This window comes from Euleptes europaea, chromosome 9 (assembly GCF_029931775.1).
Source record: "Euleptes europaea isolate rEulEur1 chromosome 9, rEulEur1.hap1, whole genome shotgun sequence".
Lineage (NCBI taxonomy): Eukaryota > Metazoa > Chordata > Lepidosauria > Squamata > Sphaerodactylidae > Euleptes > Euleptes europaea.
The window spans coordinates 50545530-50606477 of NC_079320.1; the positions used below are offsets into that span (position 1 = coordinate 50545530).

The window sequence follows — 60948 nt, forward strand, 5'->3', positions numbered from 1 at the left end:
CCCAGGCTACATTTTGCTAGATTAAGACATCTTTCAACAAGAACTGTTATTGTTTCCCAAAAGGGACTCTGGAACACACAAGCAAACCTTGGAGATTATTTTAACAAAAAACCAAAATAAAAAAGACAAAGTTGGCATTTGTAGCAGAATAAATGCCCAATTATACTGGTTAGATCTTCCCTTTTCTGGGTTTGGGTTAGCTTGTGGCTTTTCTAAGAATTTCCCTACTTGCCAAAACAGTTTTAGACATCATTTACACCAGTGGTTCCCAAACTTTTCGGGCCACCCACCCCTTGGTTCCACAAACTCAACCCCAGTGTTCCCTGCCCTATCCTATAAAAAGCATTATTCAAAATAGGGGTTTTCATGACTCATTAAAGAAGATAATAACAATAAAATTTCAGAACAGTAACAATTAATTACACATCCATCCAAAATAAAATTAAAACTTTTTAGTTGAAATTTATTCAACAAAACGGATGAACTTGATCCAGTGGTACCAGCTCTTCAAAGTCTGGGGAAAAATTTTTATAGTTTCCACCAAATTTGCCAGCATGGTGCCATAGCTTGATCTATTGTAAATTAGTGAACAACATGGTTGAAGGGGCCCCCCTCTAACACCACCCTGCTGCCCTCTTGCCTCTTAGTGACCCCTTAGGTAATCCCACCACCCCTCAGGGGGTGGTACTGCCCCTTTGGGAACCACAGATTTACACCAAGTGATACTTCTTATAAAGGGTTTTTTTTTGGGGGGGTGGAATGGTACTCAGATATGATATCATACCTAAGTTGAAATAAACTGACTGAAAAGGTCCTAGTTCTTGTCTACACCATAATACTTCCATCTTATTTTGTGTTACTTTAAATCATATTGTTACAGAACATTGCTCTATCTATGCTATGAATTGCATATTTCCTCCTGTACAGCTGCGTCTGAAGGTGTGGTTTAACAATTGGCTTTTGACTCTGGATGTATGTCTGAGCAAGGCATGTATTGCTCTGTTGAGCATGTCTCCAGCACAAGGAAAGAAAGTTCACACACTACACCATAAAAATAGAGAGTTGTGAACCAGATGAGGACATAATGATGAGACTAGATTGGCTCTATCCACATCTACCATCAAGTTGTTTTTTTTAATCACACATATTGTGTTGTGCTGTAAATTAAATTACTGCAATTTGAATCTGCTTCGATTTGGAAGGATTTATACACAATAACACATGCCAATGGCACAACTCCAGAGCTGGGCCAATGCCAATGTGAGTATCCAGTTTCTAATGCAAGTATCAAAACAACATAAACCCTATTTTTGTGTCACAAGAAAGAATAACGTGTAAAAAGGCTAGTAGGCAGATATAGGCTTGTACTCTATTTTTCCAGAGAAAGGGGACAAGTTAAAAGCAACACATTAACAGGCCACTACATGAATCATTAGTCCATCCAGCCCAGCACTGTCTATACTAACTGGCCGTGGCTTCTTAAAGTATCAGGCAAAGCATCAGCTCAGCACTGCCACCTCCAAAGTCCACGTACGCTCAGAGGCAGCAGGCAGCACTGAGCTGAACTCCACGTCTCGGAGGTATCAGGCAGCACAGCCCATGAGGAGGGCGGAGGGCGGAGGCAGCTGGAATTTTTCATGTTTGGGTTTAATAGACCTGAAAATTTTTGAATATCCAAAAAAGCCGGTATGAGGATTCAGCTTTTTGGGTTTTTTTTTTTTTTTTAATTCTGAGTCTATTAAACCTGAACCCGAAACCCCCCCCCGGGGGGGGAATGGTGCACACCCCTAGTATAGTAATAATTTTGTCAACTAATTCCCATCAGTCTCCGGGGTGAAACACAAAACAATAACAATATAGTTCAAGTGCATTTGAGTGTGGTCTCAAACCCTGTGGGATAGGTAGGAAATCTTTTGATGAACCCTTGATATACCGGCTGGATTGAGAGTGTCAGACACAAAGCATTCTAGAAAGGTTGGGTGTTCACTTTTGGTTTATCCAGGTTGGATGCAACGGATACTTTTCCAGCCATGCAAGGAGTTATGTTGAAATCATAAGCTATACTTTTGATCTTAAATTATCAAAAGGAATTAAAAGAATAGACCAAGCACCAAAGCTTGCAAAGAAAGGTAGCGCAAAAAGATGAAAGTTCTGTACTAGACACAGGGCTGGATCCAAAAGTGGCGATTTATGGTGTTGGCAGGGTAGAGATGTGTCCATTACCCAAAACGACAAAGAAGTTCTCTTTTTTTTTTTTAGCATATCCACTAATGTTACTTGCTCAATTGTGATGTCAGCACAAGTATACCCATGCTGAGATCTACAGTCAGCAACCAGGATTCAAAAACCTGACACATCTAGTTCCATGTCCTTGAGGGCCCTTTGGACTTTCTCATGCTGCCTGCTGTTAGGCCTTTTCTGCACATGAAGCAGAATGAGGTAGACGGGATGCTGTGGTGGCAGGATGGACTGTAGCATTTCAGTCTGCAGGGGATGCATGACATTGTTCACAGTTCAACAACAACAACATCGGAAAACTAGCACAGGATGCAAAGGCCTAGACTAGAACTGATTTATTTATTTGGTTGGCTACAGGAAGTTTATGCAAGGGTAAACATTGTGACCCTCCAATATACAGTTTGAAGTAGTATATCTTATTCTGCCACTTCCAACTTCTATCACCTAACATTGTTGCATGTTCAATAGGGTTGCCAGGTCCCTCTTCGCCATCAGCAGGAGGTTTTTGGGGTGGAGCCTGAGGAGGGCAGGGTTTGGGGAAGGGAGGGACTTCAATGCCAAGGATCCAATTGCTAAAGAGGCCATTTTCTCCAGGTGATCAGCTGGAGATCAGTTGTAAAAGCAGGAGATCTCCAGCTAGTACCTGGAGGTTGGCAACCCTAGTGTTCAACCCAGGGCTCAGAGAGATGGTATCAGATGAGCAGAACTAGATTAGTAAGTATTGCCATGGGTGTGAATGACCCTTTTTACCCATAGGTGGCGCTATAACCTGCCATGCTTGTTCATTAAGAGCTTGCTTACCTCCCTGTCTTTAAGCGATTCTCTGGTTAACTTTATTTTTAAAAAGAAAAAAGGTTTATAGAAAAAAGGTTTATAGTAGCATTCTTCCTGCCTTGTGTTGTTGTTGATGCAGTAAAAAAGCATGTTGAAAAGCAACTCTTCTCTGTGTGGGATTAGTAACTCTACCTTAACTTAAGAAGCACTCTGCCAACACTTAACAAATAGCTTTGGAAACCGGAGATTTTTTCCAAGGCAGTTTGTGATGCAGGAGGGTGGTCTGGGGTTCAAAGTTCTTGATTTTGTCCAAAACAAATTTACAAGTACTCAACCATGTATCGTAGATGGCATTTAACTATATTGGCCATCTATACAGAGCCATGGCTCTCTTACATTGATTTATGTGGCCATCTATACAGAGCCATGGCTCTCTTACATTGATTTATGGTGGTAAGGCTCCACTTCCCATTGCTTTTCATTCCAATGTGTATTGACAAGCACAAACAAGAGTTCTGTATCACTGATTATGAATGCAAATGATTTGGCTCACCAAATACAATAGCCTTTGAATTGCATCCACTGGGGATTCCATTGTCATTTGTTGCAGCCAGTGTTTACAACCCATTTCCTTATATGAGACTTACATAAAACAAAGTAAAATAACGTTATAGTATGAATAGCCTTATTTTTATCGTTTTCTCTTATTGTGGGCCAAACCAGATGTGGTGCTGGGAGATCCATGAACCAATCTTCCCAGCATTTTTTTTAAAAAAAGGAAAACAGCAGACACTACCCCAATTCAGATCAGGGCTACAGCATAGAAGGAGAGAGTTTTAACTTCCCCATGTGTTATATTGCTAATTATATTTGGCATGTATACTTTATTATTATTGGAAGGGGGGGAGACCAGGTGCCATTTTTGTCAATCAGGGGTAATAGCGACCTGAGGGGCTGTAATTTTTGATCAGCAAAATGACACAGGGGAAGGATTAAACTCCCCCCTGCTCCTCTGCCACAGCTGCATTCTGAATCAGGACACCACACAGCTATGTTAAGAAAGTGCTGAGGAAACCCATTCATTAATCTTCCAGCATCACATTTAGCCTTATCCTTAGACTTATGAGGAAGGGAACAAGACTATCTAAGATACGGGGTACTTTTAATATAAGTATCAGTTAATTAAGTCAGCCAACAAGATTACATAAACCACAGCAAACAATTGAACACCTGTGATGGGCAGTGATGGTGCATACCTGCTTGGGGTGGCAAAATACGTTACTCCTAGGCCTCCATGTTTTCCATTTTGACTGCCAAAATATAACTCTGCTTTTGGAGGGATCAGAAATGCTCTTTTATATGATTGTGTGATTCTTCATAATCCATTTATAACAAAAGATATAAATCTGTAAATGATCAGCTCTTCCAAGTGCCACTTAGAATTTCAGGGTATAAATGCTAAACAGGTCAAGTAGACCTCATCCTCTCACACTATCAATATTGCATGCTTCAAAGAAGACCAATTAATCTCTTAATACACTGAGTCAATTACACAGGCAAGCGTGAAAATACATTTGCTTTTGACCCTGGAATTAAATTGACCTATACTTTGAAGCAGGGGATTACATTAGATCATCTTTAGAGATGGTACTAGGAGCCCCGTGGTGCAGAGTGGTAAGCTGCAATACTGCAGTCCAAAGCTCTGCTCACGACCTGAGTTCGATCCCAATGGAAGTTGGTTTCAGGTAGCCGGCTCAAGGTTGACTCAGCCTTCCAGCCTTCTGAGGTCGGTAAAATGAGTACCCAGCTTGCTGGGGGTAAAGTACCCAGCTTGCTGGGGGAGATGACTGGGGAAGGCACTGGCAAACCACCCCGTAAACAAAGTCTGCCTAGAAAATGTTGGGATGTGACATCACCCCATGGGTCAAGAATGACCCAGTGCTTGCACAGGGGACCTTTACCTTTTTTCTTTTTTTATAGAGATGGTACTTGCATGCTTAAATATGCCAGAAATTGTATTTTTTTCCAATTCGGTTTTAAATATTGCTACGCATAGTTCTTCTGTCTGTAATATGCTAACAACACAAATACCTATTCATCACAGAAAACTGGTCAGCATATTTCCATCCCTGCCATTGTTTTCTCAAAATATCTGATTCTGTGGCTCCTTTGGAACCCTCTTAGGGAGGTTCCATGTTTCCATATTTGTTGTTGCAGTGCCTCACTTCTGAACGCTGTTAAAGAAAAATGGCAAATAGAAGACAGCCATCAAAATCAAGTATAAGTTCTTCTTTATATGGCTCTGTCTCTTGAACTGAGGAAAACTCAAATCCCTTTCTTAGGATGGATCCAGATGTTGGGTAGTGTCTGACCACTACACCCAGCTAACGGTAGCACCATCCTCTAATGGTGCAAGAGGCTCTTCCTGTATTCTGATCAACTAACGGCAGCACCTTTCTCCGCACAATGAACCTTTACTTCCAGCAGAAGAGCCTCTTTCATCAGAGAAAGGAGCCGCTATTAACTGAGAGAAAATATAGATTACAATCCAACATACAGAAATATCTGACTCATGATACATCTTTTTCACCTTTCTAATATAATGTGCAAACAGGGGACTTGTAACTGGGGAGGGTCATGTTCTGTAGCCACTTGTGGGATACAATCACACTCACACATTTCCACTTTGCATATTACGCTAGATGTACAATATATTCTTTTACTTAAGAACATAAGAAAGGCCTTTCTGGATCAGACCAAGGCCAATCAAATCCAGCAGTCTGTTCACACAGTGGCCAACCAGGTGCCTCTAGGAAGCCACAAACAAGACAACTGCTGCAGCATCCTGCCTGTGTTTCACAGCACCTAAAATAATATTGGACTTGCACATAATAGTAGCCGGTTAAATCATCCCCAACACAATGGCTAGTGGCCATCAGGCGCAAGCATTTCATTAAATGTATACCTGAGATCTGTGTTGCATATGCATACATCATACATATATTTATATAACTTTCCCTTGTCTGAAGTGCTTTTAAAATATTTTTAACTAGTGGCTTAGGAGGGCATTCCTTGACAATGCTGAGTACCTAAGTGGGTAGCAATGGATTAAAGGTAAGGACTGCTACTGAATCAAAATCAACGAATACTTAAACGGTCCCTGAAATGAGATCCAGAAGACTAATCCATTTTAAGTAGACTAAACCAGTTCCAATTCCACTAAAAAATATACACAGAATGATTGTGCACATTTCCCAATAAGTGTTCCTTCCTAACTTCCACAAAAAGGGGGGAGGGGTTCACATTGGAATCAGCCTGGCTTAAAAAACAGAACTGCTCCGAAACTGCTTCTTTATGAAAGACCTCTGACTCTTATATGTTTATTGGTACCAGTTTAAGGATCACTGCATCCGGGGTCATAGCTACCTCATTTACATGACACTTGGTTATTTCTCCACACAGAAGCAAAAGGCCAAAGGTCGAGACCAATTTTAACAAAACGGGAAGTGGATAAATTTCTTCTATATTTTGCCCTTTAACATGCAATTGCCAGAAGGGCAAGCAAAGCAAAAACGATTTAAAGTAGGATTGTTAATTGGACTCTTTTAAACTTGTGCTTGCAAAAGTTGTGATCATTCCAGCTTTGATTTTTTCCCCCACTGGCCAGATACCAAAGCTAAATTAAGATGGGTTCCTTCCCTGTTACATTCTGCAGTTTTTTTTAGCCATTTGCCACATTTTGGGTCATGGTTCAGCTACTGTTTGTTGTTAAAAGTCTACATTACGTTGTCCCATGCAAGGGGAAGGTGGGAATTCACCTCCCACAAATAAACACGGATGATTAATTGTATTTTTTTCAGGTATTGCATATGTAGATGATACTTTTGTTCTCATAAAACTAATACTCTCTTGGCAATGTTGCTAGTGCAAGGAATATGTGCATCTTTGATTGTTTTGCCTTTACACGAAGAAAAGCAGCCGAGCAGACACTGCCCAGGGAGAGTTTGGTAAAAAGTTTTCTTTATATATAACATTGTGTATGCTGGAACTACAACTGTTGATATTGGCATGAAACTGATATAGATAACTGTTGATTCTGTCAAGTCGTATATCCAGCCAAATGTAGCTTTACAGAAGAAGTCCAGGGGTTGGATCTAGCCAGCTTTTTTACTCAGTCTCATCTGATTTCCCTCCTTTATTCATGAAAGCTTATACCCTGAAAATATATTTGGTCTTTAAGGTGCTACTGAACTCAAAGTTTGTTCTACTAACAGCCCTGTCACACATGTTTTTCTCTCTCTGCAGGTCCCATGATAGCTTTTGCATGATCAAAGGGGACCCCTCCTACCTTTTTTAGTGGCAGAGAAACCAGTCGGATACGACGTTAGGCTTTGTTTCCATAGGAATCCCTGCCTGACAAAGTTCTATGCCATCACTTTTGTGTAGTGATCAAACTTCTGCATCTAACCCACTCCTAGTTCAGTATAGTACTCTAGACATCCTTGTTCAAGGACAACTTGATGACCTTTGTGGGGTAAATTGTGCTTTTCAGGAATCTGTATACTAGCTGACCTCGGCCATACCTTCAAAGAGCTTCCAAAACATGGCCATATTCTGCAGCCAGAGGGCATTTTACTCCTCTCCAGTTTCCAAGAGATGACAGCTTTCCAGTGACAGCTGGACCTGTGCTTGCAACAGGAGTTTTTCCTGTATCTGCATCATTTCAGTAGGCAGGCGGCCTAATCCTAACCGGGGGGGTGGGGAGGAGGGAGGTGAAAGGGGTTTGGAGCCAGCGTGACCCCAGCGCTAGTGTTAGTGACAATTGTGTGTGAGGGTCTGTACGCCTTTGCCTTGTGTGTTCCCCCCCCCCCCGGACTCGTAAAAGCAGCCCAGGCCTTTTGCCTTTCCTTGGTTCAGGCGCTGCGTCTAGCAGGCCCCAGATTGGAATGTCTCTTCCCACGTCCACCTCCCTTGCTCTCTCCGACTCCCTCCCACCAGCTATGGCCTTGGTAGACAGATAGCAATAACGAGCTTCCTGGGGTCTTTGATGTTCCTGTACCATGCACAATTATCTCGTAGATTCCCATAACATACTTTTGACATCTGCTTCCCTGTAGGGGTTATAATTCTGTCTTTGTGAAATTGTGAGCACTTGCAACTTTACCAGTGTAAGGCCTATACTAACCTGAAGCTTCCAATAAAGTTCCTTGTTTCTGCATGACCGTCTGAGCAAGTGATTTTATGGAGTTTGCACAGGGAGGTTGGGAACCCTCACATTGTGCCGGCGAAAGGGGCACCAACACCAGTGGTGAACCACGTGGCAGTGCAACCTTCAGGCTTAGACACCAGAAGCCTTTTTCTGGTGCAGAGGCTCACACCATCGTTAAAGGGGGCATTCCTGAAAGTGGAGATCTTTCAGCCTGGAAATGCCCCTTTCTGCAGTTACCAAGTTACTCCTGCAAAAAGGCAGGTGTATCCCCTGTAGAACTGTATTCTGTTACTCCTTTGTTCCTTACCCCTCTCCAATGCTATTCTGTTGTGGCTCTCTAGACTCCCTATTTGGCATGTTTGGCTGAGCAACCAGACCAGCCCTGTCTCTGGCCTGCAGAAACATCCGCCATGATCTTTTTTTTGGTCAAAACCAGCAACTGCTTCACTATATTCCTGGTCCTATTTGGGTTTAGCACCTGTGGTTCCACTATTATTTATACCATTAGCACTGAGAAATTCAAATGGCAGAATGGATTTTTATCCATTAACTCTCTTTAAATTGAGTCTATCCATCAGGGGATCTTACGGTTCTTAATACAAAAGTGGATGTGAATATACAATTATTCGGCTATTTGACTACGGCGGCCAGATTAATACTGGCAGCATCCTGGAAACAGGATGATATTCCGGACTTGGAAAAATGGCATCAAAAAATGGATGAATTTGCGGTGATGGCCAGACTGACCAGTTTGATAAAAGAGAAGACGACTGAAGACTTCAAAAAAAAAAAGGGAATGCTATTTCGAATATGTTAAACAGAAAAGATAGATTGTTAGAGATAAAGATTAGTTTATAAAACTTACTATATAGGATAGGAGGAACTTATTTAAAAAAAACCGTAGACTATAAGAATAATGTATAGGATATTTGAAATGAAGAGAGACAGACTCCCCGAAGGAGTACAAACTGTGTGAATGTGTATATATGTAATTTGTGTGTTTTCTTTCTGAAAATGTTAATAAAATATCTTTTTTAAAAAAGTTGATGTGAATATTATGTAGCTTTATTTTTAAAACAACAACAACAACAACAAAAAGCTATGCAAGGTTTCCCCAAGACTCTTTTTATTAATGCTAGGAAAAGTTGAAGGTAGCAAGAAAAGAGGAAGACTCAGCATGAGATGGATTGACTCGATATAGGAAGTCATGGCCTTTAATTTGCAAGACCTGAGCAAGGCTGTTGATAACAGGACATTTTGGAGAACATTGATTCATAGGGTCGCCATGAGTCAGAGGCGACTTGATGGCACTTAATACACACACACAAGAAAAATAATCTTTCAGACTAGAAAAACCAAAATACAAAGAACATTGAGAAGAGGTAGTAATGTTGCGCGGAAAAACATTTTTTCCCATTTCTGTTTGGAAAAGTTGCCTTTCAGCATTCTGGAAAACCAACTAATTTGCAGGGGGCGTTAAGGCAAAAAATGCTGGAAATAGATAATAAATTCTGTCCAAGATGTCAGGAGATACAGGAGAGCAAGTTTACCCTCTATTATTTATTAACCATGCAAAGCATTTTGCAATACAGTAGACAGACTGTATGGGGAACCAATTAAGGGAAGCAGCAGAAAGCAAAGAAAATATGTGGAGATGCCACAGAGAAAAGACCTAAGAGGCACACCAATGTCAATCCTAACAGGTTTTATCCGAGGGCAAATTTGAAAGCCAGCTAAGCAGAACTAGAGAAAAAAGGTCATCTTCCTTTGCAAGCATGAAACAGAAAATACAAACTGCATTGTCCTCACTGTTTACCTCACCAGCACTAGGTTCTGGGTGTATTTGACCTGCAGGATACACATTGCAATTTACAATTGTCTAGCATCATCTGAACTATCCCATGGTGGAAATAATTGTCAATGTTCAGACATGAAACTGACCAAAGGCAGACGAAATTCTGCAAAGCTACTCAGCTTCCTATATGTTCCCAGGCAGCACAACTGCAATTCAAAGGATTCGATTCATCATTTATTTAGATGTGAACATAAGAAGAGCCCTGCTGGATCATAGCAGAGGTCCATGTAGTCCAGCATCCTGTCTCACACAGTGGCCAACCAGTTCCTCTGGAGGACTAACAATAGTGCATAGAGTCCAAGGCCTTCCCCTGATGTTGCCTCCTGGCACTGGGATTCAGAGCTTGACTGCCTCTAAATATGAAGGTTCCCTTTAGTCACCATGGCTAGTAGGAACTGATGGACCTGTCCCCCCATGAATCTATCCAATCCCCCTTTAAAGCTGTATGTGCTTCAGGCCAACACTACATCCTCTGGCAGTGAATTTCACATTTTAATCACTCTCTGTGTAAAGACGTATTTCCTTTTGTCCGTCCTGAATATACTGCCTAAGAGCTTCATTGGATGTCATCTTCTAGTACTTTGGGAGGGGGAGAAAACGTTCTCTTTGTCAATTCTACCCCATGCATAATTTTATAAATCTCTATCATGTCTCTCCTTAGTTGTCTCTTTTCTAAACTGAAAAGCCTGTGACTGATCAATGGTCTACATCATCTACAGCTTACCTCATCACCAAATCACTCCACAATAATGTATTCATCCTGTTCCTGTAGGATGGCGGCAACCACCTATAAACATGAAATGCGCTGTTGGATATGAAACAAACATAAAACATTTTTACATCATGGATTGCATTGCAAGCCTTTTCTGGATGTAATTCAACCAGTGTCTTCACAGGCAAGATAAAAATCATAGCAAAGAGGATCTTAGAAAAGCATCCTCAGCTTATGGACGTTTTTAGGACACCTAGCAATGCACATTGTGTTTCTGATAGAAGACAGACAGAGCTGGGGAAGTTTATTTCCTATCTCGTGATAAATCATACACAAGTAAAACAGTTAGATTTGAGGCAAAGGTTTTGGGAGTATAAACTTTCGAGAGTCAGAGCTCCCTTCGTCAGATACCTGACAAAGATATCTGATGAAGGGTGCTCTGACTCTTAAAAGCTTATACCCCCAAAAATCTTGTTGGTCTCTAAGGTGTTACTGGACTAGAATCTAGCTGTTCTACTGCAGACCAGCATGGCTACCCTCTGAAACCAGACACAGGTAGTCCATCAATTTCCAGATAAAACAGAATCAATCCTAGTCTCTTGCCACCACAAAATTCATCACCAAATATCAGGGTTAGCTATCAAGCTTACGTATAGAAAAAGCACCTAGCAAGTCACCCTGATCCCCATGGGACATAGGGGGAAAGTCGATAAGAATGAGTTGTTGAACATTGTGTCCCAAGATTGCTCTTAGCACTTATAACTGTGGGAGATGAGGAACAAATATAAGTGGCCAGTTTCATGGGATATCTATGGCAATGACACCGCTATGGACCTGTATTAGTTTACTGGACTTACAGTTACCATCCTAAGCAGAGGTACACCTTTTAAATTCATTGACTTCAAAGCACTTAAAAAGGTATAACTTTGTTCAGGTTTCACTGCTAGTGAGTTTAACCTAATGGCCATCCACTGGATGGAATGGGGGCTATTCCTTGATCTATGAACAATTGTCTGATTAATTAACGATTGGTAACTATTGTTAAGAAGAAAGCCAGTGTGGTGTAGTGGTTAAGGTGTCAGACCAGGATCTGGGAAACCCAGGTTCAAATCCTCACTCAGCCTTGGAAACGTGCTGGGTGATCTTGGGCCAGTCACACACTCCGAGCCTCAAACCTGGCAAATGTTTGGATGGGAGACCTCCAAGGAATACCAGAGGTATGACGGGGAGATAGGCAATGGCAAACCACCTCTGAACATTTCTTGCCTTGGAAACCCTACAGAATAGCCATAAATTAGCTGTGACTTGATGGCAAAAAAAAAAAACTATTGTTGATTAAGGTTAAACTATATTTATATGGATGGTTATCAAGATATTATTGTGAAATATCTATTCCTTCCCCACCTTGAGGTTTTTAGCTCTTTGTAAAGACAATGCTTGTACTTCTGGACATTCCCTGTATATCAGGAGCAATTGCCACACAACAAAGCATTCATTTTTTTTAATTATTACATTATGCCACTCTCAAAAATATAATCTTGAAAATTTTGGCAGAGATTAGGGAATTTTGGCAGAGATTATACCTGGCTTTCCATATAGCAAATCTCATCTCTCAAGTAAATATTGGGTTACTTAAAGGCTCCAGACATCAAGAAATTCAGCGGGAACTACTCCATTAAAAATTGGTGTTTTGGGGGCATGACCTCAAAGGGAAGGTTAGTTTTTTCATTAATTCCCTCCTCCTGAAATAAAACACATGAGGGGCTGTCAAGGTTTGAAGGGCACATGATAAATGCCCCGCTTCACTAGAAACAGGGTCAAGATCAGTATCTACCTGCTAGAGAAAAGGTCAACTCAAAAGATGAAAGTGATGCTGTTCTAAGAAGAAAGTACACACTTCTCTTTAAGGATTCATCTTTTATAGATATCTTGTTATGGTAAAACATATAAACAGCTTTAGGCCTTTCAGCTGCCATCCATCCCTTTTCTACACACGTTTTTTCTTCAGATCTTTTCCTTTCGCAAAGCAAATTTTTTGGGGACAATTGTTGACAGGAACTGACTTCCCCAAAAGTAATGAACCAAAAAAGAGCAATAACACAGAGAGAAGCAGTATTTGACACCTCTTTAACTGAAGGGACAACTTTCCACAATTTTATACGGTGCCCTCGCAATGCCCTAGATAAAATCGGCACACTATCAGACGCGGATTGGGTGTTGCTTTTGTGTGTTTTTGTATGTGTACACACTGGCCAGTGCATCTATCGTTACTTTTTACTTAACCACTGTATTTCAGAATTGGCAAAAATCTTCCAGGGCAAAGACAAACATTTATGGCCAAAAGATGTAGACTGGATAACTAATAAAAATAGGCTCAGTTACATATATAAGAATCTAATTTATTTCTATAATAAATACCCAGGAAGATACCATATAATACCCAGGAAGATACACATATTCTCATTTGGAGAACAAGGTAAGTCTATCAAGGGTAGAAACCACCTTGATGGTACTTATATTCCCTTTCTAACAGCTGTGGTAGAAATAGGCTTCACTTTCCGATCCTGCATTCATGTGAACAATGCCAGTAGCTCGTAAATTTCAGCCACCGCAACTTCACAATCTTCACTTTACATTTGAAAGCACGAAAGATCATATAAACTACCCCAGATCAATGAAATAGCAGCTCACACCCTGTGATGCTCAAATGAATAACCAACCTCCTCTATAAGTGCCAAAAGGTGTGAAGAACCCATCCATATCTTTACTAAGCCCTTTTTAATTGCTACAGTGACCCAACTCTTCATGTGTGTATTTCACAATTCTATACAAGTGCAGGAATCCCACCCCACAGTCCTGGTTTTTGTACTGGGCACCTGAGAGCTTACAGGTCCATTTAAAAAAATGTTTCTAGCTATTCTATAGCTAGTTTCTAACTATTCTGTTTCTAACTATTCTGAATAAAGGGTTGAAGATATAAGGGCCTCTGGTGAAATCTGTGGCGTCTGACAGCAGTTCAGTAGGATTTAACATGCTTTAAAGGGGGTGTCCCCATGACACCCAGCTGCATTTGCTGATGGAAGGCCAGCCGGGCACCAACCCAGATACCTTGGCCATGTGCATGGGGGATGTGGTGAAATGGTTCAAGCAGAGTTGTCTGAAACTGAATCCATCAAAGACGGAGGTCCTGTGTCTGGCACAGGGAGGCCCAGGGCAGGGGTTTCAGCTCTCAACCCTTGACAGGGTTCAACCTATGCCAGCTTCCTCCATCAAGAGTTTGGATGTGGTCCTGTATGCCTCCTCTCTTTAGAGGCCCAGGTCACAAATCCTGCCAGGACAGCTTTCTTTCATCTTCACCAAGCCAGGCAGCCGATACCCTACCTATCCTGCCCTGATTTTTATTTAACTATTTATGTTTATCCCATTCTTCATCCATGGAGCTCAAGGTGATGTACATACTCCCCTTCACCTTGTTTTTTCCTCACAAATATCCTGTGAGATAAATGAGGCTGAGAGAGAATTACTAGCCCAAGGTCACTCAGCAGAGTAGGGATTTGAACCCAGGTCTCCCCAGTTGTACTACACAACATCCTTGCTCTTTGTGAAGCTATCACTAATACTGTACATGTTTAAATTTAATGAAGTATAATGTAAGATAAAAGAATGCCATATCAGAAAAACACAATCATACTGAAAGTCGTTACTCTGTGGTAGCACTCCATAGTTATTCAGTTTTCTTTAAAGTTCAGCAAGCACAGGGGGCCCGTAAAAGAAAATATATTCATCCTACAATAAAGAACACATTTAATTTGTTTTGGAGACCACAACCAAGTTCCTATGATGGAGCTGAGAAACAAATTAAAAGGGTTCCAGGCTGGGGTGGTATTATTGACCAAAGATAGGAAGGGTGCATAGGAAGGGGCTGTGACTCAGTGACAGAGCATCTGCTTGGCATGCAGAAGGTCCCAGGTTCAATCCCCAGCATCTCCAGTTAAAGGGACTAGGCAAGTAGGTGATGTAAAAGACCTCTACCTGAGACCCTGGAGAGCCGCTGCGGGTCTGAGTAGACAATATTCAATGGACCAAGGGCCCGATTCAGTATAAGGCAGCTTCATGTGTTCAGATAATAGATTTTTAGATACATTGGTGTATTTACAACATTGCTAATCCACTATCCTGGCTGCCAGGAATGAGTTCTGAACACTATTCTACAATCTTCCTTTGCCATGGGATTAAAAAAAAAAAGATTACATTTGTATAAAATCTGGATGGCCAAATTCCAGACATGAGTGTCAAGTTTTGACCCCTCCTACTTTCAGTAACCCTATTGTCCTCTGAAAACATTCCTGTGGGGTAGACTGAAGACAGCATTCCTGCTTCCCTGCCCACAAAATTAGACCCTGCCAGAAGCCCATTCCCACTAGAAATTCTCACACCACATTGTTATTACTGCTCTTCTTTATACTTGACATAAAGACCCTTCATAGTAGGTATTGCAATGCAGTAGCATCTGCCAATCTAAATTGTATGAAAGCAGCCAGAGAAACTATGATGGGAATGTAAAAACCATACATTTATCAGGAGTGACGGAACCAAGACCTTTTTTACTATGCAACTGGCAGGATGAAGACTTGGTGCATTCCCGAGGGTTACATTTCAAGTTTTATTACCATCATCACGTACCATACCAGATCAACATATAGCATTTATGCGAGGGTACATCAAGGATAGCAGTAAATATGACTTGCTGATGCGTATAGTTGGATCCCATAGATTCTTTCTTCTAAGTGGTGACACTTTCCTCTAGCGTGAGACACTGACACCCTCCTCTAGTGCAAGAGGCTCTCAAGTAGCCTCTTGCATCAGGGGGAAGCACTTTGCTCTCCATGAGGGTACCATTGCTAGAGAAACAGATCCATGGGACCCCATGTAATGACTGGGAAAAAGAGACGGAATTTGTGAATCATAAACACAACTGTAGTAATCATAGAGTTGGAAGGGACCACCAGGGTCATCTAGTCCAACCCCCTGCCCAATGCAGGAAATTAACAACTACCTCCCCCCACATTCCCAGTGACCCCAACCCTCCCCCCACCATGCAGGATCCCACAATCAAACCACTTCCGACAGATGGCCATCCAGCCTCTGCTTAAAGACCTCCAAAGACGGGGACTCCACCACCCTCTGAGGCAGTGCATTCCACCATCGAACAGCCCTCACCATCAGGACGTTTTTCCTAATGTTTAGGAATCAACATTAGTCAAGGCAAAATAGCACCTAACTTTATCAAAATTCATCAGGATTGCCCTGCATTAACCATCACATTCAAGTAAGGGCAGGTTCCAAAATCTCAGAATCTGTACAGAGAGTCATCCGTGTCCTGTAATTGCTCTGTATATGCACAGAATGCAGCATTAGATATGGAATTCACTATTGAGATCATCAGAGGTTTTTGTTTTTAAGCAAATTTCAAGATACCCTTGCAACATGAGTGGGCAGCACCTGATAAACTCTCGGAGACAGTGCTGAGACTAACGTCCTCAGGACAAGGACTGTGACCTTCATACCTCTCTGCCTCCCAAACACTCAACTAGCTGAAGCAGACTGTATTAGCAAACATATGCCAATACACAAAGTTTTGCAGAATGCAGAATCCCCATTTTTAGCAGTGTTTACGCAGAACAGACAGTGCACTTAAAGTTACAAAGCATCTTTTAAGAGACTAAAAATGATCCAAGATGCAAGTCTTCAAATTATCACAATCACCTGACAAAGATCTTGCAGAATTCTGAAAACTAGTCTGCAAGATACATGCCTCAGATTTGGATATTCTAACTTTACCAAGGCCCAAACAGTCTTTAGCCTTGCTTCTCTACCGTTTGTGAGTGTAAAAGGTTGTCAAGTAGCAGCCGACTTATGACAACCCAGTAGGGTTTTCAAGGCAAGAGACTAATAGAGGTGGTTTGCCATTGCCTTCCTCTGTATAACGACCCTGGTATTCCTTGGTGGTCTCCAATCCAAGTACTAACCAGGGCTCTCTGCTGCTTAGCTTTCCTTTTCACAACAAATGTGAAGCTGTTTCAGGAATGAGTGATGCATGGGAAACTGATCCTGAAGGTGCATGCACGTCTCCCAAGCAGGAGGAATGTGGGAGTTAGGGTTGCCAGGTCCTTCTTCGCAACCAGCGGGAGGTTTTTGGGGTGGAGCCTGAAGAGGATGGGGTTTGGGGAGGGGAGGGACTTCAATGCCATAGACTCCAATTGCCAAAGCAGCCATTTTCTCCAGGTGAATGTATCTCTATTGGCCGGAGATCAGTTGTAATAGCGGAGATCTCCAGCTAGTACCTGGTGGTTTGCAACCCTAGTAGGAGTTCTGTTCCAGACAAAATGGAGATCTGGGAATGGAGATACAGAAAGAAACAAAGCACTTGCACTTCCTTTCCCATTAATGGGTAAATGTATATGGCCATATACGAAGTGGTAATGTACTACAGTGTGCATGTAACCATTTAGTAAATCAGTAATTTCTATTGCCCTGCCGGGTGAGGAGGAGAATCTTAGTGTTCCCCTGTTTTTCTGAATTCCAGACAAGGCACAGAAATACTAAATGGTTACCTACACATGTGATAAGTTACTACTTGTATGTACCATTGAGAAAAATGCAGATGACCCATCTGAAGGCCAAAACAAATGAGACGTTGGAAGCACCCCGTAAAGACTTCAGTCTTAAAGTATTTACAGTGCAGCAGAAGTACAATTTCTTTTAACAAGTTATAAAAGTGAAAGAGCTTTTATTGCCTTATCAATTCTAAGACTGAATGTGCTATGCTATGTGAGGACACTAAATTAGGATCTCAGTATAATTCAGGTCAATTGCTGAATGCTTACATAGCTGATATCAGAAAATCAGTTAATATATAACCAATAGTTTGCTGTTAACCGTAACTTGAATAACTTTGAGCAATGTGCTTTGAGTTCACAAGGCCTGCAAAGTAATTTTTATTATGTTTTGGATTGCGGTTTTAAAATAAACAAGAGCAGCTCCCTAGTCTGTATGGGTTTTAAATGCTAAGATAACAAATTCCAGTGATGCAACTGTGTTAATCTATTACAGCAGCTGGGTACCCAAGGTTGGTAGAAAGAATTGTGTGTGTGTGTGTGTGTGTGTGTGTGTGTGTGTGCTGTGTTAAGTGCCGTCAAGTCGCTTTCGACTCACGGTGACCCGATGAATGAAAGTCCTCCAAAATGTCCTATCTTTGACAGCCTTGCTCAGATCTTGCAAATTGAAGGCTGTGGCTTCCTTTATTGAGTCAATCCATCTCTTGTTGGGTCTTCCTCTTTTCCTGCTGCCCTCAACTTTTCCTAGCACAACTGTCTTTTCCAGTAACTCTTGTCGTCTCATGACGTGACCAAAATACGATAGCCTCAGTTTAGTCATTTTAGCTTCTAGGGTCAGTTCAGGCTTGATTTGATCCATAACCCACTGATTTGGTGGGGTTTTTTTTGGCAGTCCACGGTATCCGTAACACTCTCCTCCAACACCACATTTCAAAGGAATCTATCTATATATAAATACTGAAAATATAATTTATTAGAAGCGCTAAGTAAAGGTTAAAAATATTTAAAAACATTAAAATAGCACAATGACATTTCCTCTGTAAACACATACCAAACGCGTTTCAGCCTATTGGGCCTTCATCAGTGGTTAATTAAAACGCATGTTAAGCCTGCACACATTTACAGAAATAAATAAATACGTACATACATATACAAACAGTTCAAACCCAACCAGGCATGTGTATAAGTTGTAAAATCTATTACCAGTTACTCAAACATCTGATCAGATTGGTTCTAGTTGTAATACTGGTTAGTATATGTCTCTCATATACTATGTGTGCAGGTATCAACCTAGTAGAGCAGTGTCCAAACTGCTTGTAGCACTTTAAAGGCTAACAGATTTATTGTGACGCCAACTTCTGTGCACTAGTATCTACCTTGTCAGAAACAAGTAGGCTCCAGTCCATGAAAACTTGCATTAACAATAAATCTGTTAGTCTTTCAGGTGCCAAAAGACACTCTTTTAAAACACAGTGTTAATGAGTATTGTGTCATGTGGCCACCATCAGATACTCAAATGAGAGTGCAAATCATGAGATCGCTCATGCGCAACAATAACAATTTGGAAATATTTCATACTCATTTTCCATCAGCAGTCCACTATGGCCAAAAAGATTTGGAATGGCTTGTCCAGGCTTCCTTTTAAAAGCACTGAGAGAAGAAAAATGGCTGCATATATTTTCAGACATTAGCATAATGATATGCTGCTGTTTCGCTATAAAGCCAAGGACTGTTGGAGTCACTGTGGAGGTCATGCTGTCACTGCCAACTGTTTTCTATTAGAATAAAATGCTCCTACTTTGGCAGGCTGGTCATTAAACACTGTGCTGCTCATGGTCACGATATGTATAGATTGATGACATGCCACTGGCCCACCCCAACTGCTCCAGCAATAGAGTTTTTGAAAATCCTGGGACATCTAGTGACATCACTTCTGGGTTTTATTGGAAGTGATGTCAGCACACCAGCACGGTAGTCCCCAGTTTCTAGCCATATTTCATCCCACTAGCATTTCAGGACCAATAGGCCCTGTTCAGAAAAAGCTACTGCTCAGGAACATGTAGAGAGCCAGCGTGGTGTGGTGGTTAAGAGAGGTGGACTCTGATCTGGAGAACAGGGTTTGATTCCCCACTCCTCTGCATGAGCAGCAGATGCTAATCTGGTGAACTGGATTTGTTTCCCCACTCCTACACTTGAAGCCAGCTGGGTGACCTTGGGCTAGTCACACTCTCTCCGCCCCACCTATCTCACAGGGTGTCTGTTGTGGGGAGGGGAAGGGAAGGTGGTTGTAAGCTAGTTTGATTCTCCCTTAAGTGGTAAAGAAAGTTGACATATAAAAACCAGCTCTTCTTCTTCATTATGGTGGTGGAAACATTTGCCAACAGTCATGAAACAAAACTCCATCTAAGTAGAAGACAATTCACAAGGTAAAGACCCTATGGAAGACTATTTACTTAGCATTAAATTATAATGGTGGATAGAACATGACTCAGGAGCAGGTTGCCCTTGAGGGTCAATACTGCAGAGTCAATACTTTCACCACTCTTCCACTACCACGGAAAACACTGTTTTCTGTTGCCTCAGAGGTAGGACCAGAACCAAAGGGTTAAAATTAAATCAGAAGAATTTCTGTCTAGACATTACGAAGAATTTTCTAACAGTTAGAGCGGTTCCTCAGTGGAACAGGCTTCCTCGGGAGGTGGTAAGCTCTCCTTCCCTGGAGGTTTTTAAGCAGAGGCTAGATGTCCATCTGTCAGCAATGCTGATTCTATGAACTTGGGCAGTTCATGGGAGGGGGGGGCATCTTGGCCATCTTCTGGGCACTGGGAGTGTGTGGGGGAGGTAGTTGTGAGTTTCCTGCATTGTGCAGGGGGTTGGATTAGATGACCCTGGTGGTCCCTTCCAACTCTATGATTCTGTTCTATGATACTACCATCAATGTGGCAAGTGTGGCAAAGCTCTCCTCACTTCAATGGGTGAATGTTACAGTCAGACAGAACCCCCACATTGCTGTATTCCCATCACAGTGTGTTGTATGTGTGTAAAGTGCGGTCAAGTCACACCCGACTCATGGTGACCCCTTATGGGGTTTTCAAGGCAAGAGACTAACAGAGGTGGTTTGCCAGTGCCTTCCTCTGTATAGCAACCCTGGACTTCTTTGGTGGTCTCCCATCCAAATACTAACCAGGGCTGACCCTGCTTAGCTTCTGAGATCTGACGAGATCAGGCTAGCCTGGGCCATCCAGGTGAGGGCTATCACAATGTGTTACCACTTGCTAAACAGCCAGCTGTACTCACCTTGCATTATATTTTAACTGAAAGAACAATCACCACTATCCAAGGAAGCCCTTAAAGGGGTTATAGTCTATCATGCAAGCAGCAAAAGGTATATGTCATGCACCACAACAAAACATGCTCAGTAAAAAAAAAAGGCTGCACTCTTGGCAATCACAAAGCCAGTCTTGAGCTGTATAGCTTATGTCACAACTTTTTGCAAATTGGAACTACTTCCCTGCACTGTGACACATTTCTTCATGAGTAACTAGAGCAATGTCACTGTTTTTATAACCCTTCCCTCTGTCTTTTCCTAAGAATATGTACCCACACAGATCTCAGAGGACAGGGCCTAGTGGGTGGCTTGGAGAACTTTGTGTCCTCCAGTTGTTCCTCTGCTTATAAGAGGAGGAGGAGAAGAGTTGGTTTTTATATACCGACATTCTCTACCACTTAAGGAAAACTCAAACAGACTTACAATCACCTTCCCTTCCCTTCCCCACAACAGACACCCTGTGAGGTAGGTGGGGCTGAGAGAGCTCTAAGAGAGCTGTGACTAGCCCAAGGTCACCCAGCTGGCTTCATGTGGAGGAGTGGGGAAACAAATCCAGTTCACCAGATTAGCCTCCGCCACTCATGTGGAAGAGTGGGGAATCAAACCCGGTTCTCCAGATCAGGGTCCACCATTCCAAATCACCACTCTTAACCACTACACCACACTGGATCTCATGATTTCAGAGCATTTTATCTTTTCTGGATGCAATTATGTAGCAAAAATTGAGTTCCCTTGTGAAATTGTGTGGGAGCTACTTACATAAATTTCTGGCCATGAGAAACAGCTTCCATGTGGTTGGGTTTTCCAAGTGGATGTATGAATTGGACAACAGCAGTTGAAGTCAAGGAAGCAGCAGCGCCTCCCTTAGCGACCACCTGCTGGCCTCCTACTTGAAAACCACAAATTCCTATCCTTACTTATGGTTGTAGGAAAAGAACATTTTAAAAAATAATCTGACCTGGTGAGATCTGGAAGTAGGACATCAGCATGTACAACATTTTCTCAGCTCAGATTTCACCAGGATAATTGTCTTTGGTTGTACTAGGCACATGTGCCAGTTGGAAAGCCCTGTGGGTATAAGAGCTGCTTCAGCTAAAACACAGTGCCAAAAATATATGTATTTTCATAACAGAGCATCACACAAAGGTCCCTTTGCAATGGGTTTTTCATTCCAGAACCCCCCGCCCCGTTGCTTCCACTTCATTTCCCTCTCACCCTTATCCCAATGTGGTTTTAAATCTGAATTGCATCTACATTGGCAGTCTGGGTCCATCTTACAAACCCTTCTAGTATGAATTGCAAAATAGATCACATTGGGTCTTTTCTGTCTTCATGATACATTAATATATCACGTTTTTTCAATCATCATTTGGCATTCTGGAAAATGTTTTGCAGGAAGCATGGGCTTTATCTATGAAAACATTAGAGCATGTGAATCTATGCAGAGTTAGTGGTAAACTGGGTTGAAAAAATGGTGAAATCAGGCCGCAAAAGCAATTGCACACACGCAGTCTCAAATACAGTTTGAATTAGGGTTGCCAGCCTCCAGAGAGTGGCTGAAGATCTTCCTGGGAATACAACCAATCTCCAGGCAACAGAGATCAGTTCACCTGGAGAAAGTGGCCACATTGTAAGGTGGACTCTATGACATTATACCCCATTGAAGTCCCTCCCCTCCCCAAACTCCACCCTCCTCAGGCTTCACCCCCAAAATCTCCAGGTATTTCCCAACCCGGAGCTGGCAACCCTAATTTGAGTACAAACCCAATCCCTGCACACATTTTACAAAAGGGAAGGGAGGGAAATGTAAGGCTATGGTTTCCCTGAACTTTAGTCCTATTTACAGATGTTACATTTTGTTCTGGTATGGGGGAGAGGGATCATGGCCACTGGCCCCAGCACCTGTGCCCGTCTAGCACAATTTCTGCATAGACAGACACATACAATTTGTATGAAAGCAGGCTCTGTGCAGACATGCTGCTGAAGAAGAAGAGTTGCTTTTATACCCCATTTTTCTCAACCTTTAAGGATTCTCAAACTGGCTTACAATTGCCTTGCCTTCCTCTCCCCACAACAGATACCTTGTGAGGTAGGTAGGGCTGAGAGAATTCAGAGAGAACTGTGACTAGCCCAAAGTCACCCAGCAGGCTTCATGTGGAGGAGTGGGGAATCAAACCTGGTTCTCCAGATTAGAGTCCATTGCTCTTAACCACTATACCACTCTGGCAGCATGGTTCATCACGCTGAACACATGTAAGTTTGAGGCCTGCTGCTGCAACTGTCTTTCTCTTCCCCAAGCGTGTCTGGTATAGCCAAATGTGTTAGGAGGGGGCCATGGCTTGGTGGTATTGCATCTGCTTTGCATGAAGAAGATCCCAGGTTCAATTCTCAGCATCTCCAGTTGAAAGAACTAGGTAGCAGGCGATGAGAAAGACCTCTACCTGAAACCATGGAGAATCACTGCTTGTCAGAGTAAATACTGACCTTGAGAGAACAATGGTCTCACTCAGTATAAAGCAGCTTCACATGTCCATCTGCATAGGGGTGCTGAGACATCAGAATGTCATGTGGTCCATATGCTAAAGGCAATATCTTGCAATTCAAGAATGAACTCCAGCTTCACTCCCATATCCATTTACAAGGGGACAGAAAAGAGACGCTTGAGGCACTAGACTGAAAAGTGGTCAGCATCTTGAAATCATTATTATACCTTGCAGACATAGATTGCGACTGGACCTCAATACCTGTTTTCAAAGGAGAAAGGGTACATACAAAATACATTACAAGACATACATTACAACATGATGTTCATTAGTAGTGGTTAGAGTGCCAGGCTAGGATCTGGGAGATCCAGGTTCAAATGCCCATTCTGACAGGGAGACTTGCTGGCTGACCTTGGGCCAATCACACACCTCACACACCTAACCTACCTCACAGGGTTGTAGTGAAAATAAAATGGAGGCGAGGAGAATGATGTAAGCTGTTTTGGGTCTCCACTGGGAAGAAGGTAGTGTATAAACAAACAAACAAGCGAGCATATCCTTGTACTAGTCAACCTAATACCACTTATATCTCTATATATACAAAGGATGCCAAGTTAAGCATAGGAAAACGTATATCAATTCCTTCAGAAGAGCCAGTTTAGCTTGATGCAGGGGTGGGGGGGGACGGGACCCCAAACCACATGGCACGTTTTAAGATTTTACATCTGTTCAGCTTTTAAAATGGTCTGCTTATGATTTGAGGTTCATTTTTTGGACAGTTTTATGCTGTTTGTGTCCTTGGGCTTGTTTCAGTGGCTTGTTTCATAATGTACACTTAATGTTTTAAGTATAAGCCACCTCAAGCAACATTCTGATGAGGCAGCATAGAAATCTCATAAATATATCATTTTCCCTCACAACTGGAGCTCAAAACAGTCTGTATTCAGCTGGGTTCCTTTCATTAGCAGTTGGAATTCCCATCCAGATTTTTTTTTAAATCGAAAGGATGGGGTTGTTTTTAATTCAAAGTGGATCTTTGGTGTTTTAATTGTAGCCACACTGTCTAAGCCAGTGTAGTGTAGTGGTTAAGAGCAGTGGCTTGAAGGGGTGAACTCTGATCTGGAGAACTGGGTTTGATTCCCCACTCCTCCGCATGAGCGGCGGAGGCTAATCTGGTGAACTGGATTGGTTTCCCCACTCCTTACACACAAAGCCAGTTGGGTGGCCTTGGGTAAGTTACAGCTCTCTTAGAGCTCTCTCAGCCGCACCTACCTCACAGGGTGTCTGTTGTGGGGAGGGTAAGGTGATTGTAAGCCGGTTTGAGTCTCCCTGAAGTGGTAGAGAAAGTCGGCATCTAAAAACCAACTCTTCTTCTTGTAAGCCTTAACCTGCCTTCTGCAATGTGATGATTCAGCATGGTGTAGTAGTTAGAGTATCAACTAAGGTCTGGGAGACCAAGGTTTGAGTTGCCACTCTGCCATAGAGGTTTGCTGGGTATTTTTGGGCCAGTCATTCAAGCTCAACTTCTGAGGATTGTTGTGAGCAAAATTGGAGGAGGGAAGAATCATGCTATAAGCCACTTTGGGTCCCACATTGAGGAGAAAAAAAATATATGAACAAACAAATGAGTGATTTGTAGTAACAGTCCTCTTAAAAAAAACACAGAACAAAGGGTTTTAGAACTGTCAGCTGCCTTTGCTTTTTTCACCTGTTGCAGAGGGGTCTTCAGAGGTCTGACTTACTTGGAGCAGATAAAGAAACAAATGGGGCACAGAGACTCAGTGGTAGGTCTGAGAAGGCAGGAACCAGAGTTCTATTGGAATGGCTTTTCACCTTTCACAGAAGACAAAGCTCAATAAAGGAAGCAGCCGGAGCACTTCCAATAAAACCCAAAGGGAAGATTCATATGTAAAATGAATTTGACACCTTGCTCCTAGAAAGCAAACTAGAATTTGGAGGAAAAGTTGACATTTAAAAATAAAAAGGAGGAGACCGTTACTAATGCAGATATTTTGACCGATTATATCTCACTAAACGTACACACTTTTATTTGGCCGTGGTTGCTTTCTAATGATTTGCAGCAATACACAAATATTTCAGCGCCATTTGCAAGTCTCATTTGTTTGTCCCCAACTTTAGACAGCAAAGAGACTGAAACTATCTGGTAAATATCCTCTTTGGTTCATTCAGGCACCTAGTTGTTTATCAGAGGATGTCTTATATTTTTTCCGGGGAGGATAAAGCAAGGCAACACGCCCATTGTGTGAACCTATCTGTAAGTAAAGGTCCTGACCTGTACCCTACCAAAGTTTTACAAGTCTGCAGTTAGATTTCCCCCCACCCCTCTTTGCCGGCTGTTAGAAAAAGAAGCTGTATAGGCAGTACAGGAGTGGAGGGGGATACAGTGTGTCAATATGCCAGGGATTGAGGGCACGGTACAAAATTAAAAATAAAAATAAATTTAATATATACGCAAGAACAAACAAACAAAACCCAAATCCTGGAGTTAACTATTTTTACTGTAGTATACAAGTGAACATTACAGTACACATGAACACATGAAGCTGTCTTGTACTGAATCAGACCCTTGGCCCATCGAAGTCAATATTGTCTACTCAGACCAGCAGCGGCTCTCCAAGGTCTCAGGCAGAGGTCTTTCCCATCACCTGCCTGCCTAGTCCCTTTAACTGAAGATGCCGGGGACTGAATCTGGGACCTTCTGCATGCCAAGCGGATGCTCTACCACTGAGTCACAGCCCCTTCCTATACATCCCTTCCGACAATAATACCACCCCAGCCTGGAACCCTTTCAAATTGTTTCTCAGCACCTTCATAGGTGCTATACCACTGAGCCTTAGCCCCTCCCCAAGTACAAGTTAACAGAGAGCCAGTGTGGCGTAGAGGTTAAGAGTGGTGGACTGTCATCTGGAGAAAAGAGTTCATTTCCAGTCACACAGTTCTCTCTCAGCCCATGCTGAGGGAGGCAATGGCATACCACCTCAGTTAGTCTCTTGCCTTGAAGACCCTTGCCTTGACAGGAGACACACACAAGTGAACTGTACTATCATATGGTAGAGGTGTGCAAGGTAGCTGGTGCCATTTCCATTCCTACCGCCACCTCCATATGTGCGTGTGTTCTGTTCTCTCCAAGTCACTGCACACCTTAGAACCAAACCAGCTTTGGGGCCTGAGTTTCCATTCCAGCCTTTCCTTCTTTTTCAGGGGCTTGGCCTGCTCCTCAGCTGAATTAGTGCAATGGCTTTTGGATTGCCAGGAAGAAGGCCAAGGCGAAGTGCCCAGTTTTCAGTCTCCAAGATGTTTTAATGAAATAGTAAAGATCTGCACAATTATTCCCAAAGCAGAAGGAGAGGGACGGTAAGGCTGTATGCTGTACTGGGATGGTCTCGTTTTATACTCTCCTCGAGTTGCAGGCTCCTCCTCTGGCCTTGCTCCTCTACCTGCCTTTAACAACTGACATGAAGTGAAGCTCAGTGCAGCTTTTCCCAGCCTTGCAACATGATGGGAGAAACCCATTGCTCGTGAGGTGATATGACTGCTACTTTTTAATACCTAAAGAGATGCCATGCAAAGTATGGGGCGGATATGTTTTTAGTCATGTTGGAGGACAGGACTCACACTAATGGCTATGAACTACAGCAAAGGAGGTTTCGTCTAAATTTGAGGAAGAACTTCCTGATGGTGAGGTATGTTCAACACTGCATCAGTCTCTCTCATGAGGTAGTGGATTCTTCATTGTTGGAGGGTTTAAGGGGTCAACGGGATAGTCAAGGATATTATAGCTGCAGTTCCTGTATTGACAGACTATGACCTTAATAGTACCTTCCAGCTCTGAGATTAAATAAAATAAATAAACGGCATTTGTTGAATTTCTGCTTATTGTAAAGCTGTTAGGAGACACAGAACCTTAGCTAGTGGGGGGTTAATTCTACACTGGCAGGCAAAGTTATATTTTGCAAAAAGAAAGAAAAACTCCCAGTCTTGGCCATTGTCCTTTGCTTAGCTCATATTTTCAGCTTACAAACTTCTAGTGAGTTGGCCAATTTTATGCAGCCTAGGAAATGATCCTGAGAATATATGCGTAGGCTGGTGTCTTGTTTAGATCATTATATGCTGCATTTATCCCCCATGAGGGCTCAAAAAAGGCCTATAGCATCATTCTCCCCTTTTCCATTTTTATCCTTCCAGAAATGACCCTGTCAGGTAGGTTAGGTTAAGAGAGAGTGACTGGACCAAGGTCACCCAGCCCGCTTCTAACGTAGAGTGGGGAATCAAACCTGGATTGCTCTGATCCTGCTACACCATGGTGGATCTCTCTATAGTTCTACAGAAAAGTTTAGCGTATGTTTTTAAAGAAAGTATACAATGCAAGCATAAAGCAGGCCTGACTTTTACACAGCAGTTACGTTCTACGATCAGTGTACCCTGCTGTATAGTTCTGCGAGCCTTTCTTTTATCAGAATTCAGCCACTGAGGGTTACCATCAGAGGGGAGCAACTGAACCTTTCCTAGTTTTCCTACCGAAAAATTATCATTGCTAAGAGGCTTTTATCCATTCTGAGGAAAACAAGTATGTATGAAAGGTCATTTCCACACAGGTTATTTGTAGGGTTGCCAGCCTCCGGGTAACACTTGAAAATCTCCTGCGATTACAAGTGATCTCTATTCTAGATCAGTTCCCCTGGAGAAAACGGCTGCTTTGAAGGGTGGGCTCTGTGGAATTGTGCCCTGCTGATGGCCCTCTCCAGGCTCCAACCCCCAAATCTCCAGGTATTTCCCAACCCAGAGCTGGCAAGCAACCCGAGTTATTTGCCCAAAGTTTGCTGCTGTTGGGAAGCATGGGTTTTTCCTGCTTCTCTACAGCATAGTGGTGCATTTGTGCATGTCCTGGAGTTTCCGTGTTTTCCCCCTCAGTCTTTCCCAACCTGCTTTGCTGTGAAGCTTTGGGACAGATTGCAGCAAAGTCTGTATGGCTGCCATGTGGGCGAGAAAGTTCCGATTTTCCTAGCAGGATTGCCAACAGCCCTGGAGAAAAATGTCCTGTTGCTTTAATAGAGGGATAATAATGGATAATGTGGGGAAATGGGCAGATGAAGCTTCTCATAGGATGGAGGTAAATAACATCCCATTAAGTCTCTATTAAAAGGACGGAACTGTTTTTTTCTCCACACAGAAATCTTATTTCTCAGTTCTGTCCACATGTCAGCTCTTTTCCTCACAGAAGCCCTTTTCTCTCCCTGGCCTTGGTTGGAAAGGGTATCTTTTTAACAACTGAATATTATTATACCATTATAACAATGTGTATGGCAGGTTCCCAGCTTTAATTTTTTTAAAGTAAGTATCTACTCCCTTTCATTGTAGAGATATGAGGGGAAAGGCATACTTCCACAATGAAAGGAGCTAAACACATCCTTAAAAAATGAAAGCTTGGAATTCAGAGAGCTTCTTACACACATTGTTATAACATTATATTGATACAACTACTTGCCATTTAAAAAAAGAAAATGAAAAGGCCCTGGTATTGTGGGGGAGGTAGCTGCGACCAGGGAAGTGGGAATAGGAAACTATGAGGAAAACTGTCACGTGGAAGCCCCGTTTCCACTGCTATGTACTGATAGCCACAGAAGCAACTGGAAAACTACACGGGTCTGTCTACTACCATGTAGAGAATGCAAATGTTTTTGCCATAGTAGCAGGGTGTGTGTGTGTGAAAAATTGATAAGGAAGTTACATAGCCTTACAGTAGCCATTAACCAATCCACCTAAATAGCACCTCCATGTTCAAATGCCGAATGCCTCTCATTATCTGGTACTGGAGACAAACAAACAGAGGAGGCCAATCATATTTGCATTCTCCCAGAGACATCAAACTAGCCACTTTTGAAAACAGAATGGTAGTCCACTCCAGATGGACCTTTCAAGGCTCTAACACTGCAAAGATTTTGCTAAGAATTTAGCAAACATGGGCAATGAAAGTTTCATAAACATCCAGGACAGCAATATGCTTCCTAAGAGCAATTATTCACTCAGTTACACCTGTACAGTCATTCTGTAGCCTCCGTCTCTTCTCTGCTTTAAAGGCAATGGGGATCCAACACCACATCTAACGTAGTTAACAATATGGACCGGTGATATAGGACAACGTCCTTTGCCTTACCCATTTCAATGTGGCTAATTGCTCATATTTGCATTATTATTATATTATAGCTTGTGTGTTGTCAAGGACAATTACCACCACCACCCCCAAGCTTCCCGCAACAGCCAGTATTGACCGCAATCAGAAGAAATATAGATGGACGGTCTGATCCAACATGACTGTGAGTATGGTACTTTTTGGGTAGCATGGGACTATATGGCCAATAACTCAACAAGATTTTGGGTACAGAAACAGCTTCAGATGACTAAAGCAGGTCTCTTTCCCTTCTTTCACTCCAGGCACAAATGCTATAAGAGTTTTAGGTAAGTGAGGGAAAGAAGACAGCCCAGTCCACAAAATATCCCCAGAGGTGAATGCTTTTTTCCTAACTTCTGTTTTTTTTAAAAAAAATTGATAAACCACATCAGTTTTCCTCATAGTTGCTAGATGTCCTCTGTGTTATAAAAACAAACCATTCGGGAGGCTTTATAGGGGCATATTTTTGGCTTCCCTTATTAGCTGAAATAAAGCCACTGGCTTCAACATTATTGACACATTGGGTAAATATTTGCAGCACAGGGGTTATTTGATATTCTCTATCAAAGGAGAGGTAGAAAAGTTGTGAAAAGGGGGAGATGGGGGAAAAGGGTTTTTAAAAAAATGATGTTTCAACTGTCTTTTGAATGCACAAGGCTCCCTGTTGTCAGATTTACCTGTTCTTTACTAGAGTCATGTCAGGGGGGAAGATTCCGCTGGGCACAGCATTGATTGGCCAGTAGCTTTGACATCACAACCCTTCCTTCCTTCATAGCAGTTTCACAACTTCAAAAATTAGACAGTCTTTTGAAATAACATTTCTTTATGATCTTTTGCGCATTAACGCACGAGCAGCATTTTAAATTTTTAAAAATGATGGGCAGCTTGCCAGGAGAACAGGGGGAGTAGGAGGATGGACAAAACCAGCACTAACTCAGTTTTTGGACAAGGAAGCAAAGTGGAAGCTGCATGAATGGAAGAAGAGGGGAGGTTATTCCATCATCAAAAAAATTTGTGCCTGTTAGCTATGTTGGTCCACATCTTCTCAGTCTCCAGCCGGACCTAGGGTGGAGTTCAACTGGGGGGGAAATGTGAACACAAAATCTTCCTGATTGGCCTCTAGTAACGGCTAAAGAAGTTAGGTAAAAGGTAAAGGTCCCCTTTGCAAGCACCGGGTCATTCCTGACCCATGGGGTGACGTCACATCCCGACGTTTACTAGGAAGACTTTGTTTATGGGGTGGTTTGCCAGTGCTATCCCCAGTCATCTTCCCTTTACCCCCAGCAAGCTGGGTACTCCTTTTACCAACCTCGGAAGGATGGAAGGATGAGTCAACCTTGAGCTGGCTACCGGAAGCTGACTCCTGTTGGGATCAAACTCAGGTCTTGAGCAGAGCTTTGACTGCACTACTGCAGCTTACCACTCTGCGCCACAAAGCTCTTCTAAAGAAATTAGCAAAGGAAGTTAGCAAATTAATAAACCAACTAAGACCTGGAAAGGCCCATGGATGTGACATGATAACCACAGAGATTATTAAGTCAAACGCAGATTGGTGGGCCCAAATGCTTGCAGGCCTCTTTACTCATATAAACCACTCTGCTCAAATCCCTTCAGACTGGGGACTTTCAATTGTTGTGCCAATATATTAAAAAGGAGAAAAATCAGATTCCGCTAACTATCGCCCAATCAGCCTTCTTAGCACCGCCAGTAAACTTTACGCAAGATATTTATACTGGAAGCTTCTCGACTGGATTGATAGAGAAAACATACTGCTGGAAGAACAAGCAGGCTTCAGAGCTGGACTATCCACTATAGACCAGAGCCCAGTACTCCATCAATTCGCAGAGAAATATAGCTCCACACCAAACGGGGCTATTTCATCCGTCTTAAAAGTTATTGACAGAAATCAAGATGTTTTGGGCCCTTCCTTGAAGCTAGGAAAGATGCCCACAGCTGATGTTTTCACTTTGAATAGAGGCCACTTTGCAGCTAGTTGATAAGGGACAATAGTTTGGGGGGCAGGCGGGAGAAGCGGCCACAATGCTCCTAAGCGGGGCCCTTTCAGAGCGGGACAAAGGGGAGACTTCCTGCCCCTTCTTCCTCCCTTGCTCCTCGCAAGTGAGACCAATTCGGCCCGGGCAAAAAAAAAAAAAAGGCAGCGAGGCATAAGCAGTTGCAAATGGGGAGGAGAAAAGCTCCGGACTCGCTTTGCATATTAAGCCTCGCCTGGCATGAATCCGAAAGGGAAGTTGGACTATTGTTCCTCCCGGCTCCTCTCTTTGCAGACATTGACAGAAGCTGCTGTTTACACGGGCCTTTCTCCCCCCCCCCTTCCTGTTGTTTGCTTATGGAAAATAAGGGGGAGTGACAGAAAAAAAGCAGAGGGAAAACAGAGGGACCACAGCGCAGCAGAGGCAGTAACCTTGCCTTATGCGATCATTAACCTTGCTGGGAACAGGCAGCTCCGAGGGCTTCGAATGCGAGCAGAGCCTGGGAGAGGAAGGGCGCGCGCGTTGCACGACAGGGGGCTGCTTTGCAGCGAGGGTTAGTTTGCAAGAGGGGATCCGTTCCGGGGGGGGGGGGGCGCCTGCAACATGAGGTTCCGGCTGCTCCTTTGGACCTGCTTTTGGATCATGGCCGGAGTGCTCCTGGTCAACGGACAGAGGCCAGGTAGGACTTGGGCTTGGAACGGGGTCGCCGGTCTCTGGTTTGACTTCCTCCTGCAGCGTGGGGTATGTGTGTGCGTGGATGGGATTGAGGTGGTACCCAGGGCCGGTGCTACTATTAGGCGAACTAGGCGGTCGCCTAGGGCGCAGACCACAACGGGGCGCAGAACTGACCCGAGGGGCATTTTTTTTTTTTAAAGAAATGAGCAGTTTCAAGTTTGTTTTTTCCCTGCAACACATTTGTTTTTGAAAATTGGTTAAGATGGGGGGGGTACCTATATGTATTTTTGAGCTGCTCGACTTCGGTGGTATTTTCAAGCCCTCCTTCTTTGGGGAATGGTTCGTGAAGGGATGCTACAGCTGCACGCCGCTGAAGAGGCAGCGCCAAGACATTTCTTTTTTTCTGCTCGCGAGGGGCGAAGTAAGAGCGCATCGGTCCTAGATTTGTGCATCGAGCGCATCGGTCCTAGATTTGTGTGCCGGATCAGATCCTTTCTTGAAATGCCACACTTGATTAAGCTGGGCTTCGCTGGGTTTTATTGGCAACTAAAGTCCCAGGGGAAGTAAAACTGTAGATTTACACCTAGTCGGTCTTCTCTAAGTGCTGTAGTCACACGTGTAAAACGGGAATGTCGCAAGGCAATAACGCTTATGTTGTGCGCATACAAATATTTTTAGAAGCAACCGTTCTACACCTGTGTAATGGAATTATTTTACTATTTTTTTCCGCTGGAAAAAGGACCTGTAACCTTTGTCTGACATCTGCTTACGTTGCTGCTTTATTGCGTTCTGTGATGGTTTTCAGCAATTCTTTGATGAGAGAGAATGTTTTGTGCTTTCATGCTTCGTTTCCTTCTGCTGCTTCAAAAATAGGCTCCCCCAGATTCATGTTGCTTTAAGAAATTGCTCTGAAGATCTGAAAGAGCAGAAAGGTGAAGCCAGCTTTAATGCAATACTCTGGAAGAGTGAGAGATTTGCATCAGCCCCCCCCCCCCCGTAGACTTTCAAGACCCTCAAAACACTTATTCTGCAGCAATATCATTAACTTTAGTGGTGCGGCCCCAGAGCAAATAGCTTGCAGCCTTAAGCAAAGAGAGACTTACCCAAGCATCAGGTACTAGCGTCATACATTTTCAGACCTCTTTGGCTTAGTTAGGTAAAGCAATGAACGGGGAAAGGAGACCCTGAATTATCCCCAAGAAAACACCCCTTCTTCCATTTGCAAAGTAGTCTTAAGAAAACTGCTTTGCAACCCTGGACCCCTGCTGTGTAATGGAGAGAAAAGGACCTGCTTCTAATGCTTTCCTAGGGTCCATTTTGAAGTACTGACCACTACAAGGACTCTGGTAAAATAAAGCACAATCTACCTTAGCCCATAGCAAGGTTGCTTACACAGAGAAGACTCTTAACACAGCCGTTCTGGTTCAGATAAAGTGTTCATCCACCTAACAGTGGATTCAGAGACTTTGGGAAGCTGGGTAGCTTGCTATAGCTATTTTACTACTGTATTTACATCCTGGCCTTCCTCTAGGAACACAAAGTAGCATGTGAGCTTCAGGACTGTCTTGTGGGGGTTGGTTAGATTGAGGGGCAGAGGCTTACCAAGGCCACCCAATAAGCATCACAGCTGAAAGGGGATTTGAACCAAGGCCTCCCACATCCAAACCTACCCCACTGGCTGGAGAACCGCTTTCTGCTTCCCATCTTCCTGTCACTAAAGGCTGCATCAGTTAAGCTTTCCTTAAACTTTCCTTAAACTTTTCCTTAAGCACCAGAATGCTTTGCATTCACTATCTGACAAGAGTCCTAGAGCAACAGGTTGAGTGATATTGGGACAAACGAAAACATCATTTTGTGATTAGCTTGGTACTTCGTGGTGGTTGGTTTTTGTTTTTTTTAGTTCCTTCCTAATAAAAGGGCTCGCAATAATGTTGATTTTGACTGTTTTTCTAACAGAGGTGCATGGCTATCTGAGTCGTTTGCCATTTAAAACAACAGCCCTGTAAGGCTGGCTAGTATGGGGGAGGGATGAGGCTGTCATCCTTTAACTCCATCCAGTGATTCCAAGCTGAGGTTAGGATCAGGAGCGTCTAGTTAATTTCAAGAGCTAAACCACTCAGAGGGATGTGCTCCCTTGAGTATTTTAGCTAAACATTGTATTACTACTGCCCATTAATTTAGAGAACTCTCAATATCCTCTCAGCCCTTGCTAACTCTGGTGGCAGTGACCTCTACAAATGATGCTTTGGTAAGGTGCAAAAGTATTATCTCTTGTTTTCAAGCACTGTTGTGACACATTCATTTATTCTGTGTTTCAGCCACAGGTCCCTATGGAATCGCTTAGGCAGCTTACAAACTGTAAGACAGAACTGTTAACAGGCATCACGCATTATACTCCTGAAAGGCATTAGCAGTTTTTCTTGTACTAAAAAATCAAAAAAGATAATTGATCCAGCCAATAGTAAGCATTTTTAACTTCAATTGATTTGAAGAGGATTTAAGAGCGCTCACTCTTGGCTAGATTATACCCAGGAACAACTAGAATAATAGAATCATAGAGTTGGTAGGGACCACCAGGGTCATCTAGTCCAACCCCCTGCACAATGCAGTAAATTCCAAACTATCTCCCCCCTAAAGGTTCTGGCGTCTATGTTGGTCAAGCTGTTGTATGGGGCAATATATAATTTAAAAAATATTGCTTTTGATGGAACCTGCTGCAGCTATAAGAATTTTGGACATCTGAAAATGAAATTTTCTGGTAGGGTATGATCTTTCGTGAGCCACAGCTCACTTCTTCAGATGCAGCTAGAATGTGAATCCATCTGTCTTGAAGTAGAGGAGAGTGAATTCAGACAAGCATTAGTATGTAAATGTTAACAGTATGTAAATGTGAATAGCAGGCGTGATTCACATTTACATACTGTTAACATTTACATACTAATTCTTTTCTGAATTCACTCTCCTCTACTTAAAGACAGATGGATTCACATTCTAGCTGTATCTGAAGAAGTGAGTTGTGGCTCACGAAAGATCATACCCTACCAGAAAATATTTTTGTTAGTCTTTAAGGTGCTACTGGACTCTTGCCCTTTTCTACTACTGCAGACTGACTAACACGGCTACCCACTGTGAAAATGAAATGTTATAAATGTTGATATATTTCTGATTCCCTGTTTTCTGTCTTGCCTTCCAGCCAACCTGTCCTTGAGAAGAAAACTCCACCGACAGCACTGCTCCCACAGGAGATGCATGCCGCTGCATTCCAGAGTGCCCTTTCCCTGAGGTATCTGAAATTCTATGGCTCTTGAGCTAAATTTAGGCAAGGGTCATTCATAAGTGTGGAGTAATAAAACCAGGCGCCAGAAGGATGTGAGATCGTAAGAGGCTGCTCCTCTCAGATCACTTAAGGAACAGTGTGTGGCCGATTGAGTCGGTTCTCCAAAATATACACAATTGCAAATTATACTTTCATTTCCAAACAAGCTGAGGGGGGCATTTTACCGACCGCAAGCCACATACAATTTCCTTCGGGTGCCTTTTCTTTGTGATTTTATTTGGTCTGAAAATAGAGCAAGGGGGAGGAGGAGAACTAAAGGGGGAACACAGCACAATAAAAGTACTTGTTTTATGGGAACTCCAGAGCACTGTTCCAAATGAGCGAGTAGCGCTAGGCTTCTCTGTTGATCATTTCACAGAGTGGGACCCATTTGACACTCTATCTAGGAAAATACAGTTGAACTGCAAAGGCAACATTTTCTTCTGCCTCGTCCATGTGTAAAACAAGCTTAAATGCAAGTCTTAGGTAGTATCATGCCCATAGGTCAAGATAGATAAAGAAGAAGAAGAGTTGGTTTTTACATGCCAACTTTTTCAACCACTTAAGGAAGAATCAAACCGGCTTAGAATCACTTTCCCTTCCCCACAACAGACACCCGGTGAGGTAGGTGGGACTGAGCGATCTCTAAGAGCCATGACTAGCGCAAGGTCGCCCAGCTGGCTTCATGTGTAGGAGTGGGGAAATCAAACCCAGTTCTCCAGATCAGAGTCTACCACTTCAAACTACCGCTCTTAACCACTACACCATGCTGGCTCATAAAGACTATGATTACAGTGCTTTGGACCACAGTAACTTCTGCTTGTGATAACTTTCCGCTGACATCATCCTTCTGCTTGCAGAACTGTCCCCCCCCCCCAGGAGCCCCACATTGTTTCCAAGGATCCAATGACCTCTGTCCCAAGAGCAATATCTGGGGGGGGGGGAAAGCATAGTAAGCTATAATGGGTTGCCCCCCAATAACTGTTCCCAATTGCAATCCAGCAGCCTTCTATGCTACTCTGAAGCCATTTTTTTCAGCCCACTCTCATGGCGGAAACTCTGAAAACCCCAATGTTCATTCTGAACAAGGAAAATGGAGTGGAGGGGAGCCTGAGCCAGGATACAAACACATTACTGTGATATGATTGGTGACATTTCAAGAAGAGAAACTTGTGTTTCGTGTGGGGTTGCCAACCTCCAGGTGGTGGCTGGAGATCTCCTGGGATTACAACTGATTTCCAGGCGACAGAGATCAGTTCACCTGGATAAAATGGCCACTTTGGAAGGTGGACTCCAAAGTATACTGTATTGAAGCACCTCTCCTCCCCAAGCCCTACCCTCCTCAGGCTCCACCCCCAAAATGTCCAGGCATTGCCCAACCCAGAGCTGGCAACCCTAGATGACACACTATATCGGAGATGGATTGGAAAGAGTGACCACGTTACAAGTTTGTACCAGTTCCAGGGAAATCATGCTTGGGTTGTGGTTTTGGAAGGCTGCCGCTGTCTTGGGGTGGCTGACTTCTTTGTCTTTATCAGCAGTCAGATACTCAGACAATGGGCAGGTAGAGTTTTTCCTGCCACAGAAATAGCACAGAGGGCAAAGGTTCCTCTTCTTTATGCAGGTGCTGTAGTTCAAGACACAGGGCAGGCTCAATCATCTTAGGCAACCCAGCGTCAGCAAATTATACTATTTGAAGTTTAATTCCACATGGAGCTCCCCAGTGGGGCAGCCTCTTCAGGATTTTAGATTTTATTTTATTTATTTTTAAAAGAAAATAACAATAGCTCCATATTTTTACAAAGGACAAAAAAGGTCTTATAATCTGATTTTTGCAATAGGTAAAAGAAATCAAACTTCCTTTTCTGCAAATTCCCAAAGAGCAGCTATAGGTGGGCTCAAGGCAGCTTTTTCATTCCATCTTGCCCAATTCTTATTTTTACTGCAGCCCCCACCCCATATGGCTTTTGCACATGCAAGCCCCGTGATTCCCAGCATATCCTTTTTGTGGTGGTCAGAGTATCCCAAAATAAAACAAAATTCCTGTGGCACCTATAAGTCCAGTGGCACATGTCTTACTGGATTTTTATTTTGCTATAACAGATTAACACTGCTACCCCTTTGCAAAGATGATCCCTCCTCCCTTTCTCATCAGCAGAAAGGCTGACTGGATCCAGCCCGATGTTTATAGCAGTGGCAGGAGGAGTGGGGAAAAAGAGTGGCATATTGAGATTCTGGTTTACTGTGGCTTGAGCTCAGGTGCCTACCTGTTCAAAATAGCCCCCAGTGGTCTGTTGCAGTGTGAAAGGGGGACCTCTTTGACTTGACATTGCATCCCACAGTCTCAAACAGAAATAATCCTTTTAACCGAACCTGGGAGTCTTGTGGCTTAATTCATGGGAGGTCTTGAAATGCAAGGAGCTGTGCATGCGTATATATGCAAATACTTTTCCACTCCAGGGGCATGCAGATAGAACATGTAAATATACCCAGGATCAAAAGGATAGCAAAGCTCCCTTTCAGGGAAGCAGGCCATTCTGCTGATGAATAAAACATGCCCTTAATAGCACTGCAACTCTGGACCTATATCGGGATAATGGCATACCCATAGGTAGTTCAGTGTAATAAATAAAAAATGACCACGGCTAGAATCCCAGATCATTCTCTCCAAAGTAGACTCCTTATCAAATTGGTAAGGCTGATCAGGAGTGAGAACCTTTTAAGTGATAACAGTTATTCTTCAGGGAAAGCTTACTCCTTTCTCTAAGCACAAGAGAAGAAGAGTTGGTTTTTATATGCTGACTTTTACTGCCACTTAAGGAAGAATCAAACTGGCTTACAATCACCTTCCTTTCCCCTCCCTACAACAGACTCCCTGTGAGGTAGGTGGGGCTGAGAGAGCTCTAAGAGACCTGTGACTAACCCAAGGTCACCAAGCTGGCTTTGTGTGTAGGAGTGGGGAAACTAACCCGGTTCACCAGATTAGTCTTAGCCACTCATGTGGAGGAATGGGGAATCAAACCCGGTTCTTCAGATTAGAGTCCACTGCTCCAAACCACCGCTCTTAACCACTACACCACACTGGCTCTCAAGAGTAAAATACTGAGCGAGGGTGTAGAAACTAGAAAAATGTGGCATCTTGAACCACGTATACTTTCTCCAGGCCCCTTTCAAATACTTTTGACACCAAATACCAACCAGCCTTCTTATGAAAACAGGAGAGAGATATACTATAGAACTTTTGGGGCTGATGGCCACCATTTTAGAAGGGAGCAAATTATAACACCAAGCTGTTTCTTGTGGTTCAGATTGCAAGGGCACTCATTATGTCCAAAAGAGTTGTCCCAGAAAATACTTGAAATTTGCAAAAATTGTTTAAGCAGAAGCTGGACAAGCACTTGTCACGGATTCTCTAGGCTGATCCTGCATTAAGCAGGGGGTTTGACTAGACGGCCTGTATGGCCCCTTCCAATTCTATGATTCTAAGTTTTCTTTCATGTAACTTTAGTCTTTCTTCATGTATTACACACTAAGTGTATTCTCCCCACCCCCACCCCCATGAATTTTTCAAGTTCCCAACAAGTTACACTGCTGTTAGGTTTTTAAAGAAATGCATCAGATATCTTTTTAAGGGCTGATGATCAAGCAAGTTTTTCATGCCAACGCACACACTTGTGTGTCAACTTCCAACAGGTGGCAGATTTCAGGGACAGCTCAGTGGTTCAAGGCAATCCCGTCAGCTCACTCAGCATGTAGGAATTTGGAAGACCTGTTGAGCCTTTACCTGCAAAAAGTGGATCCAGTCATCCCCCCCACCCATTCCTGTTCCATGATTATGCTGCCAATCTATTTTGCTAATGTGTCTTCAAATACAAAGCATTTAAGTTACTATTGCAGAGGCCAGAGTGATAACTCTGCACTTAAGGTGGGTTGTGTCTTCCACTTACAGAATATCCATTTGCAAGACTAAAAGCTATTTTGTAGCTGCTGCCATTAGGGAAGTGTTTGTAACAAGAAACCATAACAAAAAGTCAGCGAAAGGAAACATTTACGCCCTAACCATAGGCTACTTTACAGATATTAGTGTGTGAGTTGGGGGGTGGGGGTACTTTTGCATGTCAAGCAAGTGAAGGGATTGAGGTCAAATTACAGCCTTGTTTGTACATAATTTACTAAGAAACTGAGCCACAGAGTTCTATACTGGGCCCAGTAAGGGCCTGTTGTTATCCCCTAGATCAGCGGTTCCCAAACTGCTCCGCGGAGCACTTGGTGCTCCGTGAAACATCTCCTAGTGCTCCGTGAAGAGATAGGAAAGAAAATACTACAGTCATTTGGTTAGTATATAGGTGCAAGGTGAAAATTAGTGCTCCGTGACAAATTTCTCTCCTGAAATCAAAAAGTTTGGGAACATATGAACATGACTCAAACATATGAATATGACTCAAAACGTTTGGGAACATGTGAACATATGAAACTGCTTTATACTGAATCAGACCCTTGGTCCATCAAAGTCAGTATTGTCTACTCAGACTGGCAGCAGCTTTCCAGGGTCCCAGACAGAGGTCTTTAACATCACCTACCTGCCTAGTCCCTTTAACTGGAGTTGCCGGGGATTGAACCTGGGACCTTCTGCATGCCAAGCAGATGCTCTACCACTGAGCCACAGCCCCTTCCCTAGGGAACTGCTGCCTTAGAGGCTGGCCCACTGGCTGCTGTAATGCATATTTTAGTCCATAGCTGCTATTCCTATGCTTTAGGATGAAGTACAACTATTCCTACTCCTTTGTAACTCCAAAAGATTGGACTAAGGACCGTTGGGTTGGATCCAGCCAGCTCTTTTGCTCAGTCTCAGCCAATTCCCCTCCTTATTACAGGTCTCATCTCAGGGTGGGTTTTGTCCATGTGGGTCCCATGATCCCCAGCATAGCTTTTTTGATGGTCAGAAGAGACTCCTTTCCTACCAGAGGAAAAGCTGGTTGGATCCAACCCATTGTGTATACCCATTACTTGTTATTCTAGCAACCCAGTAGCCATTATCATATGAGCTTTTAGAAGATTGATGTGCAGTCCTAAACAGTTACATTCTGCCAAGCGCATTAGTCTGTGGTGTTAGAAAGGTATGAACGTTTAGGATATCAGTGTCATATTTTTGGCTAACTAGTTGGAAATAAGTTACGTAAACATTCACACAATTGCGAACTTTCTAAAAAAGGGTTTACAATGCGTGCTTTATAGAAATTCTGAATAATTTTTAAGCTAGCACAATAAGACTTGTGGACCTGTTAATCAAAATGCAGACGTCTACTTTGGAGCAGAAATATTTAAGCTTTTAATAAAAAAAGATAATCAGCTAAGCTCTCTAATGTATTCATTGCATTGGCCTAATTTTGAGATTAGTTTATGAAAAGAACAGATGCTTTTCCCACTAGACATTTTACTGCATCAGCAGATTCATAAAGCATTTTGAATTGTACTCTTGGAGCTTAAGGACAAATTTGCCTGCAGATAAGTTAAGAGGTATAAAAAGGGCAGGGCCACACCATGCCACTGACTTGCGAAGAGGCCCCACTACCTTTAGCAGGGACCACTCACTCTTATTTCCATTGTTTGGTGAGGCAGGGGCATTTTCCTCGTTTATACAGCCCCCCATGGGCTTTTTTTTAAAACATGCAGGTCCCATATCCCCAGCATGGCCTTTTTGGGTGGTCCTTCCTTTTTCACTAGCAGAAAAGCTGGTTGGATCCAACCCATTATGTGGCGAGTTAAAAAATAGGCAAATGGACCCCCAAAGGGATAGGCTAAGGTACATAGTAACAATCCATGTTCAGTTTTAAACCCTTTGTTGCAACATGGTTGTTAGTTATCTCTTGAATTTTTTTGCTTCTTAACATAAGCTGTTATTTGCAGTGTAGTGTGCAGGTGACTGTTTAGCTGCTCATCATTCAAGAAAACAGCATAAACTTTGCAAAGTATTAACTTCTTAAGGATACAATATTCTGTTTTTATAGACAGGAAATGGGAGTCATGGGTGAATTGGGTGAAACATTAGGCTCAACAGAGCTTGACGGAGGTCTTTAAATACATCCCAGTATTATATCCAACACAAGATCCCACTTGCCTACATTATAAAAGCTCTTGGGTATCCAGCAGCTTATATGTTTGCACAAGTATTATCCTCCTTAAGGACTCAGTTGAGCACAGACAGACTTACAGACTCTACTAAGCACCTACAAGCAGCAAATTTCTATTTGAATAATGTACTTATTTAACAGATTCTAAACAAAGTCAGGGGTTCTGAGCAAATGCATCCTGTTTACCTGATCCAAATCAATTGGAACAAGTAGGTCTGGTACTATTACCTGTAAAACCTCTAGATTTCCTCAGCAAACAGCTTGCTAGATGAGCATTTAAGTGAACGACAACCATTTTCGATGATGAAATTGTGCTCTTCGGATTGGTACACCTAGCACAACACAGAGCTGTAGTAAAGAGAAAAGCTGAAGGGATGGCTACATCTATTTTTGTTGAGTAATGTATTTGAATTTTCTCACATTACAGTTTCTTGTAATCACACAACAAATGTGGTTATCCTGAGGACGAAGGGGGGCACAGTGGCTCAGGTTCAAAACACATGCTTAAGTTCCCAAGCTCATTTCCCTCCATGTTCAGTTAAAGGGCCTTGGGTAGCAGGTGTTAGAAAAAGTGTTTATCTGTGAGCCACTGCCAGTCAAAACAGGCAACAAGATAGATGAACCAATGGTCTGATAGGGTAGCATAGAATCATAGAGTTGGAAGGGGCCATACTAGGCCATCTAGTCCAACCCCTGGTTAATGCAGGATCAGCCTAGAGCATCCCTGACAAGTGCTTGTCCAGCCTCTACTTAAAGACTGCCAGTGAAGGGGACCTCAACACCTGCCTTGGTAGCTGATTCCACCTTCGAACAACTCTTTACTGTGAAAATTTCCCCCCTAATATCCAGCTGGTACCTCTCCTCCCGCAATTTAAACCCATTATTGCTAGTCCTATCCTCTGTTGCCAACAGGAACAGCTCCCTGCCCTCCTATAAGTGATAGTCCTTCAAATACTTACAGCCCTTCAAATACTTCCTACATGTTCAAGGATAATTTGAGCCATTTCATGGCATCCAAAAAGTCACCTGCAGGTGATTAAGAACTTGCATGAAGTTAAATTGTCCCCGTTTCAGCGCTTTCTTCCAACTTTATCAAAACAGAGCTGTGTGTGCACATATAAAGAATATTGACTATCTCAGTAAAATAATTGCTTTATTGTCGTTGTCCCCCCAAACACAGTTTCAGTCCACTGCTGGGAAGAGGAGCCAAGTGGAAGAGGCCATATGACAGAATTTGATAGCTTCGCAGTTGTAATCTATGCGGGTGTCCTGCAAGCCATCATCAGGAAACATTAAAAGTATCAAGAAGGCTTTGGAACAGCTTCACAGGAGTTTTGGGTTTCTCTAAGCAGGGAGAAAACAATGAAGAATAAAGTGATCTTGTCTGGAAGCTCTGGAAAATCATCAGTGCAATATGATAGCCATTCTCTACGCATCAGTACAGCACTCTAGGAGATGGAAAGAAAATTTTGAACAAATATGGGATCATTGAAAGAACTGTTGGTATATAATAGTGTTATATTCATGTGTGTATATCTATCTGTCACTCAGTTAAGACTAACGCCAACTTCACAATAAAGCACAATAAAATTTGAAGGAATTGTTCCATAAATAATGCAGATATTGCTTCATGTTTAGAATGCATAGTGAATGTTTTAAGGTTTCCATTATTCCAACAACTTTGCCATTATCTTAAGACCAGAATAATATGTATTAGCTTGGCTAGGTACCTACTTGTTTCCTAGAAGAAAGTTCTTAAATACTGATTAACTTCCAATGTAATATCTTGATGTTGGAACCTTACTTTGGAATTCCACTTATACTGATGGAAATGTCCCAAGTAAAGCAGTGCTTATAAGGGCTTTGCTCTAATCAAAAAGCATACCTTTGTCTTCTTCAAAAGTAATCCTAGGTGTATTTGTGCTAATCTTAATATGTTTACAAGCATATTCTGAGATTGTTATTTCTTTATAGTGTGTTTGTAACTGTATATGATGTAAAAATTGTACTTCAAATAGCATCATTTTAAATAATCTTTGATTTTTTTAAAAAAAACTTGTATTCTGTTCATGGATTATACGCACATCCAAAGACAAGTGAAGTATTTGCCTACATTGGTTTGTACATTTCATAAGGAATCTGTAAACTCTAACAACCTATTGTGGAGTTAAATAAAATGCAATTTCAATTATGCTTTTTTTTTTTTTTACAACTCAGTGAAGGTGAGATAAACCATTAAATCTACTTTCACATTAAGGAAATAGATCAAAGTTAGGTGCTAGATCAAAGTTAAATAATTCCACTGTAATTTGTCATGATGTGATGTCACTCCATGAGTCAGTAATGACCTCGTACTTGCACAAGGGGCTACCTTTACCTTTTAATTTGTTCTCTTCTTAGAAGTGCACTGTTGTCAACATCATATTGGATTTAAAAATTTAAATGGATTTTACACGCCATCACACAATATCCCATGCACATTATTTTTGGTATCCTTCCCCCTCCGTAAATTTCATTCAGCCCTCTAAAAACGGAGACTAAGGACTCAGTTATATTTTGGTGCTATTTTTAATATCTTGAACACACTATTACTGTAAAGTAGCATGTGTTTGCAAAACAGCATGCAGAGGATTTCTTCTCTACATGCTGGGCCAAGCAGATTGTGTGAGATTAGTTTGAGAAAGGAGTTTCAAATAGGACAAAGGAGCTTGCTTTAAATAAATTTAGTTCATGTGACAAATACTCAGTTCACATGGAACTAGAAGGGAACCTGTAGAAGATAATTCAGTTCACAATCCATTGCAGGGGCCTCTTTGAGTAGGTAGAAATGCCTAGATCAGTGATCCCCAGAGTATTATCTGTGCTGATTGGCTTCTTGAATTTTGGGGACAAAATCTAAAGGGTACCTTTGGTTGGATCCATGAGTGAGGAAAAAATAAAACAGTAGCATGGCTCATGATGATTGCAAGGGTTCACCCAGAACTAAGGTTTGTGGCAGTTTTCATTGCTTTTGCTTACATAAGAGAAAAGCCACATTTGGATTTAGGATCACTTTTCTCACACATCGCTCTTGAACAAGGTGTAAAAAGTATTTTACTTCAGCAGAAGATACCTACTGTATTCAGCTCTCACATTTTTAAAAGACCCTTCATTCAAAGGGTTAGTGTCTGCTGCTTTATATGCATTTCCTCCCCTATCCACTGTGTAACCTAGTGACCTATTTGAATGAGACTAATCTATAGGTATTTGAAGAACTGGGGTCAAAGGGACAATCTCCATCTAGATGCAGCCCAAACAAATATTAGGCTTAGGAAGGAAAAACGGTCATCAACTTTTTGCCCAAGCAAGTTTTCCATTTGCATACTGATCAAATGCTCCCTGTTGCTTAATATTTACACAAAGGGGAGAGTGGTCAATCCCTGGGCCACTTCTGCCTATGAACACACTGTAATGCATCTGAGGCACTTGACCACCAGTTCCCACAGTGATGATGCTTTTCTGCCTAGTGGGTTATTTTGGGATTAGGTTAGTGATACCTGTCTCCCCCGATTGCTTTTGCCTTTAATTACCCTTAACTGGGACCCCCCACTCCCCAGTTTGAACTGTGGCTCTGTGTATCAGTCCTGAGCAGATTACATCTACACACAAGGCCTTAAAAGCAAGAGCAATTTTTACTACATCCAACAATTTAATCTCATACAAGCTCTTCCTCACTAACTTTTCTGTTAAATGCTTTATTTATACACAAGGGACAGAGCAATCCACAAGGGTGGGCACAAATGCCCTTAGGAGCCAGCGTGACCCCAGCGCCTGCGTTAGTCCCGTTTATCCAAAACTGAGTTTGGAGTCTAAGGGATTAGGCCAAATTCCATTTGATTGAGGACAGGCTGGAAAGACTCTGGTTCTGGTTCAAATTCCCGCTCCTTTCTTCTGGAGAGTATTCAACCTCGGGGAAGTCATCCGGGGAGGTGTTTCCAGGAGATAAATTTGGGTTCCTACTATAAACACATAAAGTTTGCTAATGCTGAATCTAATTAGGTCTCATACATATTGAGGATAAAATGGGAACATTCTGCTTAAGGAATCTCAAGTTTTCAAGCGGCTGCACAATATAATTCAGAAATAAGGGTTCTCCTCCAATTGCCGCATTAGGAGAGATGATACAAAATTAATTTCTAAAACCAAAACCAGGTCTCAAAGTCTGATTTCTAAAATAATTTGGGTTAATTATAATTGGAAGTGCTAGAAATGAAGATCTGGTCATACACTGAGATGTAGGTAGATGGTTCAGTGTAATGCTAGCAATTCTTGTATTGATTCCTGGTGTTCCATATAATACTTTATTGGATAATCACTCAGAAATAATTACTACATCAATTACCTCATTTTCCAGTGGACACAGATAATTGGTCCTGTTAGACCTGGCCTACAGCATCATATGGAAAAAGCTTCGAGTGGATGCTGGCTTTCTAATAGTACTGGTCATTTAGCAGAAAGTTACTCTGTTGAACCACAACATCAATACTCAGATTTACTACAGCTTAAAGACTTTGTGGGCTTCAGATGCAAAGCCTCGAACAATAAATACAACTGAGCAGGGTATCATCTTGTTGAATTTATTATTTCACTGTGTTTATTACAAAATGTATAGAACAAGTTTCACACAAATCACATCAAAACCTGAGTGTGCTTTAAAAATAAAGTTATCCATTCATTCATCTTCCCTATAAAATCCCAGCTGTGTTTAATACACTATTAAAAAGTAACAGGCATGTTAGAAGCAGTCAATCCCAGTTAGCTTGTTCTTCTTTTGCACAATACTTAAACACATTGCTCAATGAGAAATAGTGGATTAACAGTCAGTTCGGCTCAAGTATAGCAAGGTAGCATGCCTTTGTTCTTCTTAAAGATGACCACAGCCCATATTAATCAGAAAACCCTCTTTTTAATATGTCTTCCTATAGAAATACAGGGTAAGGTATACAGACAAGTCTTGGCAGCAAAAGATACAGCACACAGACAGCTAATAACATGACAGAGAACTTAAGAGCAGGACATGTCCCAAAGCAGCTTCTGCTGAATTTACAGATCCAGAGATTAGACATTCAAGGCTAATAAGCAGCTATAAATTCCTTGACTATGAACCACTTGGCTTTGGGATAAAAATGCTGACATATTAAGAACTGACAATCATTAGGTATCATCATGAACTAAAAAAACAGTAGCAGCAACAATGGCAGGATTTTGCACTGTATGTAGTGAAGTTTACATTGTACCATAACTGAAGCATTTAAAAAAAGATTCTGCTTGATCTCCAAAGATGCAGTGAACTGAAAGGTATGTATGTATATCCCATGTACAGGATATATCACAAGTGATTTGTTCTAAAGAATTTAGAGCTATTTAAACCATTGTCCATATAATATGAAATACCTCTTGGAATGTCCATACCAAGTCACCAACAGAAGGTGCAAGCATTTGTATACTGGTTGTTATGCATGTCCTTAAATATGCATTGATACCTTCTCTTAATTATGCTTAGTTATCCCCTACTTAGAAGACACACCGAAGGATAACCAGGCAGTCGAGATAAATAAGCTGGATGTGTTCATGTTCAAATGTTCCAAATGCCGCTATCTACTTATTATGGGATGCAGTTACTCAGTACATCGTATGAACAAAGGCATCAAAAGTTTTCAAGTTGTCTGTGTCATTTTTGTATACCTTGTGGTACATACTACCCTTAACTGAAGTCTTACGTACACAGTACATTTTGGACTCGACACAAACTTTCCCTCCGCTGCTCCATCTCACTTGTGTGTAGTCTCCATTCCCTTTTAGATCACCTGCCTCTAACCTTACAAGGCTGTGTAACCAATGCACATACTAATAGAATTTGACCAAGTCAGCACAGTTTGAATGGCAACACTGTCCCTAGTGTATTGGGCCGCTTCCCAGCCGGCTCTCCTATGGGAGTTTGTCACTGTCCCTGTGCCTTCAGCCGTACCAGTTTTAGCACAGATACTTTAATCATCCTTAATCCCTTTTTAAAACATTTACATGATGACCTACTAATTACTATACAAATGCAGAACGCACAAAAACACTGTTCTGATACTTTAGAAGTGAGGAGGTTGGCCAACAAATCTGTTTCATAAAACACTGAATCCCAAACCACCATAAAGATCTTCAGCAATTTGCATCCATTTGAATTAGAAACTTAAGTGGTTTTCCCCTGGCAAATGTTCATTTTATGTACTGCAGGGATTTTAGAAAAACCTCCAAAATACATGTCAACACCTAAAAGTTTTAGCACCAAGCCAGAATACCTCCAGCTGGTGTGAAGAACTGGGAATGCTACTGTTCAGCTTTTATTTGGAACATTTTCTGTTCTCATTCAGTGTGTCGTTGGTCCTGCATTTCTCACAATGTTCTCACACGGTTTCTGGGGCACCACTAACTTCTGGCCTGTTGGGATGTCAACGCCAGCAGTCTCTTGCTGAGTAGGGCATTGTGCCGCTGAAGATATTCAATCACGTCGCCTTGTTTTTCAACTATTTCTTCCAACACTGATGTTTCCCTGAAAGGTAGAAAATTCATACCAAGTTATAGGCTTCCTTTACCACTAGGTTTCTTCCCACTCCTACACCCTAGCCCTTCTTCCCTTACAGATACAATGCTTAAAATGACAAAATAGCATTACATAATCAGTTCCAAATTCAGAAGCCACAGCTGAACCCATGAGGTTTGTACAGCTAAGCTCTAGAAGACCATCAGCTGTAGCTCAAACATGCCTTGCTAATCATTAGCTTTGCCAATACCCAACTAACAAAGAACCATTGAAATATACTGCTATTCCTTTAGTATCTGTACAGCTGTAACTGACATCCAGTGCTAGGTGCTGTACACGAGGTGTGACTGAAGCACAAACAGCGAATGTTACCTGAATCCAACTTCTGAGGTAATCCGATTAGAATATGCATACATATTTTCTTCTTCTATGATGTCGGGTCTGGGTTTTGCCCGGTTAAAGTTGCTCACTTTCACTATAATTCAAAAAGAAAAAAGCTATTTAGGAACAGTCTGATATTGGCACAACATATTGAAACGTTGAACAGATTGTTCTGGTTCTGTTCTACAGAGACCCCTTCATGAGCCAGGCATAGCTGATCCAAGTTAAAGCGTACAGCATTTGAGGGGGGGGGGGAGAAAGAATGTCAATACTTTGCTCCTTGAAAATTGAGTTCATCCAAGTCAAATGGATGAATGTTGCTTAGGGATCTACTTACATTCTAAGTAGAAGTAGCCACTCATCAAATGCTCTGGTGGCACATGCCTCAGCCAACACACAAAAGCAGCCCAGGCTAACCAAGGTTAAGGCATTTGAAAGGTTTATTATGTTAGGATGAAGGGGAACAGAGAGCACCTCAGGTGCTACATTGATCCACATTCACTTAAGTTGGGGCTGACAGCACTGTCCTTTGAATGCTCAAATAAAAAGGCACAACATAATTATCACCGGAAAAAGTGACTATAGGAGCATGAAATAGTACAGGTTAGAAATAGTTGGTATTCCCTTAGGGACAGTTCTGACCTCACTGTGCAGGACTCACGTTGAGACTGTTTTAAGTAGTAAATAAACTACTCATATGTGAATACACCTCATCACACTAATATGAATTGTCTTCACAAAACTCAGTCAGACAGCAGTACAGATCTGGGTGCAGGGTCTTTCGCAATGCTTTATTCTCATTTACTCAGTCAGCAATTCCTTGTGAATAGGTTTCTTCCGATCCCTTCTAGAATTGCCTCACTAGGCCACCTGCTGAGTGCAAGCAGTTTGCATGACTGATCAGAGGAATAGCTAAGGCAGTTGTGTCAGCAAGCAGTAAAGTAATCAGACAAGAATGGCTCACAGAAGTCATCATCCATCTCAGATTCGGCTATCAGCCGATCAGATTACCTCAGCACACTCAGCCAAAGACACCGAAGACCAACAGGTGTCCCAACAGAGTCAAATAGACAGTTTCAACAGAGGTTTGGCAGGTGGTTGGTATTGGAAGATCACAGGAGAATTATTCTTTAACTTAAGAGGATGCTACAGAAAGGTGCTTCACCATACAGCCCAGATCTTTTAGGACTAGGCAATACACCAACAAATTAAGATATTTCAAGGATAGGACCAGAGTCCTATAGCACCGTGTGTGTGTGTGTGTGTGTGTGTGTGTGTGTGTGTGTGCGTGTGAAGTGCCGTCAAGTCGCAGCCGACTTATGGCGACCCCTTTTGGGGTTTTCATGGCAAGAGACTAACAGATAGGTGGTTTGCCAGTGCCTTCTTCTGCACATCAACCCTGGTATTCCTTGGTGGTATTTGGAATTCCTTTGGTATTCCAAATACTAACCAGGGCTGAACCTGCTTAGCTTCTGAGATCTGACGAGATCAGGCTAGCCTGGGCCATCCATGTCAGGGTCTATAGCACCTTAAAGACCAGTATTTTGTGACATTGGAAAAGTGGTTGGGGAAAGAACGTTTTTGAAAAACGAAAGTATTTATACACTATTCATGAATTAACCAACTGAAGTTAAACAAGATTGTTACTAGGTATCAAATCAGATGTTTAATCTTTCTGCACTATGAAACATATTTTAACATGTGTAAAGGATTTTTGATCTACTGATTCAGCTAGTGTTTTGTTTATTCCATTTATACCCCACCAATGTTCACAATCAGGACCTGAAATGGCTTAAATTGTTCTCTCCTTCTGTCTGCACAACAACCCTGTGAATTAAGTTAAGACTCAGAATGTGTGAGCGGCCCAGGATCACCCAGCAAGCTTCCATGGCAGAGTGGGGATTCAAAAACCAAGTTTCTCAGATTCTAGTCTGACACTCTAACCATTATACCAGGCTGGCTCTCCAAACTGGAAATGGTCATTTATGCATGGGTACTTTCACTCTGGTCTGTCTCGGTTATTCCTTGGGAGTTATGCATGAGTTTTCTGTCCATTAGAGATGACCTCGCTGCCAGCCTTCACAAATCCCGGGACTTCCTGTTCCTCTGTTAACCTGATTCTTCCATCTCCCCTGAGCTCAGCCTGGGTGAAATCCCCATGCATAAGGCAAAGCGCGGGACACGGAAGCTTGGTTTGTCTCACAGCAACAAGACAGCCAATTACAGTGTGTAAAGAGGTGGGGATTCAAATGCTTCCTCTGAGTTCTTTCTGAGCAGGCTTTTTAAAACTGAGGATTGGATTTCTTCCCCCCCTTTCAGATTTCTGTTTTTTGTCCTTAAAATGCTCTTTTAATTGGGTATGGGGGGGATTTTCTCACACTAAGCACTACTACGTAAGCCAATTACAAAGCAACATTTAAAGGGGTGGGGACTTGATATGAGCTTAGATACTGCTGGTGCATAGATTCCCAACAGGAAAGTGTGGGTCCAGTGAGCAATGAACCTCAGGTAAAACACCCATGCATAAACAACCACAGATCAACTATGAACCTTATGCATAGACCTTAACTTCTGAAAGAGTTATCTGCATAAAGAAGGGGGGGCACTGATAAGTAGCTTTCCTTTCAGTACATGGGCACTCTACCACATGATGTTACAAAGGCCAACATCAAAACTATTATGCAAAGTAACAGATTACAGCATATCGATACCTTCCTCTACGGTGCAGTTCACTGATTTTCAATTTTAAAAAAATTACTACATAGTATTGAGATTTGATCAGTGCAAGGGACAGCTAAGTAAATTACCGTTAAGATTTTAGAAAGGTAAGACACTTGACTGCAGAAACTTAGTTGCAGAAGCTAATTATCTATAGATGCAACTGGGAACGGGTCAACTGATTAAAAGCATCAGTACATAAATGGCACATTTGGGGGTGGAGCCTTGGCACATTTGATTCAGTTCTAATTAAACAGGACCTAAACACCCACACTATTGAAGGATGCAAATTCCAAATCCTCACTTTCTTCAGCCATAACACCCCTCAACTAATTACTAATGCTGAAAGAGCAAGTGACCTTACAGCGTTGGTCTCAGGATTATCGAGAGTACACATGAAGCACTCTGAACATCCTAAAACTCTATTTAATGCTTACTATTATGATAACCATGAACAATGGAACATTCTCTAGTTGTCCTAGGCAAGAATACTGGACAGCCACAGAAGGCAACGACAAATTTGCTTGTATTATCATGGTGCCATCCCATATACTGCCCTGAGCTCCTTTGAAAAAGGACGGGACAAAGTATTAAATAAAAATCTTAGTAATGCATCTAGGAAAGCAAGAGAATAATGTGGCTTCAAAAGGCAAGGCCATGCCCCAAGTCCTCACCTGTATAAATAACCAGGCATATCAATGAACAAATCAGCTCCACACTCAAGACTGCCAAGATGAAGCAGAGGTACAATTTACTGTGTTCAGGAAAGGAATGTTGCACTGACAGTAGCAGAAGTAAAGCTGCATTACCTACAGGAGGAAAGGGACAAGATATAGTACAAACAAACCACCAGGCTAATTTTTTTAAATGGCTTAAGCACTCACACATTTACACACTGAAAAGCAGTAAGTTTGAATTGTGACACATCTAGCCATGGAATAAAGTGGTGTACAAGCTGCACATATTCCCTCTAACTAAAATGCTGCACGCACAGCCCATTCACTTGAGTGGAGATATCACTGTCTTTGCACGACAAATTAGAGTGGGATTCTTCACCTTCTCTGAATGGTAACTGGTACCATTGCAAATAGTTTCAGAGGCTATTAGACTGAACTTTTTGATGGTCATGCATGCAGTAGTGGATCCCACTAATTGGAATAGGCCTTTATATTTTCTTCTGGGATATTACCAAACATGCTTATATGTTAAAGTTAAAAGCAACGATACTTATAATTACATTACTAACAAATGTGTATTCATGTGCACAAATAATCAGCAATTTAAAACAGCATACTTGGTTGAGGAATTACCTAAACATACAGATCTACACACTAGTTTGAGAAACTCTGAATTTCCCCATTAGACCTCAAATTCCTCCAACTTTTCCCTAGCTTATACTTACTTGAACTACAGAGATCAATAACTAGAAATTTTAAGGTGCAAAGCTTTAACCTACATTTCAACTACTTTGCCTGCATCAAACTTGTATCTAAAATTTATACAAAGTTCTTGCTAGCCGAAGGGCTATGACACCCTCAAGGTGAACAGGAAAAGCATTTATTGTTCTTGAAAGGAACTAATGACCAAAATAAGATGCTGGTAAACAGCTAAATCAATCTTGTTTCATGTTCTCTCCTCAATTCTAGGCAAATCTGATCTCTCCTCAATTCTAGGCAAATCTGATCTTGCCCTATCAAGAACACCCCAACATTATTTTAAAAGCGCAATGCATGTCCACTTCGCAATGGCATTTGAAAGTTTGTCAGATGCTTCACACACTTGAATAATTAAGCATTACTTCAGAGAAGGATTTTTCTGCAAATTCAGATCATCAAGGGTATCTAGCTGCGGGCCCTACTTTGAAACCAACATCTTTCCTCATCTCCAGAGCTCTACCTAGTGGCCATTTCTTAACAATGATCTATAAACTGGAAAATTTTGCCTGAAGCAACTTCTGCAAAAATAGATTTTTATGTTGGTACCTGGGAAGCCTGATCTCAGCAGATCTCAGAAGCTAAGCAGGGTCAGCCCTGGTTAGTATTTGGATGGGAGACCACCAAGGAATACCAGGGTTGCTCTGCAGAGGAAGGCACTGGTAAAAACCACCTCTGTTAGTCTCTTGCCATGAAAACCCCAAAAGGGGTCGCTATAAGTCAGCTGCGACATGAAGGCACTTTACACACACACCAAGCTGGGTGGCAACTATAAGCTTGTTTCATTCTTCGTGTCCTCTGAGAAGTTTTATGGCTGACAATCTTACAACGTGTTTTTTTTTTAAGTTAACTGATATTGCACTTAGAGGTTTATATTGCTGGATTTAATCTGTTCTATTTGTTTTTGCTGAAATGTGGAAAGCTGCTTTGCAAATTCGAGGATATAGGTCTAACTGTTAAAAGAAACTACTGCTAAAGATTTTAGGGCTACAAACATTTGCACTGCTAGGGCAAGTTAAAAATCTAAATTAGTTAACTGCTGCTGCTCAGCAAGGGATGAACAAGGACACAGTTTATTACAGAGCAGTCTGCTGTCTTGGTGAATGTATGCATATACCCAGATATTACCAAATTCAGTACAGCCCAAGCCAGTTTTCTGCCAACACCCTGCAATATCATATGCATACTCTTCACCATGAAGAACCAACCAACAAGCTTCTATAACTAAACTGCAGCATGAACAGAATTCTGCAGCATCATATTTATGTGTTTATGCAAAAAACGATGGCGCCCAATCCTAGCTATGCTCAATAGTCCCACTGAGTTCAGTAAAGTCTACTCCCAAGCAACTGTGCACAGAATTGGAGTCTTCGAACTCTGAGTGTGACTAGTATGCTCTTGCCTGCTGTGTAGATTTACCCAACAAAAATAGGCTTTTGTTTCCAGCCAGTAAGAAAATCACACAGAATGTGGCTACTTTCACATTACCACAGCTCCAAATTAAACTGATAGTCAATCCTCAAGTACTTTTTCATTTTGATCAATCAAGGATTATCAGATGTAGAAAATAGTTATGTATTACTTCAAACATTTTTACTCTGAATGTACATATCTCATTGGATGAATGTGAACATCTTTTTTTGCTGCAGTGAATGTTTTGATTCTCAAGGTTTATGCTTGTTAATTAGTTATGGCTTATGATAGAAACATAAGGAATTCAGTGTATGACTAGTACAGCTTCAGAAACCAAGACAAGCCAGAGCAATCTAGGGAAGTCAGCGTAGAAGGAGTCCCACTGGGAGACCATAACATAACTCCAGCTTAACAGCTTATGTTGCATATGTCAGTCAATTCATATTTAACAGCTGGCAGATGAAAAGGCATGAAAAATTCAGGCTCACCTGCAGACTGAATTAGCAGCGGAAGCCTCTTCAGATGCCTTGTGTTTCGGTAGATTAAGAGATAGCCTCTGCATCTGGCCTTACTGTGGTGGTAGTGAACATACAGTTCAAGGAACATGTGTAGAAGCCAGAGAATTACCTTGGCAGTCATTATAGCAGTTTGCACTTTAAGCGGATACATGTATCTTCTAGGACACATATCTGCACTTGCATCAGGATAAGAACAAAACATACCTGCTAAAAAAGCCAGGATAACAAAGGCAACCTAGGAAGAAAAAACCCAAAGCATTAGGATTTCAATGCTTGGTTTAAACATTTTAGCTCATTCAATACCTCTGAAATTACATCGGGTTTTACCCAAGTTGTCCTTTACCCATTCATTTCAGTCCACTGTTCTTAAATGTTGGGTCTGCTGCAGTTTAAACCCATTAAGTAGCCTTAAATCCATTAGGAGTAATCATGAGATATACCTATGCTGACACAAGCTTGTAAATAAGCCAGTTCTACTCTAGCATTGTCACAATTCACTGTGACCAAGGAACAAAGCAGAAAGTTGGATCTAGTAATTCCCACCACCCCCGTCAAGAAGTTGAGGTCTCTCAATTTCTTGGATTGTATGATTTCTTTCGGTTCAGGCCTAGAGGCCTATGAATGCTGTGTTATTGAGATTTTAGACCAGCAAAATAAGTTTCCTTTAGAAAACTGCTTTTGTGGAGAGAACAAGATAGGCAACCAGCTGCTTCTCGTTAAACCTTTCTCTCCCCTTTCTGGAATGCAAGGCCATGCATTGCCATAGTAACTAATCGGTCAGCCATCATGACAATGTCCAGGTGCAGGTAGTTCTGTAAGCTTCCTCACCTGAACACATCTATTAAGGAGTCAGCATTTCTAACCAAGCGATTAATTACCAGCTAATTGCTTTCGTTTTCTCAGTTGGCTTCTATGAGCTCATCCCTTTGAGAAAGCGAATATAAGGACAGACCAGTCCTGAGCAAATCATGCCCGCTTTGGGGTACAGCAGGAGAGCTGTGCTGGTGGCATCACAACCCATTTGATTTTGGCCCTTGAGGGGGAAACTCTGGTCAAGCTGACCTGCTTGGAGAAACTTTGGACAACCTTGTGAAACTCTTGAATGCTGGAAGCATCTTTCGAAGTTGGTAACTGTAAACCTGATGCAAGAAACCTTTGCCAATCCTTTTGAACCAAAAAGACTTTTGAATGTATTAGTTAGCTATGCTAAATGGGTTTTTTATTTTATTGCCTATCACTTCATGAAACCTCTTTTCTTTCCATTAAACCAGCATAAATCTTATAAATAAATTGTTAGCCTTTAAATGGATTGTGTCTTTTGATTTTGGGATTCCAAGCTAAATTCTAAGTGCCTTGTGTGAGTGTAAAAACCACCTACCAAAAACCTAAGACATTTTTTGGAGTGTAATCTTTTCCCCAGCAAGGCCTCTTCCTTGCAGGGTAAGCGTTGCACTTAACTTTTGAAGTGAGTTGGGAGAGGATTGCCCTTATCCTTTCCCTGGAGCTCAACCTTTAGTAAAGGGCTGGTGGCAGCTACTCCTTGGACTTGGGGCGAAAGCCTGGAGTTCAAGGTTTTGTCTTTTTGGGAATCTTTTGACCAAAGCAGCTCCAGCTGGTGGAGGCTGGTTGAAGCTCTTTGACACCCCCCCCCATTCAATTTCATGCAAATTCCCTTATTTTAACCCCCATCCATGCAGGTTCCATGATCGCCAGAACAGACTTTTTGGGTAGTCATCCCTTTTTTAGCACAGGAAAAATTGGTTGGATCCATCCCAAGGTTGAAGACATAGCCTTCTCTCTGCATAACAATACTATATATTAGTAAAACACTTAAACCCTAGCTAGCTGAATGTGAAAGGTCACTTGAGACAAGCACACTCCAGACAAACTATCCCAGAAATTGAGGAAAACACCAAGCCACACCTATACAATATTTGGCTAGATAGTACTTTAACAACTTACATGTAACAGCAACAAAATATTGGCAAAGCAGACTGTAGGTATAGTGTAGAACTTCGGACGCAGACAAGAATGTAACGCATGAGGTGGAAGTAGCGTTTCAAGTAGGGGGTCATCCTCCATGCTCTGTGTTATCTCCAGAGACCCCTGAAATAAATTTAGCAACATGGTATTTGAGGTGGGTAACTAAGAATCTTCACATTAGGAAGAAAAGGTGAAATCGCTGAACTGACTACATTTACATGTGTGTTACTGGTTTACAAAAATAGAATTAACAAACCAATTTTAAACAATCATCCCCTACAGAATTACTCTGGGCTTAGACTGGCTTAACACAGCACAGCACTAATAGTCTTGTGAACTGAATGCACTGGAGCTGACAGTAAATAAATAAGGGCATGGCAATGTTACCTGGGCCCTGACCTAGATGAGCCAGGCTAGCTCAGTCTCATCAGATCTCAGAAGCTAAGCAGGGTCAGCTCTGGTTAGTATTTGAATGGGAGACCACCAAGAAGTCCAGGGGAGCCATGCAGAGGCAGGCAATGGCAAACCATCTCTTGCTACTATAAGTCAGCTGTGACTTGACTGTCAAAAAATATGTTACCTGGATAGTGAAGATTGTGGTGGTGGACTAACAATGCCTAGATCTGCTTAGCTGTGCGCACATAAGCAAGTTCTGTCTTTGCATTTTAAAACTTATCTGGGTGCAACTGAACAAGTTAATTTTTGAACCCTGCAAACTGTTACAAAGGGTTCTGTTTAAATTGTTACAAAGGGTACTGTTTAAATTCTAACAGCAACCCACTTTTAACAAAACTGGAACTCTATCTCCATTATAGACTTTTAAGCCATCTACCCTGACAACACAAATTATTCCTAAGAATTCTTATCAGAGTCAATCACCGATGAATTCAATTGCAGCAGAAAAGGATTGAAAAGGCATGTTGTCTAATCTAGCTCTAAAACAGCCAGGGGGTTTAGACAAGAAGGCATCCCCTAAACTTTTATGGCATTTAGTTAGACCTCTCGGTCACCCAAACAGGCAGACATTGTTTATCTTATTTGGGAAACCCACCTAGTTCAGCACTGCACATAAAAGCCTACAATATACCTTTATCTCCCGTTTAAAGTACAAGTTGAAAGTACACAGCTTTGAAGTGAGAGTATTTCCCAACAAGTCTGCTCACAAAGTACCACACACTTAAAGACGAGCTGAAGATGCAGAAACACAGAACCTCAAGACTCACAGCAGCATTCACAGCTTAGTAAAACTCTTCAGCATCTTTCTAACAGTTCTAACTCCATGTTAACTCAGCTGCAGTTGTATATGCAGACACCATATATGTATATGAAGCCCCCCATACAACACAGTAACTGTTTCTCATTGCAACACAAGATGCACCATTTGATCACAGCTACAGCTTGCGGGGCCCTGACCTGGATGGCCCAGGCTAGCCTCATCTCGTCAGATCTCAGAAGCTAAGCAGGGTCAGCCCTGGTTAGTACTTGGATGGGAGACCACCAAGGAATACCAGGGTTGCTGTGCAGAGGAAGGCACTGGCAAACCACCTCTGTTAGTCTCTTGCCATGAAAACCCCAAAAAGGGGTCGCCATAAGTCGGCTGCGACTTGATGGCATTTTACACACACAGCTTGCTGTGGGTAAAGTGTAGATGACTGGGGAAGGCACTGGCAAACCACCCCGTCAACATAGTCTGCCTAGTAAATGTCGGGTTGCGACATCACCCCATGGGTCAGTAATGACTTATTGTTTGCACAGGGGACTACCTTTACACAGCTACTTCACAGCTTGAAATCAGAACACCACATATATGAAGCTGTCTCACTCCTATAACCAGCCCACTGGTCTATCAAGGGCAGTATTATCTACTCTTGACTGGCAGCAGCTCTCCAGGGTCTCAAGCTGAGGTCTTCACACCACCTACTTACCCAAGCCTTCTAACTGGAGATACCAAGGATCAAACCTGGAACCATCTGCGTGTAAAGCTAATTACATACGTGAGTGTAAGTCCGGTCCACGTGACAGGAAGCTCATCACATGATTAGAAAATAAAAGTAACATGCCTTAACACTCCCCAGTAGAAGCCACGCCCACCAGCCTTTATCTGATGAAGAGGATAGACAAGGCTCAGCAAAAGGATTCCACAACTCCATTAAGGTTGCCTGGCCGAAAGGAAGCATGAGAAGCAGGTGGAGGCGGTTTACCACCTCCCTACCCATTTCCAGGTACGCTGCAGCAGGACTGAGAGAACCGAACCATGGGGTTCACCGCACTTTGCATTCCCAGCGATGTATTAAGAGTTTGAAAATGTTATAAAAAAACACCGCTTTGTCTTCACAGCTAAAGGGGCCAAAACAAAGCGCGAACAGTATTTTTTCATAACGTTTTCAAACTCTCAATACATTGCTGGGAATAACAAGTGCGGTAACCCCCAATATTTTAGAAGCCGTGTCATACATCCCAAAGGATGAACCAAAACCACAACAGGGCGTGTAAGCCTTCCAGTTCTACGAAACTACAGGGAGCGGTAACAGAAGGGTGCTTTGCCGGCCCTAAGGGGCTTATTACCGTCAAAGGCGGGGGAGAAAGCAAAGAAGCATTCCGAGTAGTGCGACTAATCACGTAATGCTTCCCTGTTTCTCACGGTCATGGGAACGAAGCTCCAAAGCGGAATATTGGCGAAGGCTTTCACGGTCAGAGTTCGTCGGTTCTTGTAGGTTATCCGGGCTGTGTGACCGTGGTCCTGGTATTTTCTTTCCTGACGTTTCGCCTGCAGCTGTGGCAGGCATCTTCAGAGGAGTCACACTGAAAGACAGTGTCTCTCAGTGTCAAGTGTGTAGGAAGAGTAATATATAGCCAGAAAAGGGGGTGGTGGTTGAGCTGAGTCATTGTCCTGCAAAAAGTATCAAAGCTAATGTGCTAACCATTGTCCTGTAAGTATCCAGATAATGTGCTAATGAGGGTGTGGTATGTTAATATGGAGCCATTGTATCCTGAAGTGGTCTGTTAATGTGTGAAACCCAAAGCGGAACCTCGAAAACAACCAGCGTACATGTGTCCAGCAGGGGCCAAGCAGCAATGCCATCACCACCACCACCCCTCTTCCTCCTCCCCCCAGCCAATTGCTCCTATGGAGGCTGGACACAAACCCACCAGAGCATGCAAGAGCACCATACGCCAGGAGCAGGCTCCACGGCCTTTGCCCCACTCACATTATCCAGCTGCTGGCGCGCTCCTGCAGCCGAGCCTCCCGCCATCGCCAAGCGCCCCTCGCTTCCGGTCTCGAGACCCGCGCGGCGCCACCCCGGCTGTGTTTATAGCGAACGCCCCGCCTCCTGCGCTGCCGCCCTGACGCCGGGCAGCCTCGGGCTCCACTTCCGCCCAAACCTCCTCCTCCTCCAACCCGCGTCCCTATGGCAGGACTTCGGCCCTCCGAAGAACCGCCTCCCTTTCCATCGGGTTGGTTGCGGGCGGCGAATCAGAAGCGGGCTAGGGTTTAAGCGCTTTACTGATCCATAAAGATAATTCGCAGTGGGTCGCCGCGTTAGTCTGTCTGCAGTAGTAGAAAAGGGCAAGAGTCCAGGAGCACCTTAAAGACTCGCAAGAATATTTTCTGGTAGAAAAGGGCAAGAGTCCACGAGCACCTTAAAGACTAACACACACATTTTCTAGTAGAAAAGGGCAAGAGTCCAGGAGCACTTTAAAGACTAACAAGAATATTTTCTGGTAGAAAAGGGCAAGAGTCCAGGAGCACTTTAAAGACTAACAAAAAAAAAATTTCTAGTAGAAAAGGGCAAGAGTCCAGTAGCACCTTAAAGACTAACAAGAATATTTTCTGGTAGGGTATGAGCTTTCGTGAGCCACAGCTCACTTCTTCAGGTATCTGAAGAAGTGAGCTGTGGCTCACGAAAGCTCATACCCTACCAGAAAATATTTTTGTTAGTCTTTAAGGTGCTACTGGACTCTTGCCCTTTTCTACTACTAAGCCATAGTATTCGTTATGCAGGCTGGGGCTTTGCTGTGACTGGCACGATGCTGCTGATTTGGTTGGGAGCAAAAGCTGGGGCTAAAGTCGGCGACTCCGCCGGCTGTTGGAAACGGAAAATGGGAAACTCGCCGGGAACGGGAGGGTAAACTGCATTAAAGAAAAGGTGCACTTTTGAGAACGTTAAAGTTGCTTTGCAGTGCGGTCTTGTGCAGAGTTACTCCCCTCTAAGCCCATTGATTGCCCTTGCTGCTTTGGGGTGTAATTTGACATCCTCCTTCCAGCCACAGCGTCAACCTTGGATATGAACACGTGAAGCTGCCTTCTACTGAATCAGACCCTTGGTCCATCTAAGTCAGTACTGACTACTCAGGCCGGCAGCGGCTCTCCAGGGTCTCAGGCACCTATTTGCCTAGTCCCTTTAACTGGA

General features: G+C 42.4%; 2 protein-coding genes across 2 annotated transcripts; one reads left to right on the forward strand and one right to left on the reverse strand.

Moving 5' to 3' along the window:
• The first annotated feature begins 31995 nt into the window (after nt 1-31995).
• On the forward strand, nt 31996-43021 carry APELA (apelin receptor early endogenous ligand). The gene is made up of 3 exons (XM_056855955.1): nt 31996-32076; nt 35266-35355; nt 42700-43021. The coding sequence occupies exons 1-2, from the start codon at nt 32001-32003 to the stop codon at nt 35352-35354; spliced, it is 165 nt and encodes a 54-aa protein (XP_056711933.1). The 5' UTR covers nt 31996-32000; the 3' UTR covers nt 35355; nt 42700-43021.
• A 4946-nt stretch (nt 43022-47967) lies between these two features.
• TMEM192 (transmembrane protein 192) lies at nt 47968-59790 on the reverse strand. Its single transcript, XM_056855954.1, has 6 exons — nt 59746-59790; nt 56516-56659; nt 54524-54788; nt 51864-51998; nt 48463-48565; nt 47968-48099 (listed from the first exon to the last, which is right to left on the reverse strand). The coding sequence occupies exons 1-6, from the start codon at nt 59788-59790 to the stop codon at nt 47976-47978; spliced, it is 816 nt and encodes a 271-aa protein (XP_056711932.1). The 3' UTR covers nt 47968-47975.
• Between the last annotated feature and the right edge of the window lie 1158 nt (nt 59791-60948).

What these genes read in the sequence shown, in the direction of transcription:
- APELA (XM_056855955.1), top strand. Translation starts at nt 32,001, where the DNA reads ATGAGGTTCCGGCTGCTCCTTTGGACCTGCTTTTGGATCATGGCCGGA. An exon ending in GGTCAACGGACAGAGGCCAG is followed by an intron (nt 32,077 to 35,265) that starts GTAGGACTTGGG and finishes CTTGCCTTCCAG; the next exon opens with CCAACCTGTCCTTGAGAAGA.
- TMEM192 (XM_056855954.1), bottom strand. Translation starts at nt 59,790, where the DNA reads ATGGCGGGAGGCTCGGCTGCAGGAGCGCGCCAGCAGCTGGATAAT. An exon ending in ATATTTTGTTGCTGTTACAT is followed by an intron (nt 54,789 to 56,515) that starts GTAAGTTGTTAA and finishes TTTTCTTCCTAG; the next exon opens with GTTGCCTTTGTTATCCTGGC. An exon ending in GCTGCTAATTCAGTCTGCAG is followed by an intron (nt 51,999 to 54,523) that starts GTGAGCCTGAAT and finishes TTCCTCCTGTAG; the next exon opens with GTAATGCAGCTTTACTTCTG.